This window comes from Phlebotomus argentipes, unplaced genomic scaffold, assembly GCF_947086385.1.
Source record: "Phlebotomus argentipes unplaced genomic scaffold, Phlebotomus argentipes genome assembly contig_32, whole genome shotgun sequence".
Classification (NCBI taxonomy): domain Eukaryota; kingdom Metazoa; phylum Arthropoda; class Insecta; order Diptera; family Psychodidae; genus Phlebotomus; species Phlebotomus argentipes.
In genome coordinates this window covers 139,168-193,333 of record NW_026776187.1, presented here as the reverse complement: position 1 = coordinate 193,333, position 54,166 = coordinate 139,168, and the positions used below count along the sequence as shown (strand labels likewise).

General features: G+C 44.4%; 11 protein-coding genes across 18 annotated transcripts; 5 read left to right on the top strand and 6 right to left on the bottom strand.

Annotated features, from left to right (window-relative positions):
- The first annotated feature begins 4,821 nt into the window (after positions 1-4,821).
- Positions 4,822-14,724, top strand: LOC132264083 (uncharacterized). Of its 5 annotated transcripts, none has more exons than XR_009468524.1 (8): positions 4,822-5,004; positions 11,858-11,981; positions 12,068-12,153; positions 12,251-12,346; positions 12,435-12,584; positions 12,693-12,849; positions 13,916-14,142; positions 14,608-14,724. XR_009468524.1 is itself a non-coding variant. In XM_059764148.1 (8 exons), the coding sequence occupies exons 1-8, from the start codon at positions 4,930-4,932 to the stop codon at positions 14,670-14,672; spliced, it is 816 nt and encodes a 271-aa protein (XP_059620131.1). In that variant the 5' UTR covers positions 4,822-4,929; the 3' UTR covers positions 14,673-14,704. The 5 variants fall into 5 exon arrangements, 4 of the variants coding, with proteins under 4 accessions (XP_059620131.1, XP_059620129.1, XP_059620132.1 ...); XM_059764148.1 differs by having other exon boundaries at positions 12,528-12,584; positions 13,916-14,071; positions 14,608-14,704; XM_059764146.1 differs by having other exon boundaries at positions 13,916-14,071; positions 14,608-14,704.
- An 801-nt stretch (positions 14,725-15,525) lies between these two features.
- On the bottom strand, positions 15,526-21,990 carry LOC132264081 (solute carrier family 53 member 1). Of its 2 annotated transcripts, XM_059764144.1 has the most exons (6): positions 21,848-21,990; positions 20,600-21,785; positions 20,351-20,545; positions 16,608-16,777; positions 16,343-16,543; positions 15,526-15,720 (listed from the first exon to the last, which is right to left on the bottom strand). In XM_059764144.1, exons 1-6 carry the CDS (start codon positions 21,914-21,916, stop codon positions 15,544-15,546), a joined length of 1,998 nt encoding a protein of 665 aa, XP_059620127.1. In that variant the 5' UTR covers positions 21,917-21,990; the 3' UTR covers positions 15,526-15,543. The 2 variants fall into 2 exon arrangements, with proteins under 2 accessions (XP_059620127.1, XP_059620126.1); XM_059764143.1 differs by having other exon boundaries at positions 20,351-21,785.
- Positions 18,832-20,258, bottom strand: LOC132264082 (cytoplasmic 60S subunit biogenesis factor ZNF622). Its single transcript, XM_059764145.1, has 3 exons — positions 20,004-20,258; positions 19,643-19,834; positions 18,832-19,575 (listed from the first exon to the last, which is right to left on the bottom strand). Exons 1-3 carry the CDS (start codon positions 20,160-20,162, stop codon positions 18,904-18,906), a joined length of 1,023 nt encoding a protein of 340 aa, XP_059620128.1. The 5' UTR covers positions 20,163-20,258; the 3' UTR covers positions 18,832-18,903.
- Positions 21,991-22,120: 130 nt separating the features above from the next.
- Positions 22,121-22,613, top strand: LOC132264074 (bladder cancer-associated protein). The gene is made up of 2 exons (XM_059764136.1): positions 22,121-22,176; positions 22,297-22,613. Exon 2 carries the CDS (start codon positions 22,367-22,369, stop codon positions 22,610-22,612), a length of 246 nt encoding a protein of 81 aa, XP_059620119.1. The 5' UTR covers positions 22,121-22,176; positions 22,297-22,366; the 3' UTR covers position 22,613.
- Positions 22,614-22,927: 314 nt separating this feature from the next.
- LOC132264070 (hippocampus abundant transcript 1 protein) lies at positions 22,928-32,212 on the bottom strand. 2 transcript variants are annotated; one of them, XM_059764132.1, is made up of 9 exons: positions 31,738-32,212; positions 26,593-26,688; positions 26,331-26,521; positions 24,473-24,806; positions 24,200-24,408; positions 24,051-24,137; positions 23,872-23,969; positions 23,468-23,770; positions 22,928-23,390 (listed from the first exon to the last, which is right to left on the bottom strand). In XM_059764132.1, exons 1-9 carry the CDS (start codon positions 31,816-31,818, stop codon positions 23,272-23,274), a joined length of 1,518 nt encoding a protein of 505 aa, XP_059620115.1. In that variant the 5' UTR covers positions 31,819-32,212; the 3' UTR covers positions 22,928-23,271. The 2 variants fall into 2 exon arrangements, with proteins under 2 accessions (XP_059620115.1, XP_059620116.1); XM_059764133.1 differs by lacking the exon at positions 31,738-32,212 and adding an exon at positions 26,757-26,803.
- On the top strand, positions 26,930-28,134 carry LOC132264071 (IQ and ubiquitin-like domain-containing protein). The gene has a single exon (XM_059764134.1). The coding sequence runs from the start codon at positions 27,095-27,097 to the stop codon at positions 27,800-27,802; it is 708 nt and encodes a 235-aa protein (XP_059620117.1). The 5' UTR covers positions 26,930-27,094; the 3' UTR covers positions 27,803-28,134.
- On the top strand, positions 30,434-31,716 carry LOC132264072 (IQ and ubiquitin-like domain-containing protein). The gene is made up of 2 exons (XM_059764135.1): positions 30,434-30,742; positions 31,467-31,716. The coding sequence occupies exons 1-2, from the start codon at positions 30,459-30,461 to the stop codon at positions 31,711-31,713; spliced, it is 531 nt and encodes a 176-aa protein (XP_059620118.1). The 5' UTR covers positions 30,434-30,458; the 3' UTR covers positions 31,714-31,716.
- A 233-nt stretch (positions 32,213-32,445) lies between the features above and the next one.
- Positions 32,446-34,820, top strand: LOC132264312 (transmembrane protein 120 homolog). The gene is made up of 7 exons (XM_059764449.1): positions 32,446-32,733; positions 32,811-32,929; positions 33,262-33,397; positions 33,457-33,814; positions 33,874-33,968; positions 34,037-34,318; positions 34,704-34,820. Exons 1-7 carry the CDS (start codon positions 32,677-32,679, stop codon positions 34,767-34,769), a joined length of 1,113 nt encoding a protein of 370 aa, XP_059620432.1. The 5' UTR covers positions 32,446-32,676; the 3' UTR covers positions 34,770-34,820.
- Positions 34,821-35,304: 484 nt separating this feature from the next.
- On the bottom strand, positions 35,305-44,965 carry LOC132264305 (inverted formin-2). 2 transcript variants are annotated; one of them, XM_059764440.1, is made up of 8 exons: positions 44,738-44,965; positions 39,746-39,959; positions 38,376-39,679; positions 37,966-38,316; positions 37,523-37,902; positions 36,907-37,458; positions 36,709-36,849; positions 35,305-36,650 (listed from the first exon to the last, which is right to left on the bottom strand). In XM_059764440.1, exons 2-8 carry the CDS (start codon positions 39,944-39,946, stop codon positions 35,314-35,316), a joined length of 4,266 nt encoding a protein of 1,421 aa, XP_059620423.1. In that variant the 5' UTR covers positions 39,947-39,959; positions 44,738-44,965; the 3' UTR covers positions 35,305-35,313. The 2 variants fall into 2 exon arrangements, with proteins under 2 accessions (XP_059620423.1, XP_059620424.1); XM_059764441.1 differs by lacking the exon at positions 44,738-44,965 and adding an exon at positions 43,987-44,222.
- Positions 44,966-45,279: 314 nt separating this feature from the next.
- LOC132264202 (leucine-rich repeats and immunoglobulin-like domains protein 1) lies at positions 45,280-49,065 on the bottom strand. The gene is made up of 4 exons (XM_059764314.1): positions 48,895-49,065; positions 47,432-47,785; positions 46,090-46,434; positions 45,280-45,365 (listed from the first exon to the last, which is right to left on the bottom strand). The coding sequence occupies exons 1-4, from the start codon at positions 48,965-48,967 to the stop codon at positions 45,280-45,282; spliced, it is 858 nt and encodes a 285-aa protein (XP_059620297.1). The 5' UTR covers positions 48,968-49,065.
- A 971-nt stretch (positions 49,066-50,036) lies between these two features.
- LOC132264307 (protein tamozhennic) lies at positions 50,037-53,534 on the bottom strand. The gene is made up of 4 exons (XM_059764442.1): positions 53,325-53,534; positions 52,844-53,228; positions 52,511-52,778; positions 50,037-52,111 (listed from the first exon to the last, which is right to left on the bottom strand). Exons 2-4 carry the CDS (start codon positions 53,165-53,167, stop codon positions 50,742-50,744), a joined length of 1,962 nt encoding a protein of 653 aa, XP_059620425.1. The 5' UTR covers positions 53,168-53,228; positions 53,325-53,534; the 3' UTR covers positions 50,037-50,741.
- Between the last annotated feature and the right edge of the window lie 632 nt (positions 53,535-54,166).

Genomic DNA, 54,166 nt, shown 5'->3' with positions numbered 1-54,166 from the left:
TATCTCAACAGGTGTGGGCAAAGCGCTCTTCAGTGCCCTTCAGAAGGGGTTCTCAATTGAATTTTAACTTGGAAAATGGCTCATTTCAAGGCGAGAGTGTGAAGTCGTTGTCCTATAAGAAGGTTGTACATAAAGTTAATGTGTGCATGATTTATCCCGTTCAGTTTTTAAGGCAAATTAAAACGGTGTATTTTGACTAGACACAAGAGTGTAAAAGATCTCATGCAGTAAATCTGATCAGGAGAACTCAAGTGTTAGCTTAGGACATTTCTAAAATGCCTTATTATGCGTCATTGACGTCAATCCTTAAGAAAGGCATTTGTCAACAAAGCCAAATTAGGTCACAAGCATCGAAAAATGTTCACCTCTTCAAGATGAACTCTAATGCACATATTTTGTTAGATAGAGTGCATTTGGTGTCGCTTAACCTCGCATCATTTTTCCACTTCACCCCAATGAATTCCATGACACAAATTCAGTGTGTGTGTGGAAGAACAAGATCAAATTGTAACTTGTGGAAGGATGAAGCTGTACAAGTGGCTATTGTTGGGTTGAAATTGAAAGAGAAGGAGCGGAAAATTCCATCAAAATCCATTTTTCCATCAAACGCCAGCTGCTTCACGGTGGGGGGATGTTTTTGTTTCCCCCCAGCGTCACTTCTGCACCTTCTTTTTTGGGGTCACACCAAGAACCATGTAATTGAGTCGGTAATTGAAGAATTGGCGTCAAGCGAGAGGAACGAAATGGGTCACGTCCTGGAAATTATCAGCCAACGTGTCGTGTATTTACTCAGGAGACAATTTCACTGTTCGAAACCACCAGGAGGAGAGGGTTCGGGCGATGAAAGGTGAGGGATTTGGGCATCAGTGGGAGAGTTAATAATTTGCACAAAAAGGATGCAATAGCCAACATCTGCGCTGTGTTGGTGAGGGAATTTATTTGTCTGCAAAATGAACCCGTCGCCGTGCAGGAATTGAATGAAAATTCTGCATGAATAGTCGTAAAGTGTTGCAAGTTATGTGAGAGATCGTAAAATTCACAGCAAATATTGTCTTGGGTGGAAAAGGCATCTCGCAGACGGAAAATATTTACTCTCCTCCCGAGTTGTGATTACAATATAAGAAAAATATATATCCTGAAAAATGCTACAATGCACTCGATGCGACTGCTGGAAGGAATACCTCAAAGCGTAATTGAGAGCTTTCGCTTTCATGGCTTCATATGAGAAATAATTAATTTTCTCCTGGGAATTTTTGGCTCCTAAAATGTTTATGGTCTGTCCATTTTCACTGTGCGCGGGACACAATTTCTGCTATTGGGGGCGATTAAATTGCTTCTCTTCTTGGGACGACAAAAATGCTTGTGTGCAACAGATGATGGTTGGGTCGCACATTAATAACTCAAAGCGTTTTGTGTGCTGCAAGAAAAATGCCAGTGGATTCTTCTTAAGTAATTGTTTGCCATTCATCGGAGTGAAAGACTCTCTAATTCACCATAAATCTCTGGCGAGGGTGGTAACTTTTTTCATTAATCCATTTATCTATTTGCCTTCTTGGGGAGTTTCTTTCGCCACGGCTGCTCTTTGTCTCACTCATGCACCCATTATGAAGGCATGAAATCCATCTGAGCGCCAAGACAGAACTTGCAGTTAAATTTGATATATTAAGCAAAGGAGATATCTCTCTCGCACTGCGACAGATTTACAGCAGTTTTATTGAGCTATTGCTATCGACACATCATCCAAATTGCGCAATTTACGATATCCAAGCAAACTTGGGCTAATTTCACTCCCGCCCAGCTTTCACTTTCTCACGGCACTTTCCTTTGTCCCGCAACTTTGCGACTCCATTAATAATTCTTCCCAATCGTGCTCGAGAAAGCACTTAGCAAGGCGATATCCATCCTCGCATTTCCCTTCATTCTCATCATTTATTCCTGCTAAAATATCAACCCTTGTCTCTTCTTGCAAACTGTCTAATGAACAGACATTTCCACAGAACACTCACAAAATTCCCGTGCAATTTGCACTTCACAGTGCAACTCTGTGGCCCTCATTAGAGTCTCCAACTTTTCATAACGTCGCCACTTAAGCCACGATGTGGAAATAAAAATGCTGACTTTCTGCCACTTACAATAATAAAAATTAGTTGAGCAACTTTCGAGGATATCTTAATGAAGAATAAACACTGTGCTGAATATGCACTCGTTCCGCAATGAGGGACTCAAGAGGAAGTTTGCAGAGAAAGAGGCTGATTAGAGTCACTGGAGAAGATTCCACAATTGCAGTGCAGAGGAAAAGTTTGATTGTACGGGCTGAGCATTGAAAACATGAGTGAAAACGAGTGGTTTTCTTATAAATCACCATATAAAAATTCCTTTGGAAAATCTAATTCATTTCACCCTTTCCGAATGTCTGTGAAAAGAAACTCCAACAATTCACGCAATTTTGAGGCGCTGGAGTTGACGGTGTAAATAACAGGAAAACTTTAAGGATGTCCTGAAGACTTGCCCTCGTTTGGGCATGAAATGGTAAGAAATATCATCGGCAGCAAGACCGGCAGCATCATTAGAGTGAATGAGAATTGAATGCAATTTACACCTCGAGAGTTCTTCTTGCTCAGGCAAATGATTCCTTGCGGTGGAAGAAATTTTCATCTCGACGAGAGCACTTTTCCCAGCTCTCCGCACTCTTGTATGAATTCTTCATTGTACTCGAGTTGTTGGCACAAAATTCACACTTGCATGAGTTTTATTGTGTAGCTTCTCTTTCCCTCTTTCGGCTCTCAATATAGGAATAACTATTATAGCGTCTCTGGTGAAAGAACACTTTTTTTTCGTGGAAGAATGATAGAGTGCGGATCTCATTTGCATAGCCGCGCTTCTTGCTGGGATATGTAAATATTTTTACATGTGTGAATAGAGATTCTCTTTGTATTCCTTTGGATGAAAGTGTAAACAGTGCAATTAACATTTCATCTTAACCGCCATGAGGTCTTGAATTATCACATGATGATGGCATAAAAGGCGAAAAATACTCAATGGCAGAGAGCTTGCAAATCAGGGCTGAGTCTGCACGTTGGGATTATGCTTGCGTGAGATGGTGCAATATTGTGGGATTACATGGAGCTTTCAATTCACGCTCGGCGATTATGTTTCTGCTTCCCGAGAAGAACCCCTCGAGACTCCCACTTTCCCAGATGATTGTTACGCGCCTATGAATGCAGAATTGCATGTTTATTCGGGTGAAAATTCACCTCAGCCATGAAGAGCACTTTCAGCTCTCAAGCTCACCTCACTTAATGAGATTCAGCTTCGTACCTCCGATGAATAACTTACCAACCACGCTGCAAAATACACATGTTTACGGGCGTCACAAAGCCTGTCCTGCGAATTAAATTCCTGCCTCTTGTTTAGAAGACATCACGTGAAACACATCTCAAGCTAAGGAGATTCTTTTTGCAAGTCAATTAATAGAACAACAAGGACATTTTCCCATTCTAGGAATAATTTTTTTGCCCTAAATACAAGGTTGAAAGCAGAAATTGAGGCAGAAATGCTGAACAATATGCAAAACCCCTCAAGTGAAATATGAATTGATATTATTTTGAGAGACTGATATTATTGAATAGGAAAAGCAAAGTGTGTGGGACTTTCCTAGAATTCTGCCAAATATTCTAGCTCACATTCAAATTTGCTCAGGTTATATAGTAAACACTAGCAAGCTGAGTATTTACAAAAGAAATGAAAACTTTAAATGAAATCTAAACTCTGCATAATATATAATAATACATGTAATGCAAAAAGCTAATTAGAAACAGTATAATTCTATTTCTCAATGCCATGCTGAAGCACACAAAAACCTGTTAGATTTTCTTCTATTTGCTCCAATTGTGTACTTAAATCGGAGATGGTGAAATCAGATTTAAAAGATGTGCTGCAAAATTTATCGAACTGAAATGAAATTTCACATTCTTTGCAATCTCACAAGACTTGCGACAAGTGTTTTTGCTGTAAAACTATCCTTAAACAAGATTTTCTCTCCTACACTTCGTCATGCATAGCAGATTCCTGCCTGCAGCATCAGCAATAAAAGTATGAAAGATTCATTGAATTCTTGATTGTGCTCGTGAGATTCGCTCAGAATTTAAAATATGCTGCATCTATCACGAGTTGAAAATTAAAATGTCAGCAAATTGTATGCAAAATCATCCTTTTCTCCATAGTGTTCAATTGCGAAGGACGAGAAGAGCTTCCCAGCTCTTGTGAATTGTTGAGTCGTCCGAAGTTTTCGCGAGAAAGCGAGATGACTTTGGAAGAAATTTAACAATTTTATTGTCTCAGCCACGAGACTTTGTCGTACGTGGACAGAGTTCGCAAGAGCTCTTGAGGATGAGAACATCAGACAGTTAACTGATTTAGGGTGCATTCTTCCTTCGCTGATGGGTGGAATTTATTCAAAAAATCCACCCACGGCTGAGGAACAGTGCAAATGCTGCGCTGCTCGTCTGTCGGTTTTGATTTATGACCAAAATCGCATTTGGCGAAGCAATAATTCAATGGCGCAATATAATGAGTTGATGGACTTATTGGCGGTGTGTCTCTTTACTTGTCATTTGCATTCGAAGGAGCTTCAAAGAGAAGTTTCAGAATCAAAGAATTCTCTTCAGCGTCTTCAGTACATTCAAAGTTTGTGTTGTGGGGAAGGTTGTGTCGGAAAATTCGGAGGGAATCTGCGCAGTTCTCGCACTTCCATCCCCACCAAGTGCAAGATGTTCCGTGACTCCTCATGGTCTGTGGATGTTTTGCCACTGCCTCAGTTCCGTGATGCCGGTGAAACGTGCCAGACGAAAGTCACCAAGTGCGTGTCTCACGTGTGGCGGACGTGACGAGAGAATGTGAATAGCTCTGCATGGATTTTGATTGCACACGATGGCCATTCTTCACTCCTGCTGCCTCTGGAAGTCCGTGCGGAAGGGCAGCTACGCCAGTGTCATCTACACCCTGGTGAGCCTCTGTCTGTCCCCTTTGCGAATGATTCACAGCTCCGCCGCAATCCTCCGCCGGGTGTCCGTGCCGCCAACGTGCGACTCATCGCAATCCCTTTCGCGGCAAATAAACCAGCAATTGACCCGGATGAAATTAGCCACACCGCGAATTTCCCACATCATTTCACATTTCTGAATATGCATAAATCATGAGCCGTTCCGCGCCTCCTGCGATATACACGGCATTTCACAGAGTCAAGTGTCATTCGGAGGAGCGAATCAAAAATTCAATCAAATTTCAAGTATTTCTATGTGTACTTTTCATCATTTCTGACTATTTGTTTTGCTCTCGATTTGACGATGAGCAATGTGAGTATTTCGGGGAATTTTTCTTAACTGGTGACAGACTTTAGGAAGCCGGAAATTTTTCCCCATAAATGGAGATATATTTGCATAATTCGATGGGGTTCTTCTCATCTACACAAACACAGTCGGCAAGTGTTGTGGCATGGCTTTTGGCCAGCTCAATGACCAGAAGGAGGAAGCAATCGATATCAATTGTTAGGATTTCCATTCACAACACACTTTGAGCCACTTTGTATGTTTGCCCGGGAAATTTGATTGATTCACAGGCCAAATAAACACGACTGTAATTGAATGCAATTTCTTCCACTTTGCTGATTTTCCGCCTTTCCTTTGCCTTCCTGTTCCAATTCTTCACTTGCCCCGCCGACACACTGGGTCAGCTGCGACTCACGGACAAAATCGATAGCCACACACACTTTCCTACCACGGCCAGATGACTGGAAATAGTTTGATAGTTAGTCCATAAGTGATTTGCCAGGAAGCAATGAGTTCCTTGTTAAAAGCAAAGTTATGCAGACTTGAGGATATTTTATTGCCTTGCGGCGTGGATTTTATCACGTTGTCTTTCTCTCTCTCGTTGGTACCCCATGAATTATTTATCAAACTTACACAGAGTATATGGAATTTAGCTCTTCATTATAAATTTGATGGTATATTTCAAATTTGAATTTCATACTCTGCACCATTTTCTCGGCGACAGTCTCTCGTCTTCCCCTAATGAGATATTTTTCCGGGCTATTTTCCTCGTTTTCATCTTGTTATTGCGCTTTTCCTGGCAAATTTAGACTCACTTCCGCATTGAATTGAGGAAAACTCGGCTATGACGCAAGTTATTGATAAAAGCTCTGAACTTCACAGTCACTTTTGCCTCTTTGACACGAAATGATGCTGTGCTTTTGACAATCACGCATTTTGTGTTCGCACAACACCTGACGAATTCTCGTTTGAGTGACAAATTGCATTGTATATAAAATTCAATTATACAGGTTGATGAATTCGACAATGAAAGTTACACACAGAGAATTTCATCAATTTTTTAAAAAATATGAAATTTTTTGATGTAAGAAAACTTCTTTTAATTGTACTTTAATTATGTGAAAAGTTTGCAATATATTCTTGGCAAACTTCGTGAAATCAGTTTCACTATGTTTTCTCTGAGTGCAGAAGTCCTTGTTAATTTGGCCCAAAAATTAATTCATGGGGAAAATGTATGATGGGAAATTCCGCACTATAAAGTTTGAATGTCAATTTGACACCTGTTCAATCAGATGACTCAACATCGCATCACCAGACGCAGTTTGTGGTGCGGCATTTGATCCGGATTAATAGAATGTTCATGATTAATTGGGGCACGTTCAGGTGCTCTAGCTCGGAGGCACTTTGCTGATGCACTCTCTGCATTCAGAGTGCCTTCGTTAGTGCCATTAACACACCCTCGAGAATCCATCACTGTGACGTTCTCGCTGGCACTCGAGTTGTCGCCATGCTCAGAGATTGCCGTTCATCGAGGAATTTCTTCATTATCTACAAATCAACACTGAGAATTTCAACTCTGACTTCAAATGGGGATTCCTTGCATTTTCTGCGGTGAAGTGACAGAGTCAAAAACAAAAAGTGGGAGAGAAAAAAAGCCCTCGTGGGATGACAAGAGAGACACGACGGGAAAAAACGCATTTGCCTCATTGTTTGACATCAATCTCTTTCCCCCGTGGAGGCGCCAAAAACCACCCACGCCACCTCCCGCGGAGTTTTCGTGGAAAATTAAGAAAGTGTCATGGGTGGAAAAATCCAATTTTCACCAACACACCCTCTTCCGCCGCCGCGTCAAGCCCGAAAATGAGATGTTGAGTATGTCTAGTAATTTTGCTATTCTTGATTTGTGGCAATGACGAAGTAATTGCCGAGCTTCGTTTGGGAGTTTCCCTGGGAAATCACAGACGTATGTCGCCCGAAAAATATCCGACTGAGCCTTCAATCACCCCCACAAGAAATTGCCCAAGATGGGGAAGCTCTCAACTTGCCATCCACTTCAAGCTCATTTTCCGCCATGCCAAAGAGGCGGGCAATTGACAATTTATCAGACCGACATCGTTACGACTCTGTGATCATTTTCACGACCAAATTGCCAATTCAATCATTCACTGTGGGACTTTCTTCGACACTTCCCCAGAAATTTGCTGTGAGAGATGGAAAATTGATGGAAAAATATTATTTCAGCTCCGCATAGAGACGGAAAACTGGCTGACAATCCAAATGAATTGCTTCTCCAAATAGAATTTCGTGTACACATGGCAAAAACCATGAGAGAGAATGTGAAATTTGAATGCACATTTCTCATGGTCACTCCTTCGCAATGCCCCCGAAAAGCTCTGGTGATTCAATTAAGGCGAACACTTGAAATGCCTGTCGGACTAAATTTAATGCACTTCGTTAGAGAGTTATAGTGCTTTAAAGAGTGACTATTAGAACATGCCGCAAATTCTCAGCTCATGCGCTTAAATGAAAAGATGTGTTTTTGCTCAACAAACAATTTTCTTGGTCTCTCTTCTCGGGAAGAATGGAGAAGTGAAGATGCTGTGATGGTATCTCAAGATCGGAGCAAGGAAAATTACGAGAGATATCTAAGTTAATATAGATGGTGAACATCCTGTGAATGCCTTGGAAAATGTTAGACCTTTTTTTCCACGGAATCACATGGAAGTTCACCTTTTGTATCCGCTTTACCAACTCTTATCATAGGATTTTAATGAAGGAAGAACAAAAAGGGGAGAAGAATATTGATAAGAGCTCGCGACTTTGCCGTTTCCACCTTCTTAAGACACACTTCAAGTATCTTTATTGAAGATTCGGAGAGCTTTTGAAAATTTCGCCCACAAATTCTAATTGCCTTTATCATATGTTTCATCAATTCGCCATTAAAACGGAATCAATTTATGAGCTCTAATTAAATTCGCCAACGCCCAGTGCGATGCCTCGTGATGCTGCCGAAAGCCACTTAATCCCCTTGCCGATGGGCTTCTATGGACAGTTCATCGGCGTTGAGGGTCTGCTTAAAATTCCTGGAAAATCTCAGAGTCTCACCTTTTTGTGCTGCGAAGCTGAGAAGGTGTGTTTCAATTTGCCAACTATTTGGAATTCTGCCAGTCAGGCGAGTAGTCATGAGAGAGAAACCCGAGGGATTCTTTTGCCCCCCGAAAGAAATTGATGTGAAATAATGCATGAGAAATCCAAAGCACAGAGAGATGGGAATTTTTTAATAATTCCTATATCATATTTTGTTGTTCAATATTTGCCCAGTGAGAGCTTTTAGAGAGGCAGCTTTACCGAAAGTGGTTGTGGAAATATTTGATGATGGAAAAGCCAGAATGTCTCTCCTTTTTCCGCCTCCTTATTCGCCATTCTTTCAACTTTTGTGTCCGGGGCGGATTGTGTGCCGCTCCTCTTTTGGGCCGCAGCAAGAAGCGAAGCAGGAAGAGTCAGGAAGGATGTGCTTAGAAATTCTTCTAAACATATTGTTAAACTTCCCCATAGATGAAATTTATGATGTTCAAGCTGAATGGGAAACACAATAACTGGAATCGTATAAATTCAGTCATTTTGCCAAGGGAACTTTTCGTGATGAAAAGCTCCTCGAGAGAGAGAGAGATCCCATAAATTTGATAGTCTTATCCGCAATACATACGCAAATATCTCTGCGACAAGAACACGGAGATGCAGATTTGATGGTAATCAGTCATATTGGTGACAAAATTCTTTAAAAAGCATCCGCACAGCCAGAAAGCACACCGCAGACGCTCAGAGGATTTCCATTTCGATGGAGATAAGGATGATAAAATGAAATTTTTATCACATTTGACAGGAAGCTATTCATTTTTTCAACTCCCTTTTTTTCTTATGTCTGTCTGGGGAGAAATCTCGCTCCGGAGAGAATTAATGACTCCCGCAAAGGCAATCCAATATTGTGTGCTTTTATGCTCCACTCGCTTCTTTACCACACTTTTATGTGACAGTTTTTGCACTCGCAATCGCAAGACGAAGTGAGATTGAGCGGGCGTGCTGGCAAATCCACGATATAAGCCTAAATTATTGGGGATTCCATCCCTTTTAATTACCAGGACACAGGAAAACGAGGCTGCGAACGAAATTCTGTGCCTTCAGATACTGAGCGCAGAATATGCAGATTAAATGATTAATCTGCACGGGAGTTATGTTGCTCTCGTTATTAATATCCCAACTTTTATTTGCGTCCCGCGTGCTGAAAATAAATTACTCTCCATCGCTGGATGTTGATAAATTCGCACGTGAATCACTTGAGAGTTTCTAAGGCTGCGCCTTAATGGACTTTAGAAATATTTACCAGAGAGACAATTGTAATGGAAAAATATCCTGCTGGGTTTTTTTGACGCAAAATGCACGGAAAAATATTTGCCAAGATGTGTTTTCCGTTTCCTGTGGATGATTGAGACATTTTTCTGTATGTTTTCATTAATCGCACATTTATCGCAGCATTGATCAAACTTCTCTGCGGTGAAGTGCTTCTGTCTTTGCCGCCCCTCACGAGGGGGAGGATGTAATTTTACGACGCAGAAAATTGCTTTCTTTCCTCTATGTCTATTTCCACCACCATGACCTCTGGCATTGCGCCGAAGAGTGTCACTGGAGTCAATTGCCTCATTTCTCCACTTCACGGCTTCACCAGCTTCCGTGGATGGATAAATTATTCACAAGATGATTAACTATTGAGATAGTTTGTCAAATGAATTGTTTATTCGATGGCTGTTTCTCAAGTTCAATGTCTTTGCGGGGTGGATGGAGAGCATATAGGTTTATGCTCTGCCTCGTCAAGGCACTTCATTCGCTTTCAGGCGGAATAGCGAGATATGGATAACGGACTGTAAGATGAAAAGTTGAACTTCACGAGGAATTCACTTAAAGTGGGATGAACAAGTTACTCGAGGAGCTCTCTTGCAGAATTTCTCAATTGCTCCCAAGTGGAAAAGAGAAACGGGGAGAATTTGGGTATTTCAGGGGTAAAAAAAATGATGAATAAAAGTTCTTCAAACTATTACACTTAATGAATTTTGACCCTTCTTTGATCCACAATCTCTCAAATATTCATTTAATTCCCCCCACACAATAAATTGTTAATGTCGATTCTCACAAAAACTTCTCTTCGTAAGAGTGTGGAAATTAGATGGGAAGGAAGTGAAGGAAATCCCGCATTAAATTATAATAATCCAAAATTGTATTTCGGAGGATTATGCAGAGGAAAACTCTGGCGTTGTGTGTCTGTTTTCCAGCGATTTTCCAGCTCTCGGACAGCACCAAAAGCGTCCTTACTTAGCATTCATCCTTTTTGCTCGATTTCGGTTGGCTTGTGTCCGTGAAAACGGACGAAATTGAATGAGTTGAATGCCAATTGCGATGTGTCACCCTCGAGGTGACTCCCTCGTTAAAAATTCACCCCAAAACCCCCACAAAACGCCATCGCGAAGAGCATCCGAAATGACAAAACGCCTCAAGCGATCCGTTGCTCAGGTGAAAGTCTCAGGACATGAATAAGTAATTGAAATTAGGACAATATTCACAATAATTCACCCACAACCGCAGGCATGATCCTTTTCCCGGGAAGCATTGAAAAACCACATCAGAGGCTTCGCAAGCTCTCGAGAGCTTTTCCTAAATATGTATAATTTCATTCCAAGCATAAGTTTCAAAATAGAACATAAAGACAGCTTCTGAAGCGTTAAAGTATAATCATTAAAACTCCACCCACTAGCATTTCTTGCCTATAAATAAGCCTTAAACTGAAATTCCTGCAAATGATAAAAGAACGTCACCAAATATAGTTTGATAACTTATGGAAAGTTAAAGCGAATGACGAGACGTTTATTAATAGTTATTTGACAAGAAAGTTGTGTTCCTTTGAGTATTCCACATTCAAAACTTTCATATATTGTCAGATAATACAATTACTAAGCAATAAATTTGCATACTCTAATTTAAAATGCGTTATAACGTCTCTCTGTTATTTTCCCATAAACTTCTCTCATCGTTAATCACGACAAACAATTCCGCTGAAGAAAGCGAAAAAGTATCTCATCAAATTCTTGTAAATCTCCTAATACCCTAATTGAACTTTAGCTAAGGGGGATTGTTTGGTAAATTCATCTGGCTGCGTAATAGCCCGAAGGCGCCCCAATGAGAGCAGTGTGTAATAGATAAATCCACAAAGTTCACTTCCCGCCACCCTCAAATCAGCCCCTAAACGGCGCTAGATAATGCAAATTATCCGTCTATAATTGATTAATTCTTGTGGGAAGTTGTGAAGTCATTAGTCAGCACACAAGAAGGCCAACTTTCTACGACTCCCTGATTAATTACCCATGTCTTGGGCGCTCTGCAGGGGCGGAGGTGGATTGGGTAATCTGCTGGTGATTTTGCAAGACATGATGAATCACTGCAAAATTCTTGACACACACACAAAACTCCGTGTTTACTTGCAGATCTACTTCTCTGCGTCATGCATCACTATTTCCATCTTTCTCCACGACGAGCGTCGCTACTTGGCCGGCGAAGTGGAGAAACCAAGCGGGAAGAGCATCCTCGAGAAGGAGGAGATTTCCCCGAGTAAGAAGATATTGGGAGCTTTCGGTGTATTTGTGTTGGACTTCTTAAATTCTAATTCTACGCATCGTGTCACGCATTTCTTTCAGCGACTGTGATATTTAATATTCTGCTGCTGATCTGTGCATCTTGTGGCGTTATATCCTCCATTCTTGTTATTGTTGGCCTTAGAACGGTTAGTTTTTTCTCATATCCTCTCCCTTTCATCGCCTCTTTACCATCACAACACGCAATCCTCATATCTTAATCCCTTTCTCCGCACACTCTTGCAGAACCAGAGAGAACTCCTCCTGCCATGGATCTTCGTAATGATAGCGGACATTCTCGTGGAATGCACCCATTTCGTCTACTTAATAGTCCTGGAGACGGTAAGGTTATGGCTTTCCATTTCATCCGCACGCTAATTAATCATGTTCATTCCTTTTCCCTGCTGCCCGGACGAATTGTGGAGAATAGCTCAATTTCGAGCCACTAACAGCCACATTATTCACTCTAGATTTCTTCATAATGTGTCTCAATGTTTATTGCTTGCTCTGCGTTATTTCGCAGTATCAGGAATTTAAGGAGGGTCGCGGAATTGCTGAAACACCAAAGAATGTCTATGGCGTGAGTTTTTCTCGTCTTTTTCTCCGTCTTCTCGTCTGGGTGTGATTTTCCCCAGAAGAAAGTGCTCATTCCCTTCCAACTCTCTCTTTTTCTCTCTTTTTTTTCAAGCCATACCAGAATGTGCGATATATCCCACCAACGCCATCGAGCACATGTCCAAACAGCCAACGACCAAATAACCATCGACAACTCACGAGTCCGACGGTCTGTCCACACACGAATTGCACGATTATCCCGGAAGAGACGCAACTCAATGGATCTCTTGGTTTGTATTTGATTCCACACGAGAAAGCGGAGAGACTTAACGTGTGGTGTAGCTTTTCCCCACCACGACTTTCACTTTTCCCCGAGAGCACGAAGTGCCACAGCAAGGGGCGAAAAGAGACACGCTGCAGAGATGGAAAAGCCATTGATGGCGATATGGCACAGAACAATGAGGAAATCATACGAAAGAGATCATCGCATAATCGTCAGATTATCCGATAAGACACTCATAACAATATTGGCCCCAACACATAACACGCTCACACCGGATTTCATGACATATATGTTGGAAAATAAACGCTCTGACCGCGGAAAAGCCTCCCTCGTGATACTGAAAATCGGCTTCATTCACGCTCTACTTATCAGAAATGAAATTGATGAATTCTCCTCGTTGGTCATGCAAATTTATAGTCTATTAGAGAAGTCACCGCAGCGTGAGAGCCGAAGAGGCTCGACAGAGAGCTGTGTGACAAAGAGATTTTGAGCAAGATTCGCGAGTTTAAATCAAGTATTTTCACACTTAATGCAAGGCGCAGAAAATACTTTTCACGACGGCCTCTTCGACTCTCAAGTCGAGAAGTGACAAAGCGAGTGAAAAATAGCGCAATGAAAAAGCCATTTTAACCCCTTTTTTGGTGATTTATGCCGATACAACATAATCATGAATTATTTATCCAGGATCGGCTCTTTTTCACGCATTCAGTGAAACAGAGCAAATAAATATTTCACCGTGATAAACTCAATATAATGCGCATATCCTGGATCAAATGTAGCTGAATGAAATGCATCAAATTGTATTTTATTACATTGAGATAAGTAATATCGCATGTAATTTCATTTCCGAAAAACTCAGAGCACGTGAAAAATTGCCCTCTTCTCTGCCAGTGTTGTTTTTCCACCCTTGATGTGGCGAAAATACGTAGTTCTCCTCTTGTTTTTTAGTTGGAAATTCTATATATCCACCAAACATGTGTCTTTCCCATCGTACAGTGTGTAGTGCCGAGAGTAGCGCAAAAAAAAATATGATGAAAATAGCCTCCACCTCACGCATCCCTCCCTTAATTTAGGTGTAATTCACATATCCTCCCCATTTCATCAAAGAACCAAAAAACAGTCGAAGCGACACGTTCAGTTTCCCGACGATGCGAAATGCTGTTCCGAATCATCAGCATTGAGTGACGCAAATGGAAATGGTCACACACTCGTGATAGACACTCTGCCAGGTGACACATTCTAACTGCAAAGAATTCGCAATCGAGGGGCAATCATCGAGGGATGCCGCATCCTCTGACACGTGAGGTTTTTGCTTACATCGCATCTTTCAGGCTGCGCTTCATTGCGAAACACTGAGCTTCATTCTGACATCAGAGAGAGAGCGAGAACGAGTTTATATCAAAACTTGGATTTAGTCACAAATTTGCTCAGACTATATTTGTTTTTTTTTCATTGAGATTTTGGTGTCAGAATTGAGTTTAGTTATCTTGTTCTCTTATTTCATTGCAAATAAATCACTGGGATTGAGACGCATAGCTGCAATGATTGCCCCTTCGACATTGTAATTTTCCTAATTTTCTGCACACTTGCTTTTGCTCTTTTTTTCTTTGTCTTTTGTGCCCCACAGAAATTTTCCGTTGAATGCACCTTTTCTGTGTCTCTGTTATACTTTAGCATACATTCTAGCTGCGAAAATATTAATGTAATTGCTGAAAGTGCAGCTCAAGTTTTCTCATTCACATCGTGTGCATATCTTCATTTGCAGAATTCAGTGAAGACATTCTCACATGGCAGGAGAATCAGCCTGAGCAGCAGTACGAGAATTACTGAAGAATTTACAACTTGTTTCATTTTAGGGAAAAAAAAAGAAAGACATTGTGCGAATTTTGGCGTGCTAGTAGGCAAAAGAAAGCGTTCAAGTGATGAGTTGAATGCGGACTTTTCTTTTGATAAATTGAATCGTCCTTTAGACAGGGACGAGACGACTTTTATTATACCAAAGTGACACAGGCATAAAAAGTAAAAGTTACATATTTGGTCAGGGCATTACAGCCGCATATTATACTTTTGCTAAAGGTTTCACAATCAAAAAAAATTCATCTTATAGTGATCATTACAACATTCAATATGGACGACAGAAGTCATGCTAATTAATATATTTAGGAGATGATTGAACGAGCTTAGGAGAAAATGATGACAACTTTCCATTAGCGAATGTATTCTTCAAGAGGAACAATTTCAATTAAAAATGGAATTAAAGTGTCATATTTAAGTAAACTTATTCGGTGTGAAGGAATTACACAATTAACACATCTCTTTCCCAAAAAAAAAAGAAATTCTTTGGTGACCATTTCATTAATATTATTGTACTGACAAGAGAACGAGTTACAGTTTAAGCATGTTTAAGAGGTAATTTGTATCATTGTAGAGTAAATAAAAATTCACGATAAATTAAATACAGCACTTGCGCTCCTTCTTTCTCCACCCTTTTGATTTTCGCCCACCCACAGAAAATATATAATACTTATGGTTCACTCTTGAATAAATAGAGAAATTCCCGTCTCTGTGAACAACCCAACAAACACAAAAAAAGGGGATGGAAGTATGATTGAAATTCCATTGACTAGACATCCACGAGATATTTTCATGTCAGAGAGAGCAGTGCTTATGGATTGAGATTGTCGAGCATGAAGGAGCTCGCCTACAGTTCCAAATCGTCAATTGAATCCGCCTCAATGAGCAAACGAGCTTCGTGTCTCTTCTTACCGCCATTGCCTTTCTTGCCGCGCCTGTTGACAACGCCGTCCTCCTCGTCCATCATCCTCAAAATCGTCGTCTGGTCGGAACAGTCCAGCGGTGCCACTGAGATATCCCTGACCTGGCCGAGAGAGAGAAGAATCACCAATAATTGTCACGTTTCGCCTTTTCACGCTCCACACATTTCTGCTTTTTTTTATTCCCGCCGTCATTATGGCCTAATTTTATGTTCATTGTTTGCTCAATAAACACGCCAAAGTGACGGTCCTTTTTGTCCTTTGGCGTGAGACGCGCGCAAAGAAACCGTGCGGCAAACAATGGAGCATAATTATTCCGGCGTGAAAGAAATTATGGCCATTTTTTAATGCATGCGCCTCAAATATTTTCCCGTCCACGCACATAAATTATCACTTTAACTCTGGGACTTAGACGCTGTCCAACATTGCAAAGTTTATCGCTTAATCATTCTCACGGCAATAGAATTGATGAAAGGTAGGAAAAAAAATGATGAATATGCATAAATATTGAAAAAAGTTACGGACGAAATTGAGATTCGTGTTAAAAAGAACATTTTCAAGATCATAAAAATATTGTAGAGTGAAATATTAAACGCCAATCGCGTCGAAAAGACAACAACATAGTAAAGAAGTGGTGGAAAGAGTGTGGAAAATCCCTCAATTTTCCCGCAGAGCTTAAAGCTCATCCCCAGGGATGATGGGGGAAAAAGGAACAGAGAGACTCACCGCTCGAAAGTTTCCACAGTTATTGAGGTGTTCATTCTCGAGACGAAAGAAATTCCAGACGAAGCGCCTGAAGACTTCGAGAGGACTTAGGATGGAAATCATGATTTCTCGCTCAATATATCCACCCTCAATGAGACTCATTGATAACGTCCAGCCGAAGCGCAGCACGAAATCCTCCAGCACGGCGAAGTAGTAGAACCACTGCAAGAGAGAAAGAGGCCACTCTTCAGAGGCCACGCAAATCTCACACCGTCCAATCTCTCACCGTTGACGAGTAAACGATTTCCTCCCGCAGAAACTTGTTGTCGCCGGCCTTCGCGTCGAAGAGTCCCCAATCCATTTTGATGTCCCAACCATAAGCGTAGCACGACGAGACGATCGACGCCACAATCCACAGATAAAACCACGGATTGTTGGTGGAGTCCGAGTAAGTGTCTGCACAAAAAAGGGAAATAATAATAATAATCTTTTCAATTTGCCCAATTTCCCATCTGCTTCCCGCGCCCCACAAAAAAGAGAGCACGAGGGCGAAATACGCACAATATATATTGATTTTCCTACAGGAGAAATTCCGGGAAAAGGAAATTTCATCTCCGTGAAGCATGCAAATAACGCACATTTGCATCTACAGATTCTGTTCGCCGGAAAAGTCCTTCATGCGGATTTTCAGCTGTAATATTTGCAATGCCACACTGAATGATCCGCACCTCAATAAAATTTATTGGATTGCAACCATTTCAACTGGGTTATTTTAATTGAAAAGTCAGTGGATAAATATTTGTACACATTTTTATGATCTTTGCGCAGATACTAAATAAAGTTTTCTGTAGGGAAAAGCAGGGCATTTGCAAAGAGTCCGTTTTACGGGGTAATTTTTGAGGGGAAGAGCTTATGAAAAAAATAGATGAATATCTAGAAGAAAAATCTGCATGTCCCGCGAGACTGTATCAAGTTATTTATCTTTTCCATTAAAAATTTCGCTAAAAATTCCCCTAAATGAAAATATAATTAAAATGCAGCGACCCTCAATAAATCAGGCAGTCCGCATTGTTTGTCCAGAATAAATTCCTGCTGTCCGCACAAGAGCAAGCGAATAGTGAAGATTTTTCACGGTCTTCTGATGCTGAAGAGCTGATGAATATGTTGTGTGCACGGGTTCATTGTTTGCGACCATATAATATTGCAAAATAATCTCTTGTGTGTGGTAAACAAATGTGAGATAGAAGCAGAAAATCATTTCCTCCCACGCGTCCACGTCAGCCTGGCGCATCTTCCAGGAAGAGTAATAAACTCTCTTGACGGACGCGCACTTGAAATGCGATAAGGACGAAATGGGGTGCAAGGAAGCTATGCGGATGTGAGTGACAAGTTTTGCACAAGATCGCTTGATGAAACTTTTTTTTACGACATTGTCGAACAACATCTTTTCCCATAGAGAATAACACACATGAAAGAACCTCAGCTTTTGTGTGGCTTTTAATCGTTGCGTCAGAATCTCTTGAAAGTGTCATGAAACTACTTTATTAACCATCTTTTGCAGCAGTCATAAAAGTGAAGATTCACTTAAAAAAAAACAACCCCGAAAAGTCAAGAAGTCTCATGAGATTTTCATTAAACACTTGGAAAAATGCCTTTTCTCTCCCTTTCTCTCGCTTTCTAAACATCTTTACAAATAGCAGTGAAATTATGCCATTAAACTTAAAATCCTGAACATTTTGCACCGCGTCGTGGTGTGAGAGAAAATGTGAAAATCATCTCTTCTCTCGCAATTAAGCTGATTATCAAAAGCACAGCGATGGAAATTATAAATTACTCCCTAAATGACTTTATCCACTTTGCAACCTGAAGCAATTTTCAAGTGGCAAAACTATAAACTCTCTCACCCTTTCCTTTGTCTGGGGGTGAAATTGCGAAAACCACACCAGTGAAATTGTATGCATCGGAATGCAAGATTGCGACTCCACAATTAATTTTCACCCACACGAAACAGATTGAGTTAAATGTTGCAACTTTTGGTCAATTCCTCTGGCAAACGTACAATTTATTCTTCATGCTTTTGTCCATTTCGTCACACTTGAAAATCCCTGTGAAAATCTGTGTGTGTGAGAGGAGAAAACTTTCGTCCAGATGTGCGGTGAAAGTTGGGGAAATAAATGAGACAATCCGCAGAGGATTATAAACAGCTGAAGAGTTATTTTCACACTCACCAAATTCTTGTCACTCTCTTTTTCGCCTCTTTTTCGGGGCGGGCTTTTTCGCTCTTTCAACCACTGAAAAGCTACACATTTTAGTTGGCAAACTTATGCAATCAGCTTGTTAGTTATGCAACAGTTGTCGACAGAGGCCAAATTTCGCTCGCGCATCCTGATCAAATATTTATGTTCCATCTATTAATTAATTATTTTAATTAATTCAAGCTATTGAAGCTATTCAAAAGCTGGAAAACCCCATTGTTTACCGCATCATAATTGTAATTAAAACTAACTCAATGAGTTGGTAATATTGTTTATTGGGGGAAAAATCCATTGCAGGCCACATTTTCCAGATGATAAAGCGTCCCATTAGAAATTGACTTGCACTCGGAAGTGCTTCTGCAGATTATTGGCCTTTGTTCCCAGCTGCATGTACCATTTTGTGTACTGCCGATTCCACTTGGCCACATTGCGTCGCCCCTGAGCCTGGACAGGCGCCGCCAGCTTGCTGAGATACATCCTGGAGTGCCTCTTCTTCGGCACCAGCGCCAGAGCCAAAGAGTTGAAGCGCTGCTTGTAATATCGCGCCAGAGAACGATTGCCAATGACATTACCAGACGGCAGAACCAGCTGGAATTCATCGCCAGCGATTGGAGTCGCCTCAGGAGCCTCTCCTTCGGGATACGTCGAGCTGTAGTCATAGAACATCTCGTACTCCTCCACCACATCGCCGTCGAAGCGCATCATGCAGTGTCCTTTGTCTCGCATGTGCTTCTGCACGGCGTCCACAGACGCAAAGCCCGCCGCTGAGCACCACAGACAGAGGAAGTCCTTGTGCGCCTTCACGATCAGGTAGCCAATAAGTCCGCCAATGTCGCTACAAAACTCCACGTCCGGAATGAAGAAAGAGTGCACTTCAGCCATGTGTCTGATGTTGTGCGACAAGTTCTCGTGCATGAGAGAGCAGAAGACGCACATCGTCGAATCCACATCCTCCAGTTCATCCACATCGCTCAAATCGTCCCAATCATCGTCAATGTCCTGCGCAGGAGAAGGCAAATCATGAGGAATCACACACATTCTGATGGAAGTTTTGCATTTCACTCACGCTTTCAGGCTTCACAGCGCCTTCGACGGGTTTCTTCACAATCACCGGTTCGTGATCGTCCTCAGACTCTGACACGTTCCTGATGTGTTTATTAGACAGCACGTGATTCTCATAGGCAATCTTGGAGGCGAACTTCTTCTTGCACGCCGTGCAATAGAGCACATCTCGGGTTTTCTGGGAGTTTTCAGCTTCCTGCAATACAATTGCACAGTTTCACATTAACATATAATAGGTTTCCTCAGCACATGTTCCCCCACCTCCAGAAACACCCATAAATAACAAAACCCACGCACATCAATATTCCCAGACAACAATATCTTGTAAAATGCAATTTAAGGAATCGATATAAACTGCAAATTACCTGGATTTTCTTCGTGAAAGCCTGGAATTCTTTGTTGCTGAGCGGAGGCATGTCCGCAAGTTTTCTCTTCATATTCAGGTGATGCCAGTCTGTTCGGCAATGCGCCAGGTGCTGTTCCTGAGGCACCTTCACCAGACACCACTTACACATCACAGACATATTGGAAAAGTGATTTTCCACGCGAAAATTGAGAAAATTGTGAAATTCACTGCTTCACCAAAGAAAAAATCTACTGTCAAAGCACTTTGCCAAAAATCCGCTAGATGGCCATGCGTACGTTTCCCACGCAAGATTTTCAAAAAATTATCAGAAAATGATCAAATATACGAAAAATCTCTTAAACTCACTCGTTGTGGCAAATGTGAGCGATGAGAAGATGATGACGAAGAATGAAGCGGCGTATTTCGAGGCGTTGACGAGGTGTGGGAAGGCTTCGCGGGTGTTTTTGTAGCGTCGACAGCACTGAGCGAAGCGGAACCAACTGGGCAGCATTGCGACCAGAGGACGAATTACGTAGAATTCCTCCACGCAGGAGTTCACATCTGACAGCAAAGATAGCTTAGAATCAGGAGGATGATCATATGATGAAATCTTACCGGTGGCTTTGGACCAATCGGTGTTTCTGGAGTAGAAACAGAAGAAGTACTGCAAATCCAGGAAGGCAGGGATGATGCTGGTCAACTGATCGGCCAGCCAGAAGTCTGAGAAGGTCACGTAGCAAAAGGGCGCCACGAGGATTCTGCCCAGGACGCGAACTGTCCAAAATCTGGCCTCGTGGCGAAACGTTCTCGTGGGATTCAGGAGGAACAGCGCCATCAGGGAGTAGAGAATCACGGGATGAGCGTACGCAGGCACTCCCAGATCGCCGCTGTAGAGAAATGCCAGCACGCTCAGGGTCCAGATGACGCCAAAAATAGCCGCCAGCTCCATGATGTGCTGCTCTGAGAGGTGATTTCGTGGGTCAAGCTCGAAGATCAGCACGTGATTCACGCCAGAAGAGCGCCAGCCGTATACATTGATGCCCCAGAGGAAGAGGAACTCCACGATGAGAAAGGGGCCACGGTAGAGGCGCACGGCGGCGCGCCAGTTGTCTTCCGGGGCGTGGAAGAGCGCGCAAATGGCCACAGTGAAGAGCAGGACGAGGAAGGCGCCCGAAAAGAGGCCCACCTTGAAGGTGATCCATGGACTCTGCGCCTCGCCGAGCGGAGGCACTCGGAGGCGCTTCATGGCTCGCTGGCGGTCACCCTTCTCGATTTCCTGCGTCACGACAGTCTCAGTCTCGTGGATGAGCCGGTCGATGTCCTTGTTCGTGTGGAAGTGGGCGGTTTCCACATGCTCCCGTCGCCACTTGGCGCCAATGTCCACGCTCAGCAGCTTGTCGTGCTTCTTGAGGATCTTCCTGAAGCCAGTGAAGTTGAGATTCTGGTAGTTTTGCAGCAGAATCAAGCTGAGATAGAATTCACTGAAGGCCAGCTTCAGCTCCTGAATCTTCCTGGCGGGCACACTCTTGTTCCTCAGCAGATACTTTGAGTGCAGAGACCTCTTCTTGCTGGGCATGTCCACCTCCTGCGCCTCCGTGAGCTCCGAACGCAAGCTGCTGTACTTCCTGGTCGCTTCGGCCAGTTTCTCTGAGTAGAACGTGTTGATCTTGGTCAGTTCCTTGTCACAGTAGTGGAAGAACTGCTCGTCGAACTTCGTGAAGTAGCGCGTGAGGACGTCGGGATCCACAAGCTCAGCTGAGGGGCTCTGCTCCACGGCCTCATAAAGCATGGTTTTCATCTCCTGGAAGACAAACAATAAGATCAGACGCATATTCAGCAGATAATACGTATTTTGCACCTCACCTCGTAGTTTATGTACTGCTTTCGCCACTCAGGCGTTATGTGGGCGGACAAGTGCTCAGCGAATTTCATCTTGAAGCAGAGAAATCGCCAATTTGCACCCTCGCGAGAAGAGAACACTTCTGCAATGAAAACAAAACACAAAACAGCTGATCTGCATGTGATGCCAAATTAGCGCTAGATGGCGCGCCTCGCAGAGAGCTTTAAATTTTAAATACCGATTTTGGGATATATTCCCAGTAAATTACACTCGATAGTCCAATTTCTGAGCGTTCACGATAAGCTAGCATTCCAATAAAGTGTAGAATATTATGTTCAGCGTTTATTATTTGGTGGGTACAGAATTATCTTCTTGAGAAACCCCTCGAACTAGTCCACTTTCCGCACACATGGTGGCGCCACAGTTTGACATCTGTGGATTTTTTTTATTGTTTTCTCACCGTGCAAAACAGTGATGAAAGAGTGCAAAAATCCAGTGTAGAACCGTGAAGAGACCATCCAGACCCACTCACCCGCGCCACAATGTACTGTCTGCAGTGTCTGCTGCCCGTGCTACTCATCCCGCGGCCCGCGAACGCCGCGTTCTCGCACACGCACTTCCTCTTCGTGCTGCTCTACCTGGTGAACTTCTTCCTGGAGCGCAAGCCCTGCACGATCTGCAGCGTGATCTTCCTCACGGCGGTCTTTCTGCTGTGCTACAGCGGCATCGGGAACTGCTTCCTCTGGCCCAGCAATTGCGACGCCGCCCAAATGTGCGACAACGGATAGAGCCATCGAACGATCGCGCGCGCCCTTATCAGCTGGCTGGTTTTTTTTTGTTTATATGTAGAGAAAGTCTGGTTTAATATTTATATGTAAATTGCTCTTAAATTAATCACTTTGGCGTGCTGTAATCGCCTGTAATACTGTTGCGAGTGCATATTTCCTGCACTTTTGTCGCCACTTTACTTGCCGAATTGTGCTGGACGTGCTCTTGACAGGTTTCCCGGGATTTTTCGTCGTCCTGCGGAGAAGAAATGGCGCGAAAGCAAAAGTGAGCGGAGAGATAAATTAAAAATAAATGTATTTCAAGACTAGCATGAATCTTTTTTCTCAAAACTTCATATATATATATATCATACATATACATATCTCTCATCTGCAATGCAATCTATAGATCATTTTTGTTAATTCTCACTTTTCAAAATCCTATCATTTTTTTTTTTGGGAGGTTAATGCTTTTCTTCTTCTCTCATCTCTGCAACACCAACTTTTCCAAACTCCATCCGGAATTCTCAATCACAATTATGGAAAAAATCTCTCTCTCCTCATTTGCCGTCACGTTTTTTTTCAAATAAAGTGTGGCTGAGCTTTTAGTGTACAATTGATGCTTTTGGCCGTATGGATGGACAGAAGAGCGCAAAAGTGTTTCACATCATCTCAAGAGCCTACAGCTGAGCCGAGTCCTGATGCAGCGATGAAAGCGGCGTGAGCAGTGGTCCAGCTGCGGCAGAAGTCACCTTCCGGCCACCCTTCTCCGTCTCCGACTGAATGTCCAGCGAGACGCCTGGCAAATATAAACAAAATGCCGCATTAAAACCTCCCTTTTTCATATTTCACCATGCATAAATCATCCACACTGACCTGAAACACGACGAATCACCCTCTCGGTGGGCCCCTCGGGAATGTAGGACGCCACCAGGATCGCCACGATGACCATGAGGGCGCCAAAGACAAAGGGCGGCCCCGGCACCAGCTGACTCATGAATTCCCCACTGCGGATCGTCTCGTTCCTTATCAATTTCGTATCTACACTATGACTACTGTTTATTGTGTTGTGCTCATCGTTCAAGTCCACGTGGAAAAGGTAGAAAATCACACCGAACATCGCCGGTCCGAGACCATTGCACAAGCCACGCATTCCAGTCACCATCCCCTGAACGACTCCTGGCAAGAAGGGGGAGAAAAAGGTTGGAAAGCATTAGCAAACTCTCTTCTCCACTCAAAGGACAATCATGGGTGTCAAGCATCGAACTTTGAAATCTAACCTTGTCTGTGTGGTGTGGACAGAATGGAGACAGACGCACTTATTGCTGGATAAGTAATTGAACCCAGAGACGCTAGAATTCCCGCAGCCCACATCATCCTGAAATGCGAAGAAAATCACAGTAAATACACACTTTCTTATCACACACTTGTTGTTTGCACAGCATCTAATCCATCTCACCATGTTTGACTCCCAAATCCGTACCAGAGAAGTTGCATCATCTCAAATAGCAGCCCTATTATTATTGTACGTTTCGCACCAAGAACCCTGGAAGTCGTCAAGAAAATCAAAAAACTGACTCTCTCAAACACACACACAGCGCGACTCACCTCATTAAGACTCCTAAAACTAATTGCGCCAGAATACTCAAGGTTCCAACAACGGCAATAAAAACAGAAACTTCAATAGAACTGAAGCCCATTTTCAACTTCAAATACACAAAGATGCAGGAATATTGGCCAGCCTCGGGCAAGTACGACAGAAGCACTGTGACACACTGCATCAGAATCGTCTGATCCATGCCAACCTTGCGCAGCGCCTGCAACAGCAATCATCACCCAGTCAATCCCAGACAAAGGAAGAAAGGACAGAAAGACACTCACGGCAAAGGGGTCCGCCTGTTCCCAGCTGATCGGCGCACCCCAGGAGCTCGGCCGCACCTTCTCTGGCAAGCTCTCCGGCACGGCCACGAGGATGAAGAAGACATCGAGGATGGCAATGGCGGTCGCCAGGGCCACAATCACCGTGTCATTGTGCTTCGTGATGAGATACGCACCCAGAGCGGGCGAAATCACGAGACTGGCGGCAAATGTGGCCGACACGAGTCCGTAGGCCCGCGAACGGTTCTCCACTGTTGTCACGTCGGCCACATAGGCGAACACAACGGAGAAGGTCACGGCGAAGACGCCACTGATTGAGATCATAGCAAAGAACCACCTGCAAAGGGAGGAAGAGTGTTCAATATGGATAAATCATATGTATTGTTCTGTCGCATTTCAGGCTCCAGAATTTCAAGTATTTTGGACAATCTGATAAGAAAATAGCATTCTGAGAGACTACGAAATTATCCAATTAACACTGGGAAGGTTTATTTTACAGATAAAAAAAACGCACGCATTGGTTTCCTGACCATTTAACAGTTTTTTTTTCACGCCAAAATAATTTGACGAGTGTTTTTCGCGACTTGAAACATTTCAAACAGTTTCCTGGGAACGTCGAGAACATTTTTCAGGTCGTGGAAACTAAACTAAACAGAACACGAAGGAATTTACTGAAAATCGCACATTCGGAAAGCCGTATTTTAACATAATTTTCATGTTTAGCAAGTTGCATTTTCGCTGTAAAATTTACTTTTCCTCTACTTTGGCTCAAATTCTTTTGTATAGTCTTAAATGGCATTCATTCAGCTAAATTGTGTCTCATAAAGTCATGAATTTCGCTTTTGATATTTTTGTTCAAATTAATTTTTTTTTTAGTGATGCACTTAATGCCAATTAAAACTAATTCAATTGTCCGCGCAATCTCAAAGCTATAATATGTTCACAATGAAGCACAAGATTCAGAAATGTGGTGGTAAAAAAGACTTTTCGCGTGTTAAGAATATCAGAGAGAAAAATTTATAGCAAATTTTCCAAATAATCCAGACAGAATATTTGCATTCTATGAAGCCTTTTCCAATGCACATGTCAGTATTGTGATCAATTCACAACTCAAAGATCAAAATTTGTAGTTAGCAAATAAAATTGATCTGCTTCTGTGAAAATCCAGACATTCCTTTCAAAAATAGCTCCACCTGCTAAACATATGCAAACGGCAAACCCTACAGAGAGCGGATTTGTGACTAAGAATAGCCCCTCTGCCATTCTGTTGCCGTATGACATCACACTGCGACAATAAATTGTCCACGGCAATTGTGGCCGATATTATCACACAAGCTCGTGGTCTCGCGAGCAAATGTGTTACTCTCCAGAGAGTGGCTTCGCAAATGTCTTTTCTCCTCTGCCACAGAACATGCATGACTATGTGGCAAAATCAGAGTAAAATTTGCATGACACCAAACAAGTAATTATCTCGTAAGAAGCAATTAAGGCGTCTCGTATGGAATTAAGTAATTAGAACAAATAATGCAAACATTCTGGGTCAATTTTCTGGTCATGTCCAATTGAATTTTTTAACCACGAACGACATTGACGTTGTTGTTTGAAAGTCTCGAAAGTGAAGAAAAATGGAAAATTCGTCATAGTTTTTTTTTTCTTTTGGGTGGGGAAAAAGAATCAATGGTTTATCGTCGTCTCATTGGAAAGTCATGACGGTGAGAAGGTGAAAACATGACTGACAATAACACTGGTGCAAGTGACTTTTTGACGGTGAAATTATATACATTTCCTATTCAATTCTCTCACGCAATGATTCAATAAGATATTATGAGGGCAAAGAGACTCATATTAATTAATTAATTACCAGGTATTGATGGTCATGAGTGGAATTGGAGCGCATGTGAAGAACACTGTGATCAGCAGGAAGAACTTCCTGCCCCACACATCGGAGAGCGCCCCAATCAGTGGCGCACTGAGAAATGACAAAATCCCCTTGATTCCCATCACCAGGCCATTCATCAGGAATGTGTGATCTGGGAAGGTTTGATTGAGAACCTGCGGAGAGAGAGACACGGCGAAACAGCGATGAAGAGTGCCATTAAACGCACAACAGGCAATGTTCTTACCGCAATAACGGGCATCGTGAGCAAGCCCCAGGCGAAGAACTCCAAAAATATCACCACAAGTGCATGATAGACGCTCGGATCGCCAATTCCGGAACTCTGCAATGACACACAAAATATGCAATACAGTTTTATCAAATTTTTTATAACGAAAGAATCTTGTATACAATTTGCCTGAACGTTAAACACTTCATTTCTTTCAAGTTCAACAGCGACAACTGAGACTCAAGAGAAGTTCGATGGTGTTCTCAAGTGTGGATTTTCTTTTAGGCAAGCGAGAAAGGGAAAATAAAACACACACCACAAAATTCCCCGTTAAGGGTTGAGGTGGAAAAACAGCCGTTGCTATGATATCGATTACAACAATTAAATCAATATAAACACTCACAGAACTCAGAGTTCAGCGGAGAAAGAAGGAAAGGAAAAAAAAGCCCTCTAGCATCATCAGTGACAGCCAATTTAGAGACCCACCCAGAGTGTTTTTTCAGGTCACTGCAGCTGCAGAATGTCCACAACATCGGACACATCCACTGAGACATCAACCACAAGCTCCAGCAGCAGCGAATCCCACACCACTGACGCCCAGGAGGACGTCCATGAGGAGGCAGCCGAAGGACGTGCCTCCAGTCTCACATATCGCGATGTCACAGTGAAATTTCAGATAAGTGAAAGTCAAATTGTCGCACATGTCTATGACATACGCATTACAATTGCCGAAGTGAAGTGTGACATGGGCAGCAAGTTCCACATTCCCCCCAATTGTCTCACAATCCGACAGCGCGGCGCTCCCATAGACGACACCGACACGCTTCAGCATCTCACTCGCAACGACTTTGGCATCATTGAGGTGCACCTGCACCTCACCGATGCCGCACGCGAGGCGAAGATGCTCCTGGATCTCGGCACTTACTACAGCCACTTCACGCTGCCGGAAATAATCACCGTTCACATCGTCAATGAGGATCCTCAGGAGGGCGAAGCAAGAGTGCGTGAAGTCCTCGTGGAGATTGAGAATAGATCAATTGTCAAGCCCTTCCTCGGTGGCTTCCGAAATTCAAAGACAGGCCTTGAATTTCATCATGCTTTCTCCCAAACTGGACCGCCAAGCGACAGCATTCGATATGACGGCAGGACAACAAGAGAGACACAAACTATCATTCAGAAATCCTGCTCACATGTAAATATATTCAGTCAAATTACGACTGTCGTATGAGTTTCCCACAGACTATTGCAAGACAGTCCAAGCATGTCACACGACAAAAACCCAAACAATTCACAAGTGTCCAAACTCTAATAGAATACACTTCTCTTCTAGCTTTCATGTTAAATTATTTGATAATAATGTGATATTAAACAAACAGCGCATAGGATAATTCCAATGATTCACGAAGGACTGTCCATAATTTGTAACTGTATTGTGGCTACTGCGGAATTTTCTCAGAAGAAACATAATTTTCGTCCAGACTTCTCATTAATTCACTGCATTGGAAACGGCACGCGATATCGATCGACACTTTGAGAGATTCGTCTGTATTTTATTTCATTTGTCCGATTCGTCCTCCAAGAACAGTTCAATGTCTTCAAGATAAATATTTTCCATGGACAAATGATGGATTGTCTTATGGTTTGGGTCAAAAAAAAATTTCAACAACCATTTAGATATAGACATTTTTATCTATTTCAAAAAGAAATATCATTAACTAAAAGATAAATAATTTTAGAAGTTATAATCTCTCAATATATAGGGCTTAATTGCCACGGTTGTTTTTATAAAAAGCAAACAAGCTATTTCCGTTTCACTAATTTTCGTGGAAATACCAGATGACATTAAAGTTTCATATAAACAGAATGTCGTGATAATATCAAGACATTGCTTTTCCTATTAAAAGCCTTACAGAAATATTATTAAATTCCATGCTAATGACTTGATATAAATGTTTTCTTTGAACTCCTATCGAAATACACAACAAGGACACAAATCAAGAGCGCGGAAGTCAATGCTGCAGTCAGTATTTCCTCTCCCAATCGGACAGAATCCTCAGATCACGCCGATACGTGTCCTCAGACGAGATGATAAACCATCTTGAGCGTGTTCGCAAGGCGAAAATCATCCAGAAGAACTTTCGACTCTACTTGTGGCGCAAGAGAGTTCGCGAAGCGGCTCAAGAGTGGCGAAATCTTGTGACAGAACAAAAAAGGCGTGAATCGCAAATCGAGGAGATTTATGAGAATCGCTTCAAGAAGGAATATTTGGGCAGAACTTGTCCACGCTCAAGAGAGGACTTTGAGCTGCTCTACGCTCAGGTTGAGAAGTGGAAAATTGATGAAGTTCAGCGAATTAATGAATCATGCAGCGGTGCCACGAGAATTGCCGAATTAAATGCTCTGCTGGACAAGGAGATTCAACTCCTGAACGGCATTGAGTATCAGAAGGGACTCGTGCGGAAGGATCTGAAAGAGGAGCGCATTCAGCGACTGCTCGCAAATCTCGGTCGCCCAACAAAGTGGGTCGGCTACAGAAGTGAGTGAATATTGAACGAAACATGTTGCACATGTTCCAAGCATAAAGAATTCATGGGCACGCAGCTCAGCGTTTGTGTATTTTTCATCAACACCATTAATTCTCAATTGAATTCCTCCCCAAGCTGTGTGGATACCACACATTATAAACAGGCAAATTAGACGGTGTTTCAACTCTCATGGCATTACACAGGCAAATGGTAAAAATGGTCGGAGAGAAAAACTCTGTGTTCTGCTGCAAATTTAATTACCAATCTCCAAAGCCAGTAAATTTATTCACTTTCTACAGTTGTGGATTCTCAAAGAGAAGCAGATATGTATATATTTTAGAAGACACCAAAATGGTCATGTTAGGAAAAAAAGAACCGGTTAAGTTACTCCTCAACTAATCCGATGCTTCTTGCGAAAGAGAATTTGATTAGAGTCTCTCTTGGCGTCTCGTGTGTGCCTTTTCCACGCACCATGAGAATTTATTAGCACAAATACACCCAATCATGAGAATTATAAGTGAATTTTAATCGTTGAAAACAAGAGTTTGTGCAGCATTTACGGAATAATATTTCAATTTATCCCATTTAATGAGCATCTTTTTACGCTGTTATCACACTATGAAATTGCAAATTGAAGGAAAAATTACCACGTAATTTTAATTAAAAGTGTTAATTGAAAAAAAACTGAGCAGATTCTAGGAATTTACACTTCTTTCCATTTTCTTCTAAGCACCAAAAAATAGTGACTTAAAAAAGTCTTAAAAAGATTTAAAAAAGTTCATTAAATTTAACATCAGTCATTATGAATGTTAGTCATTGATGTGGTTGAGAAATCGCATGAAAGCACAACGAAAATCGTGCATTTAAAAGAGTTTTTCCAGTATAAATTCAATGTCTTATTGTTGTTGCAGATCAAATAGTTGAAATGGACACAATTCGATCGCAGCGAACGCGCTTTCTCACGTACTTTTACGACCGAATGCGTGAGAATCTTGGCAAAAGGGAGCGTCTGCAGCTCATTCAAGAGATCACCGAACTCCTGCAAATGAGCGACTTCACCGGCAAGAGTATCGAACTGGAGGAACTTTTGCATCGCGAAAAGCGCCTCTGGGACTGCAATTATCACCCCAAAGATCTCGAGAGTCTCCACCAACGCCAACAGACGCTCTTCCTCGACATCATCTTCGATGTTGGCAAATCGAGGCCCAAAGGTGAGCTCAATATATATTTGCCTTTCAATTGTCAGTTGAAAAAAGGCACGATATTCAGCCATGATCCACTAAATTCAATATTCTCCATGTTTGTCTCGCTCTGCGTGTGTGTCACCCTCGCCTGGGCTGAGCAGCTGATGACACAAGAATGTGTATCAAGTGTAAAAACGTGCGTCCATTGGCGGATTTCACACTGCACACTCGTCAGAAAGTCGTGGCAATTTGTCAGACGTGTAGCAATTTGAAACTTTCCGCTATTGATAAATCCATCTACAAGGCCATCCTCAGGTCCATCCGCCGAGATGAGCGCCAGCGCGGAGCGCTCGCCTCGTACGCCTTCATCATCCAGGAGGACGATGTGCGCTTCCTGGTGGAGAACATCTGGCACGGACACTCCGTCCTCAGCCAGAACGACAACCGAATGGAGCTGAGGTGAGAAAAAAGTGCCCCACAAACACGCCCCAGCGCTTTGTGTGCGCCTCTGCCCCACTGAACAGCCGGAAGTACAGCCAATTTACAACCGGACAGGTGTCCTCCACTCATGCCAGACCCCTCTGATGCTTTTTGCTGGCCATTCACCCATCCACAAAAAGACCTAACGACCCTAGCGTGTGCTCTAGAAAGACCTTCCGCCGAATGCACACAAACTATGAGAAAATCACATGAAGAACATCACACAAAACAAGCTCTTTGAGACAACGCGACTTAAACCGGATTTTTTGAGGAAGCAATCACACAGCTAAAGGTCTCTCACTCGCTGCCCAAACATTCCAAGCCCCGTGATTTGAGATTCAAAGGCGCGCCTCGCGATACACTTTATCACATGAGTCTGAGTGTCTTTGATGGGATTTAATTCACGAGAATTGACTCAATTCATCAAAATTCCACTTTTCACTACTTGTTAGACACTTTGAAAATTACTTAAACCTCCTCGTTAACCCATTATCATTCGTTTGCATAACAATGACGCTGAAAAAGTCTAGAGAGTGACAAGGGAAAAAGCTCATCAAACTGAAGATATTCATCGCAATTGCCCAGAAGCCTTATCTCTGACACAGTGAAACACCTGGCCACGAGTTTCCCCAGCTCTCACGCGCTTTTCCAGCGCGGACAGCCGCTCAGTGGGGCCTTGGCACGAATCTTGTCTCTTTTCCAGGCTGCCCAGGTGGAAAGTGACCGACGACTGGGCGCCATGGAACTGCATTTGCCTCACGGAGGCCGAGGCGAGGGCGCACGTGGTGGTGGAGCACCTGCACCGCGTGTATGAGAGGAACTTCCTGCAGGACGTGCAGGGGAAGAACGCCCTGGGCATGACGGCCTTCCGGAAGCTCAAGGAGGTGGACTTTGACTTCGTGGAGTCCGGAGAGTGGTGGAGCGTGGGCATGGATGGCAAAACAGTGTAGGGAGGGGATGAAATAGACACTCACCGTGATGACACCGTCTTTTATTGTCTTCCTGTTGCGGATCACCATTCCGAGGGGCTTCCTGATTCCCGTCCTCGTGGGCATTTTCACACACTGGCGCTGCACCGTTGATTTATCCGCGGAAACACCTCACTGCTGGCATTTTCCACTGTTTCCAACGTCTATACACTCATCCGGCAGCACGTTTAATGCGATAATCACAATTTTTCCCAGTCGCAATGTCGTCAGAGGTTGCCTTTTGTTCACACACGAACGCCACTGGGACACTGCTTTGGCGGCTGAGAGAATGCGTGGAGCCGATGTCTCCACAGGTGAACGGCGACGCGAGGTGTCGTATGGTGGTAAAAACAACTCAAAATACGCGGAGGAGAGTCGTGAGAGTGGAAATTAAATAAAAATCATCTCGCAGAGTCAAATTTTTTCACACACGGCGTCTGTCAAGATGACGCGATCGATTGTGAGCGCCAACTGACGGAATTTTCGTGCAAGAGCATTTCCCGGCTGACTGTCTCCTGAATTGCTCTGCATCGCGCGATAATTTCGATACATTTACTGATGTTGGCCTGCGGATAAATCAAGGAATGAGAAATTCGAGGCATTCAAGAGATAATTGATTTTCGGAGAATCACATTGGTAAAAGAACCGGCCTTGATTTCGTGATTTTCATAACACTCTCTGCACAGTATCACTAACGCAAGGACCAACGCGTGGGACTAAAGTGTGGGCTCACTCAGCCGGGTTGTCGTGGTGCTGGACGAACAGCGTGACATTTGCAGAGGAGGAAAAAATCCCATTTTTCGCTGTTTTTATCAGGAATTGCACATGGTGGAGTGATTGAGTGTGAGTGGCGACAAGTGGGGCGACGATCAGTGCATTTAGACTCGCCATATGAACATTCCAGTGAGTGAAAAGCCAAGAAAGCGAGTCGCGTGAAAGTTCAAAATGGACAGCATACGCAAGGAATTGGACGAACTGGCGGCGGAATACAAGGAATTGGAGGTGAAAATGCCCAGAAATATCCTCCTGATGCACATGCAGATTAACTCACGCATGTCCGCGTTTGCTTTGCCTTGCAGACCGTCAACCAGAACTACCTGGAGCTGCTGGAGGGACTGGGAAGTATGCAGGAGAAATGCAAGAAGGACATCAAACACCAGCGATACCGGATGAATCAGATCAACCTGAACCTCAAGAAGTGAGTGTGCAACCTTTGAAGCAGCTACTTTATCAGAAAAACCCCCATAAAATTGATTAATGAGAAAAGCACGCGTAAATTGCACGATAAAACTTGTTCACGTAACTTCTCCGCGGGGCGTGTCATCCGGCACTGCAATGTACATCTCTGTCCGGACGACAGGGATTGAGACAATGACGAGAATCTCAAGAGGAAGAGATTCTTGAGGTTGCTTGGGTGGTAAACGGGGGTTTTGCAGAGGATTTCAGAGTGTTTTCTGGTGTATTTGCCAAGTCATGCTATATTTTTGCCCTTGAATAACCTTTTTGTAACCTTTTCCTTCGCCTTTTCAGGCTCACAAAGCAAGAAACACTTTCCCAGGAGTTCCAGGAGGAGTTTGGGGAGATCGAGAAGGGGATTATGAAGCGGAAAGCTCAATTGCATGAAATCGAACAGACTCTGCCGAAGGAAAATGGACTGTATTTGAAGGTGAGTGAGAAGGATCTTCTCTCAAACGTGCTCCTAATCTTTCCTTTTGCTGTCTCCAGATCATCCTGGGCAATGTGAATGTGTCAATTCTCAATAGAAACGACAAGGTGCGATATAAGGACGATTATGAGAAGTTCAAGCTGATTCTCAATGTGATCGGACTCGCCATGGCGCTTCTCAATCTCGTGGTGAACTACAGAGCGCTGGAGTTGGCGTTTATGTTCCTGCTGGTGTGGTATTACTGCACGCTGACCATTCGGGAGTCCATCCTGAAGGTGAATGGCTCGCGAATCAAGGGATGGTGGCGAGCGCATCACTTCATCTCGACTGTTTCCGCCGGCGTTCTTCTCGTGTGGCCTCAAGGAGAGCCTTGGCAGCTATTCCGCAGTCAATTCATGTACTTCAACGCCTACATAAGTAAGTATTTGGGAATTCGAGGAAAAAAACAGTGACTAATTGCTTCTTTCTGGTTCCAGGTATGGTTCAATACTTACAGTTTCGGTATCAAAAAGGAGTTCTGTATCGTCTCAAAGCCCTCGGCGAAAGGCACAACATGGACATTACAATTGAGGTGGATTTTTTCTTGCAATCAAATCTTTTTCAGCGCTCTAACAATGAATTTCCGTTTCTCTATTGCAGGGTTTCCACACGTGGATGTGGAAGGGAATCGGATTCCTCCTGCCATTCCTCTTCATCGGCTATGTTTTCCAAGCCTACAACGCTTGGGTGCTGTACAAGCTCTCTCACCATCCTGACGCCACATGGCAGGTGCCGATGATGAGTTTCCTCTTCTTGATCCTCTTTGTCGGCAACACCACGACCACAATGCTCGTGGTGCCGCAGAAGATGAGGGAGCGCGCCAAGGAGCGATACAGGCTCAAGAGCTTATCCTGGGCACTGAAGATTAGAGATCAAATCAAGGTGAGTCGTCTTGGTCATTAATTCAGACGTGCTTTCCCCGGAAGATCGCTCAAGAGACGATTGACTGATTTTTGTACAATATCACGCGACTCGTGAAAGAGTGTGAGAGTTTTGAAAGATATTTGAGCACTTTGGAAGGAAAAGTGTCAACTTTCCTGGACTGTTAAGAGCTTATTCTGTCAACAAACTGTTTCCCACAAATGTTTCATTGAAAACTTACCTTCTCTCACGCTTATTTCACGAGTATTTAATGGATGGCGCGAGAGCTTATGTTACAATAATGCTCAGTGGTTATTTCAATGAATTTTGTGGTCTATAAATACCACTGAATTATACACACAAAAAAAAAGCCGCTTCTCATCTCTCTTCCGACGTCTTTCCGCAGGGCGACAAGAGGAAGGCGTCAGAGAAGTCGTCGCCGGTGAATTCCAGTGGGAAGAAGAGTGATTAGGCTACGTAGTAAAAAAAAGTTTTGAATTTTGGGGCCAGGGCATCGAGGGAAGATCCAGACGGAGAGAGAGAATTGGTGGTAAATAATCTTTATCTTTTTTTCCTGTTTTGTTTGTATTTGAGATGGAAAAAGGAGATATAAAAAAAATCATAGAGAATACATACTTTGCAAAAAGTACAAATATCAGGAATGTAAAAAAACACACACACGAATTAATATAATTAATTTAAAGAGAGAGAGGGAGGTTCCTTCGGGGGTGTTTTAGGCACAGAGAGAGTTTGAGTTAGATGTTTTGGATTAGGCTGTGAGTGTTGAGTATATCGTGAGATGTTAGCGTTTTGAGGGCACTATTCGCTGTATTAGATTTGAGTTAGTGGCTTTTTCTCTTCATTAATGTTATCAATCGATGCTTGATTTATTGTGCACTTTGTTAGGGTTTTTCTTCCTTGTTCCTTCCTTGCTTTTCCTACACGCTCTCTCGCTGCGCAGTCTCAAGAATTGTCTAACTAATCGTCTCTCGTCTTGGGATTCTCGAAGGTTGTTGTCACTTCCTCAGGCGGCTCCTGAGCAGGGCGCTCTGGCCGCCGGACGGCGGCGCCTGGGTCTGGGCTTTGGTGGTGGAGGCCGCAGTGGGTCTCATGAAGTTGTTCCGGCGACTGGCCACGCTCGCGGCATTTGGTAACTTTGCTGCGGACAGGGAGCGGAATGTGGTGCCGTTGGCGAGATTGTCCGCCGAGGGGGAGGTTTTTGGGTAGCCGGACGATTGTGGCTTCATGCGCAGGGATGTGCTGCCGATGCTGGAGTTGCTGGAGCTGCTGCGACTGGCCGGGACGCGACTGGAGCTGCTGGACAGTCGCAGGGAGGCGGTTTGGAAGGGTTTCTTCTCTTGCAGCGGCGCTGGGGTGAATCGCGATGGCGGCGGCTTGGCCGGGAGTCTCTTCACCGTGCTGGTGGACACTCCACTGTTCAGGGAGGAGCGCGACGACCTCAGGCTGCCTCGTGAGCCGCTCCTCTCCACGTTCCTGCTCGACAGACTGGTAACTGATGACTTTGAGTCGTTCTTGCGAAGGGAATTCCTTCTGTACAGCGGCTTAGCGGCCGGGATTGTGGGCGCCGAGGGACTGTTTCGCATGGAGTAGGTTCGTTTTGGCATTAGATCACTGATTCTCTTAGGCGCTTCCACGCTCTCGCCACCCATTGCACTCGATTTCTCCCGCACATTCACCTGAGGATCTGTGTTCTCGTTCCCTGAGCTCGTCTCCTTGCCCTGCGACAGTGTGTCCGACACCAGGCTCTGAGACTCCTCAAATCCCTCATCGTTGAACTCACAATTTGCCGTCTTCGTGGCATTTCTCACGCCCTCGCCCGCTTTCTCGCCGATCTGGAAGCGCCGTGGATTCTTCAAGCCCGCATCTGGATCGTCGAGACTCTTGAGGCGTTCCTGCCAGCGCTTCAGGCGCGCCTCCTTGTCCTCCTGTGCGAACTGTTTCTTCTCCAGCGCCACTGGCTTTGACGATTCCACGAAGATCTGTGTTTTTGGGGCTTCTTCAGGCGCTTGGCCCTCTTCAGCATTGCTTCCTATGTTGAAATTGGATCTCTTGAAGCGCCTGGTCTTCCTGGCAGATGAGAATCTATCGAACTGTCCGGTGCCCAAGAATTCTGTATCGTTGAAGTTGTCTCCGGTGCCAAGAAGACTCTTTCTGGGCGTTGGCGGAGTCTCTCTATTGTCCGCATCGATGTCGTCCTTCTTCCGGAGATCCTGCGATAAGATCGAGGATGACTGGATGCCAGGACTTCGTTGGCCAAGGGTAGATATCAGGGACTTCCGAGGAGAGTTGTCGGGACTCGTGATTCTGAGTTCTCGTGGTTTTGGTTGAGATTCTGCAAGACAAGGCGGTAAATATTTGCAGGGAAGAAGAGACGTTGAACAACTTCTTACCTTGGATGGCCTCAATCGTGCCCACCACGTCGGTGAGTTCGATGGTATTTGAGGGTTTCCACTTCATGGGCGTCCTTCTCTGCGTCACTTCTGGCTGGGAAACCTTCTCCTCCGGCAGAGGATCAAGTTTTCGTTCGTTTTCTGCCAAAATCATGCTCATTAGAATGACTTTTTGCCATAAATGTTGAGACAACTCACCAGAATCCTCCTCATAAGACTTCCTCTGCGACAGACGTTTCTTCCTGCTGTCAGGATCGTTGTGCTGTAGCCACGTTTGGATCTTTTCGTGCCACTCCTTGGAAATTCTGGGCTTGACATCATCAGCAACAGCGTCCTTCTCGATTGTCGGAATCGGATGCGGCTGAAGAGGCGACGAGGGTGAATTGGCTCTTTCGCGGTCTGCTGTGAAGTCCACATGGAACAAGTCTGGACGCTTCTTGAAACCATTTTCTGCCCTCGCTCGTCTCGCCCACGAGCGATCCAGGCTTCCGTACGAAGTCTTTCGCTCGCGCGAAAAGTTGTCATGGCCAGAAGAGCGCAAGAAGTCCATCAAACTCTCATCTTCGTTAAGATTCCGACTCTTCCTGCGTCTCAATGTGCCCTCAGGCGACGGTCCGGGATCTTTTGGCGATGCCAGGTCGTTGTTGTTCGTGAATGAGCCGATTCTGCGCCGCTGAAGCGCTGGACTCCCTGTCAAGAGATTCGGATCGAGGATTTGACTGTCCAGTCCGAGAGACAAGTCTGGAGTCACTGGAAAGGGAGAATTACAACGTTAGAATATGTTCAAAGCTCAAGTATCGGCAGAAGATCGTACAATTTCTTCTCTTCATTGCCAACTGATCTTCGCGCTGCTTCCTTCGGAAGTTGGCTTGTTGCTCCTGGATTCGTCTTCTCTCGTTGTCGACGACGGCTAAGCGGAATTTCTCCCTGAAGTTCTGGAATATCTTAAAGCACTCCTCGAGTTTGAAGCTCTTCACTTCCTCAACGAAGAAATCCGCCAGCTTGATCCTCATCTTCTCCAGATCCAACATGTATCGCTCGAGGATGTGGACTTCGTGCTCTGACGTCTTGAGGAAGTCCACCATCTGCTTCTTGATGTCCTTGTCTGTGTTCGGAGCGTCGACGCTCTTCTTGATCTTCTCAATTCTCTGGCACAGAGTGTAGAGTTCGTTGTTCAGCTGTTCCACGCTTGTCCTGAAAACAACCAGCAAAAAAGTCTTCTTAGTTTCATTCTTCCAGCTGAAGAGGCGTTCCTACTTTGCAGCGTTTTCCAGCGTCGTGAGTTCCGAAGGGAAATCCAGGAGCTTCGGATTGCTCTTCTCAATCTGCAGTGTCATGTAGTGGATCAGATTCATTCCCGGCTTGTTCGCCCGGATGTCTGTCAGCTTCTGCAGCGAAGTCAGTTTGACGCCGGCTGCGTTTCCTGCATAACCACCGGAGTTCAGGAAGTTCCCCAGAACAAGGATCATGTAGAGGACTTCCTGGAGGGATTTGTTGGTCATAAGATCTTCTCCCGCATAGAGCATCGCTCTGATCGCGGGCTCCAAATATCCAACATTGGCTGCGAATTCCTCCTTCAGAAGCATGCATTCGATTCGCAGCTTGTAGCTGAAAAAGAGTGAATCAGTTAAACTTCTTTCCAACAACTTGAAAAGTCTTTAACTCACTTTGATAGATGAATGAGTTCCATGAGGAACTTCTCTGCATTGCCTAGGCGTGATTTATCCCCGTCGAAGGACTTCAGCATATCCAGTTCGTCCACTTCTGGCAGGATCTTCAGCAGTCCTCTGAGTCTCTCCGCTCCGACATCTTCATGTTCGCCATTTCTGATGAGATTGATGATGTTCTCGTTAGAACTGCGGAATTGCTTGAGGAAGATGTTGACATTCAGGCTCCTCTTGCCATCCAGCAGGCTAATCTCTGAGTTCTCCTTCTTCTTCCGCTCGAGAGTGTCTGTCTTGTCGCGCCCCAATTTGGGTGACGCTTGAGGATTTGGTGTGCTTTGCTGGCAGAAGAGGTCTTCAATCTCCTCGAAGTCCAGAGTCTTGCTCTGATCCTTCGTGCTGTGCGCCGATGCCAACGAGGACCAGATATTGTGACGTCCCAGGATCCTGTTCGAAGGGATCTTGTTCCAGTTGATGGTCTTCATCTTGCTGCGCGGAATCGGTGTCTCCTGCTGCGGCAGGAGCTGCTGTGGCTCTGCCGGAGGTTCTGGTGTCTTGGGCTGCGGCGCTTGAGCCGCCTGAACGGGGGCTTTGAGGGCGGCAGCCATGGGCGGCGGCGGAGGAGGGATTCCCATGGGCTTCAGCTCAGCCATGGCGGGCGGGGGCGGCGGTGGAGGCAGGGCTGCGGGCGGCGGAGGAGGCGGAGGCGAGGGCAGAGCTCCTGGCACGATAGATTGCTTCCGCGGAGCACCGATGTCCGTTCGACAGTGCGGACAGACGATCTTCTGCACGCTGGGCGCGCGAAGGAGTCTCACGGAGTCCTCGTGGTTCTCCAGCAGTGTCGCCCGGTGGACGAGAGTCTCTGCCGTGTCCCAGATCAGATCACTGACAGCTTCCTTGGGGTCGATGCGCAGCAAGTGCTGCAGAATCGAGAGGAAGGGAATTCCCTGCGGTGTGTCAGAGACCTGGCGCAGGATGGCATAGAAGACATCCAGATGGGAGTTGAGATTAATCCCATCCGGATCTTGGAGGTTCTGCGCCTCGTCACTCTCGCGCTGCTCGTCAAAGACATCCAGCTGGACTTTGATGTCGGGCAGATTCTTCGCCAGTGGCCTGAGATTGTTCAGCACTGAGAGGAGATTCAGCCCTATGAACTCATTTCGGACTTTGATGCGCCTCTGCAGAGTCGGAGCCGAGATGATGAGGCAGTTTATGAAGGCGAGCAGGGCCATCTGGTATTCAGCCAGAGAGGAACTCTCCAGCTCACGGACGATGATCTTGAAGCGGTAGCGCTCCTTCTTGAGATTCTGCAATAGATTTTTCTGGTTGACAAAAAGCTCTGGTGGATTTGGGGGAAAAACCCATTTGCTCACCGTGAAGTGCTCGAGCGTTTCCAGGGCACGGTTGTAGCCCTCAGTGCTGTACGCACAGAGAGCTGATAAGAGTTCGAAGACTTGCTTCTTCACGGTGACATTGTCCGTGTCCAAGGCGCTGCCCAGCTTCTGCACATAGTCCTTGTTGTCCACAATATAGTCGAGTCCCGTGCGAGGATCCATCGTGATCGTTGTTTTCATCTCCTAGGAATGCCTGAGAACAGAGTGATCTTCAGCATGAGATCCTGATCGATGTGAAAATGCAACGAGATTCTGTTGATTTTCATGTGAACTCAATTAGAAATTGAGAACATTAGAAATATTGATGATCTCATTCAGATTCGAACGTGTTCTTCTCGAACACTCAACCTACCAAGAGTGGCGAAAGTGATGCAATTAAGTTCTCTGCTTAAAAGTAAGTATCTCCAGTGACATCACGATTGATCAAGAGTCGAATAATTGTGGCAAATTTGGCTGTAAATTGTGTTTAAATGAAATTCTAAGTCTGTCTAAAAAAACACACGGAAATCTTATGCGTAAGAATTGTAAAACAGACTTTTTTTGGTGGTTTCTGAACATTCGAGAAGTGGAATAATTGACTGGAATCAGTGGAATAAATAAATATAATTCAAAAATTCGACCAAAACAAGCTGAAATTGTGTTGTTCTGCGCATTCTCGAGAACATCATGAAGAATTTGAGAGTGAAAGAAGAGTTTTCCGAGTGGCAATCAATTGCTGTGTGGCACGTGAAAAGTGTCAATATTAGTTTGCCTTCCAAAAGAGACAATGAACTTGCGAGATTATTTGATGTTCTGGCGAATTATGCAAATTCATACTCACAATTGAATTGTTGAATTATTTTAAATTAGTGGACTTTTCTTCGACACTCTGTTATGCTAATTGACCCTCGAGACAGTCCAAGCCCAGTGGCAGTTAATCCCCCAAAAATGCTCTCAGAGATTCTAGACAAAGAATGAGTCTCTCTTATATTGATTGAGTCACGATTGAGATGTCGATTGGAAAACGGTTTTCGGAGAATCGTGGATGGGCGCTCAAGTGAGGGCTTCTTCTGCCGTGTGAAAAAGTTCGGTCATGAAGGATTTGGAGAGACCTTTACGCGGCTCCGCCAGAGAGATTAATTTTCACAAGTGCGCTGCTGCCGATCGTCCGAGAGTGCGAGTGAGAGAAAAAGGCAAAATTTAATCATAATTGGAACTGAGAGACTTAACATAAACCGTGAAAGCATTACCAATTTGGGTAATGTGAGGTCAACCGGCAGCTTTTTAAATTGCAAACAACTTGAAACGTTTGTCGCGCGATATTGAAAAATTTAATTATTTTATATTGTGGCCACAAGAGAGAAGCTATTCGGTGTCAATTTCGAGAGAGTCACACACAATCATTGATTTCGGCGGCCACAAAAACTCTACTACACGGGTTTTTACTGCTTTACGGCCGAAAGAGCGCCAGAACCATCAAACGATTATCTGAGGACGTACAATTTGTCTTCTTTTTTTTGTTATCTTATCGCTCGCTTCTCAATAGGCGAATTGGATTGTATATAGAAGAAAAACAACCTGCAAAGGTCTATAAAGCACTATTTCGCCTCTATTTACCCTCAATCCCCGAAATTAAGATGGGAACAATATTTGGCTAAGCTCTTAATCAGCTCCTTATCGTGTTTTTCCATTAACGCGCGCGCGTTCGTCATGCAAATTTGAGGAAAAACGGCATCGCAAGAGCAGAAATTGGAATATGAAAAAAGCCTTGAAAAATCCACGATTATGCCACATTTTCAGTGTCAAACACTTTTCAACAGTGCAAGAAAATGATGTGACATTGTGCTTTTTGCCTCTGTTTGGATCGAAAAGAGAGAAAAAGCACTCGATCGTTCTCAACAATGCGCGCCTTCTCGTCCTCAATTTTCATGTCAGTTGATTTATCTTCACTTTGAGTCACTAAAACATCGCACTTATCGTGCTCGCCTCGATGGATGGTTGGGTGGGAAAAATTTCCACGCGAGGAAAGGTTTTGTGCGGTTCACACCCATGAAAATTGGATCATTATTCATGCTAATTGTTCTAATTGGTCGCTAAGAGCCCGTGAAATGATTGCGGAAAGAAAATATGATGAGATTTGCTCGATCTCTTAACTTAAGAGTGCGATAAGATGAAATTAATATTCAAGAAGTTATCAACAAATGTAACTCAAAATGTAATCCATGCCAAACAAAGCCAGAAGAATGCCATCAATGGCAGACATGGAAAAAAAGAAAGCAATATTTTTCTCGATCGCTATCTTAATTTTGTAGAACATGAAAGTGTCCAAAGTGAAATAACTTGTCTCTCTGTCGAGAAAAATGAGAGAGTGGGTGGATCGCGACTAGAATTTACAGCTCATTTGTTTAGAGATCAAACAGTTTAATAAAGTATTTTATAATCTACTCGAGATGATCACGGCCAAAGCCAAAAACCGCACGAGATTGCACTCAAAAATCACCTCTTCTGGTTTGTTTACCCGAAACTCAATTGAGCGCAAGTGGCAAAAAGCTCAAGATCGCTTTTTTTGCCTGATGCCCGCATGCAAATTTCCCACCCACACGATCATTCTTGCGAATTTTGTGGCTCTTCTCTTTTGTGGTTTTGTCACCTGAAATGCTCTCAGGTAGACGCGCCAGGGAGGCAGAGAATCTCGTTGGCGCAAAGCTTTGTGCGCTTCGGTGAGTCGCGCGAATGTTTTTCTGCCTGAATAAATCACTAAAGACTTTAATGATCGAGGTGTGTGCGCCACCACATAAAGCAGGTGGAGTGAAATTATCGGATCCATTCACCTTGGAGTGTTCTGGATACCTGACATCCCATCTCGCGTCAGATTCAAAATCTCTGGATCATCTGCAGCCCCGGCGAGAGTCAATCAATATGTTTGCCAAGAGTGTCCAGAGATTTTTCATCGCGCATTTCATGGCGTTTAATTTCAATGCGCTGCTCCAAGTTCTCTCCATCGCGCGCATATTTTGTAATCGACGACGACAAGGTCACATTATTTACTCACTTCGAAAATTGTGTGTCTTTTGAGAGAGCACTTTTGTTGCCTGTGCCGAGATGCCTGTGTATAGATTATTAATGTAGAGAAGCAGTGGCGCAAATTACGGACACATGCAGCCACTAAACTGCCATTTATGCTGCCAATTTGACCAACGATTTGGTCACTTTATTATTATCATTTGCTAATTTGCAGAGAAGTTATAAAAGAGAACATATTCTGGTTGAGAAACAGAACTCATCTTTCGTGTGTCATCAAGATATTTGCAGTGGTCTTCTCAAAAGACACCCAGCGATCGTTAAGACAACAGTGATCTTGTGATTATGGTCAAAATTTGCCTAAAGTAAGTATTAAAGGAATTTCATGGAACAGTTTCGTGTTGATTCATGAGCTGATTGAGGAAAAGGAAAATAGAAGGGAATCAAATGAAAACCCTTGAAACAACAATTGTTGCTATATTTACAGTTTTATGTGAGTATTTTACTAATGTATCCGTAATAATTGACGCGCGTTTCTTCAAGAAAAGACTTGATGACGATTTTTCATAGCCTCGCACTCTCTCGCTCGCACGCAAATCCGGCCACGATCGCCGTGCCCAGATGTTTGTTTGATCGTGAGTTTTCACATGAAACTGGACACATTTTTCATCTCTGGCCACGCCGTGTGCAAGAGATCAGTGGAAATTTGTGACTCGGTCATGCACCAAATGCACACGATCGCGCCAAGAAGCCAGAATTTCGGTTTGCCATCGTCGCATTGCCATTGATTGATTTTCCGCTTCGAGGATCATCGGCACACAGCCTCCGAAGAGGTCCATTTGATGGTGTCTTCAAGTTGGGCGTCTCTCACGCCAGAACTCTGATGGTCTCTGGCTACGATTTCGGTTGCGCGCATGGCGTCGGAAAGGAGGAATGGAGAAGAGAAGCGGAGAAGCATTTAAATGGTGTTAAGTAAGTTTGAAAAATATATTGTGTGATTTTTTCTCCTCTACCAAATCTCAACTAAAGTGGCCGCGCGAGGGAACTTGCGAGGGAGAGTCAATTTCCGCTTCTGCGATCATTTTGACAATGGATGCGCGCACAGTTAGGAAGAAGCATTGTCTGATTGAATTAATTGAATACCAATGGCGTGTGTGTGTGGACAAAAAAAGAGAAACACCCGCAGGAAGTCACATAGAGATAAAACTGTATTTTCTTACCACGTCCGAACACTTGAAGATCACCCAAAAATCCACTGTCTCGCTGGCCAAATTGCTAATTTATGTGAAAAAGGCGCCAATGATGATCGAAAAAGTGAGAAAAAGCCTGTGGATGTCTCTTCCATGATCACTTGTGTGATCATGTGGGTGGAATTTTGTGACGATCTTGGGTGAATTTTTCGAGGGTCTCGCGCTCTCACTGGAGTCAACAAAATTCCTCAAGGCTTCGCAACCACACTTTTGACAATATCTTCGCGAATAGGAGATGGGAGAAAAAAACCGCGATCTCGGGGTTCTTTTGGCAGAAGAAGAAATTCTCAGGAATTATATCATCGGCGCACCAATCATGATCGGCCGAAGAGCCGAGAAACGCGGGGAGAGAGACAGAGAGGAGATCAGAAAATAGAGGAATGACAAAAACACACACTGGAAATACCAGATTTGTGGACAATATCCATAATTTTGTCCATTGAGCGATCTCGCGACTCGATCGTGTCTTTTTGTTAGGTGATCTTTTGGGCGCGCTCGCGAAATAGCCTCGTAATCCACTGTGTAATCCCCAAAATGATTGAAAACTCGCGAGATTTTTGCCGTTCAGGTGCGATCTTGCGATCATCACTGATCATCCCACTGACGAATTTCACTTTCAGCCTCTCAGGCAATTCGTAAGTGGGGCCAAAATGTGCAGTCACAAGAAATTACATCACACACTCTATGCCAAAGTGTGGCGTTCTGGGCAAGACACACTCACAGCATTAGGATTTTTTCCGTCCGCGCGACTCCGCTCATCTGTGTGGCTCTTGGAGGGAAATTACGTCAATTTGGGGCTACGGATGGCTGGCAACATTCTCCACATTGTGGTCCAAACTGCAGCTGAGAAATTCCACACACGCACACTCACTCACTGCTGCGGGAAGTCTGGGGATAATCACTTTCACGCCAATCTCACCCACAATCCACTCGCGATCGAGGCTCCAAGTCAACTGAATCGGTTGAGAAATCCCTCTGACCGTTTCTCGGGCCCGCCAGTGTCGACTCCGCGAGGTGGGAGAGAGGCGCGCGAGGCCTGGAAAAACTCCATTCACAGCCCACATCTCTTGTGAGCCAACGTCTCACTCGCGCCCATTTGTCCATCGCGCAAGAGAATTAACTTTAACATTTGCCTGCCTTTTTTTTCGCCTCGAGTGTCTCTCGCGCGAAACTCGCCTCGCCAGCCCATGCACGACCATTGTGAATCACCGCCGACCCGCGAATCCCCAGAGATGAGCCACACACGCTTAGGGAAGAGTCTCTTTAATTTCTCACACTGTACAGGAGTAGGGCGAGCGGCAGGAGGGCCGCCGCTCTGCTGGCGCTGGCGGAAGATGTCAGGAGTCCGGCTGCAAAGAGAGGCGCTGGCATTAGTCACTGCTCGCATCTGGCCGAGAGCGCGCTCAAGAAGTGGCTCAAAATTGGTATAATGGACTCGTGAGTGCACTGCGAGGAAACTCCAGCCAGCAATTTGGCGGTTTCCGATTTCTCTGCATTCACAGTGCTTGCAAGAGTTTTAGGATCATTGCATCGCGAGTTCTTGGGTGTAATTTCAGTATGATTACAAGAAAAAAACTACTTCGTGCGTTTGAATTTATGCAATTCTCCAAATTAATTTCGACTTGACTCCACAATTCTGCCCAGCACTGTTGGCATTTGGCATCCAATCTTCTCGAATTTCTCTCAGTGCAGTCTTAAAAGAAATATTTTCTCATAATATTTAGATTCTCTCTAATCGATACGGAGAGCCGTGTTATTAATTTCTCGGCATAAAAAGGCCTTAATTAGACAGCTCTTTCCAATAAACTTCCACATCGTGCGGTAGATTTATTTGTCCTGGGCGTGGTGGTAAAATTAATTTAGATCACTGATTACATATCACATCGATTAAGTTAATTGCTCAACAAATAATCAGCAATTTTGCGCTACTTTCCGATCAATGTGTGATCGCATTTTGAGCACTCTGAGCTGCAGAATCTACCTTTTGCGGCCTCTAGCAAAAGCAGAAGAGGCACTTGAGGAGTCGCCAGAAGGACTGTGGAGAGTGCGGAGTGGGATCGGGAGTGTCCGTACCTTTGCCTGCGTCGATGAGCAGCATCACGGTGTCCGTGCCGCTGCCCGGAATCGAGCACGAGTACGCGCCGTTGTCCTCCGTGTCGGACGCGATGAGCGTGAGTCTGCTCACGACCACGTGCGGCTTCCACTCTGTGTACACGCTCACGCCGCCGCGCGGGCTCTCGTGCTTCTCCACGGGCCGACCGTCCTTCAGCCACGTCACGCGGCCGCCCTCGGAGCCGTTCAGCCGGTGCACGGCGGAGCACTGGAAGGTCACCACGGAGCCCACTTTGACCACCTCCTCGCGCGGCCCCGCGATCTGCGTCGTGACGAAGGGCGTGTCCGCCATCGCCACCTCGGGCTCTGCAAAGGAGCGCGAAATCAGCGGGAAATTGACTTTTTCTCACCCTTCGCGCCACAGAGCAATAAAGCATTCGCTGTTCGCGCGCCTAAATAAATCCACCGCGATTAATTTACGCTGGTGAAAAGCGACGCTCCCAAAGCTGATTAATTAGCACCACGGACAGGTTTATTGGTAACATGGCAGAAGAATCTCGTAGCGCATTCTTCATGCGAAGATCACGGATTATTTCCGCTCATTAGAAAAAGCCCGTGGAGAATATTTATGCGGATCTCAATTGGGGGAAATTTCTGCCTGAAATAACATCGAAGTCGAGAGTGAGGCATTCATATTGAAATGATGGTTTTCTGCCAATTGAAATTGATGTATCAGTGATATTAATTGCAGAGGTTTCGAGTGATCGCAAGAATGCCAGTTTGGAACACGCAATTTGGGGAGGTTTTAGTATCTGGCAAAATTGCTTCCTCAACTTCTCAAAACAAACAATAATTTTGTGAAGATGCTAATTAAATATGCGGAGTTTTTATCGCTGTGGCGCGGTGGAAGATTCTTAGCAAAATAGGAAGGTTAAGAAGGGAATTTCACAGTTCTTTTGATCCCTCATTCCAATCATTCCCAAAGACTCTGTTCTATTTATAAAGTGAAGTTTATGAACAAGGCCAGGAATGGAAGCATTTGTTGAGTAGTTCATCACTTTCGGTCAGTGTTTATAAACTACGGGAGAGTAAATAAAGGAATTACCATTAAAATAAGTAGATTTGTTCTGAAAAACACTTGGAAAAACACTACTTTTCCAACTCTCCTCTTTGCTTCTCCCATAACTCTACTCACACTATCTTTGGGATTGGAAAAATCAAATGCTCAAGCACAAGAAGAACGCAAGAAAGCCATAGTTTTTGTGTGCTAAAAGACTATTTTAGTTATTTCAGTAACTTTTATCCATAAAACAGAATGAAAAAAAAACCAATTTGCAGTCGTTTTGTCGCATTTTCCACTCACCGGAACTCTCGATGACTTTCAGCTTCACGATGCTCTTCATCTTGGGCTCCGTGGACACTTGGCACTCGTACACGCCCTCGTCGCTTCGCTGCACGTTGCTGATCACGAGATTCCACACGTTCCTCGCCGGCGGCGGATCTTGGCGATCGATGCGCGGATTCGTGGTGAATTTGGTGTTGTTCATCAGCAGGATGCTGTAGTCCTTCATGCGCAGCCACGACACCGTCCTGTCGCCAGCATTGTGGATGATGCACGACAGTATCACAGTGTGACCCACGGCGGCCTCGACTTCGTGCGGAACCTCCCCAAACACCGGGCCCAGGCTCACGAGATTCGTCTCCTCGCTGAAGCGCACTGCAAGAGAGGCGCGCGCGCAAAAATGCCGAGGCGTTTTGTGTGAAATTATTATGTTTTCAATCGAGTTTCAAACAGGCGAAAAAGACGCGCGTGACTCACAACTGTCCCCAAAGAGTTCATGAATGAATTGGATGAAGAAAAAAAAACAACACACGAGCGAAATACTTGAGAAAAACCTCACATTTGCGTGTGTTTCATGTTCGATTTTCTTGAGTTTTGCTTGGCATCTTGTTATATTAGGAGGAAATTGCCTCGGCGATCGCATTTAATTACGCCAAGTCGGTGAATAGGTCGTAAAATGCCTCAAAAAGACATCTTCAATGGCAATTTCGCGTAAAATTGACCAGCTAGAAAGTTCCTCGATTTGTTCGGAATGTCGTAAAAGATTATTTAGGGAACAAATAACAAGTTGAATTTATGGAGTTTCCAGGACATTTTGCCAATTGCCAGAAAGATCACAATCTGGAGTGTAAAATGTAATTTTCTGCATCAGATTTTGGACATTTCTGGAAAGTCTCTACGCCACTGAGTAAATTTGACATCAAATCATATTTGGAGGAACCAGTTTTGGACAGAATTCTTAAAGCTGCCTCCACATTGGAAGTCAAAGAAACTATTTCTTTCTTCCCTAGAAAATGGCACTTTAATTAGCGAACTTCTCTGACCTTTTGCGCGAATTTCATTGATCTGCCCTTGAAGGACACTAAATTTATTGGTCCTTTTCTCTCTGTCCGTTGCTTCTCGTGCGTGGGCGTGCAAAAATGTTTGTAGGAAAAGAATGCTTTGAGAGAGCAGAAGACAAGGCCGCACAAATGTTATTTATGGCCATTCATCATCAAATTGCGTGGCGATTTTTAATTATCGCCCATTTTTGGGTTCGCATGACGCGTAATTTAAACGCACTTGATTGAGGCCAGTTGTGATCTATTTCGCGCACTTCCTGCAAATGAAGATGCTGAGGCATGGAAAAAAGTGTGTTTATGAGGACATTTCCGGATGATTTATTGGCACATTCGTCACATTTTATCACTTCTTCAGCCCATTCTCCGGCTCATTCGCACTTGTGACACACAATTTTGTTGCGCTCTTCGGCCGCAGCTCTTTACCTGATGCAGCTGTGACTATTTCCGTGGTTGAGTGCAAAAGCAGAAGCAGGACAACAGCGATTGTTTTCCTCATCTTCACGTGGGCTCTTCACGCGTTCGTCACACGGCAGTGAAGCAAGAACAGTTGGAAAGACTTTGAGACACTCTTTTTTCTCGTCACTGCACAGTTTTTCACATGATATTTTTGGGTGGAAAATGTCGTGCGTGTTTTTCCTTTTAGACAGCAAAATAAACCCACTTGAGATGGCGAAGGAGAAGAAAAAATCACTCCAATTCTCTGGCTTTCTGCTGAGGAAAAATCCCGTGAATTCGACCGGCCGTTCTTCACTGAGCAGAATTAGATATTCGACTGAAGTAGAAAATAGATTTCGCGCCTGTCCATACTTAAGTAATTGAGAATGTGTGAGGAATTTCCCGCCTTTTTCCACCTCACCACATACTATCCCATAACATGTGATTCCTCCGCGGATTGTTTATACAGTAGCATATCAACAACTTCTTCACAGATACACCAATTTTCACGGTATTTTACGACTTTTCACGCAATTCATTCTCCCTGGCTTCTTGTTAGTTTCCCAAACAGAGTCTCTCCTCCTCCTCCCCAATTTTCTCCCATTCCGCCCAAATGAGGCTCATTTGACCGACAAAGACATGCCTTTCCCATCAGGGAAACCTCACGGAATCTCGGGCCGGATTCGTCGCAACAGAGACAGAAATCTGTTAACTCTCCCTGTGAAAACTCTCCAAAGAAAAACACTTAAGTCTGCCTTTTAATTTATTATTATTATTATTATTTATTGTAAGTAAAATCGTGTAACAACTTTTTGTATAGTATACAATAGAAATTCTATCATGTTTTTTTTTCCATCCTTTTTCTCAATCATCTTAATCAACAAATTGTCAATAGTAAGAAGAATTAGCAAAGAGGGCGCCTAAATTACAAAGTTTCAACAATTTCCTTTTTATTATTTTCACTATTGCTCCATAATATCGACCAACGTCCTTTTGTCAGTCAATCTAACAGGGTTTCTTTGTCCTTTATGATAATTTTTTAGCTAGAGGGATTTTTTTCTTCTTCCTAAATTCCTGTTCAATTTCTTTTTCTTCTTGAAATGCAAAGAGAAGAGGTTTTTTTTTTGTCATCTTGTATTACGCCAAAGATAGTATAGTTTTTGTTTGTCACAAGTTTCCTTTTCTAACTATAGAATGATCATCAATTGAGAACGAGTTGAAACTTTTTGATCACTTTTCCAAGCTTTGAGGTTGGATTGATTTTTTCTTTCTTTCTTATTGTGGATTAGCTGGAAAATATAACCACAAATTGCAACTCATTTTCATTTTATACGATTGTAAATACTGTGTGTTTTCCTTTGTGTGTATGTTTTTCTTCCTTTTGTGTGATTTTCTCTCGTAGAATTTCATCATAGATAATATATTTTCATGTTAGCACATAACAGATTTGTGAAAATCTCTCCTTGTCAATTCTATAAAGTGAAAAATCTGCAGTTTTTTTTATATGGCAAAGTAAAGAAGAGTGAAAAAGATTCCCTTCAACAGGTCAGAGTAAAATAATATTTCAACAATTAAAATTCATTGCATTAGCCAGAATCTTCCGCTCAGCGGAAGTTCACCACAAATGGATTAGCTAAGAAAAATCTCTTCTGGAACCTAAGAATCATCGATGGAGCATCTCTAAAGCATTTTTTTACGATAGTTTCTATCTCACAAATTTCTTCACAGTCTCTCTCTAATCGCCAAGAATTTAGACATGCACATAATTAGACAAATAATAAGATGAACAGAAAAAAAACTCAATTTGAACTGACTTACAACAATTGTGCCTTCTTTCACACGCACGTCGGCGTCTTGTCCAGATTGAAGATGAAGTCTTTGCTCTTTGAGCACATCTCGCAAATCTTGCGACTCTCCGGATTCAGGTAAGTACAAAACCGGCAGCTCCACTCGCTCTGTGTCGCCTCCGCATGTCTCACCGTCTTCCGCTGCTGATCCTGAATCTGTCGGTTCTTCGTGTTCTCCTGCTGCATCTTCCGCCTCTCCAGCGACTCCACATTGTTGTTGTTCACCACCTTGTTGGTCGCCCTCTTCTGCGTGCTCTCCGTCTGGATGGCCTTCGTCACGGGCTCCATCTTCGTCACCTTCACCTTCTGCGCCACGGCCGGCACACTGGCCTGCCGCCGCTCCTCCTGCAGCGTGAGCGAGCCCAAGTCCAGGCCCTGCACCGTCAAGTCCCGCTCGCCCAGATCCTTGCTGTAGCCCTGCTTCTCCAGGTTCTGGAAAACATAGTCCCACGTCTCGAACGATCCCACGCCGTCGTGATTTTTGTGCCTCTCCGGATCGCTGCTGCTCATCTCCTCGGGCTCCACATTGTGCCGCGACGGCCTCACCGGCCGCACATTGTTCCTGGCATACAACTCACCCTCAGACGGCCGTGGCCGCACTTTCTGCGCCACCTTGACGCGCTGATAGTAGTCAGACAGCTCGCCGTTCGACATGCTAGTGGCATCGAAAGGCTGCTGCTGCTGCTGTTGCTGATAAGAGTCCCTGTAGTCGCCCAAATCAATTAAATTCTCACTCCTGTGCCCTGAGCCCTTGGGGCGCGCCTTCTCCCCGCAGAAATTGCATCCCTGATACTCCTGATAGCATCTGTGATCCTGCCCATAGCATCGCCCGTACGCGCTGCCGTTCATCGCCATTCCGTTCATGCCACCGTCGCACGGCTGGCTCAGGCCGGCCAGGGGAAATCCCCCGGGCAGCGGATACCGATTGCCCGCCGTGTTGTACGCACTGAAGGCGGCGCAGGTCGGAGGGAAGCCATCCACGCAGTCGTAATTGCCCACCGCGTCGTAATACCCTGGCGATCTGGCGTAGTCGTAGGCTTGCTGGTCCAGTGAGAAATGCCTGTGCTGCCGCATCTTCTCACTAGGATGATCCAGCGACTTGGAGTGCGGCATGTACACGCCCTGACCGGTCGGATAGGGGTAGTTGGGCACTGGGACCGGGTGCAGGGAGCACGGAGGTGGCGGAGGCGCGCAGTAACTGCTCACAGGCGGCGGCACGAGCTGATACTGCCTCGCTCCGCTGCACGAGTTGCAAGTGTTCGTCACGGGAACATTGTAGTAGTTCTCAGACTTCTCCTGGTGCGTCCTCTTCTCCTGCAGCGAATAGACCATCGAATTGATGACCTGTTCAGGTGTTCCTGCAGGGAAAACGGGGAAAATGTTATTATTGATTCTCCAAACAGTCTCTGGCAAGTGGCCAAGAAACTGTCTTGTTCAGTGACTCAAACTCAAAACACTTGTGTAACTACAAGGATTCAGGCGATATCATGACACAAACTCATGTTCTCCGCAATGATAAATTCCCAGCGGATAAATAAATAGTCAACTGGTTGAATTCTGCTCCGAAGTTTCAAGTCCTGCACTCTTGCATGGGATGCGCTGCTCGGCATCGATTTGAATCACTCGAATGCAATCAATCGAGTGGCTAAAAATAACCGATATACTTTTGATTCCGCCCACCCCTCGCGAATTATTCAACGAAAATCAATGCCCGCGCGAGCGTCTCGCGGCGCCCAAGGAGAGTCAGTGACACTTACCGGTGTGCATGCTCCGGAAGTTGTAGATGTCGATCCAGTTGCTGGACACCTGCATGGTCGTGAGTCCGGAGAAGATCTGCTTCAGGATCTGGCACTCCACGAACGCCGTGAGCGCGTCGCGCGACACATTCGTGACCTGATCGGGACAAATGGGGCCGTCCAGGACGAGTGTGCCGTTGGGCAGGATCTTGTAGCCCATGGCCTCGAAGATCTTCTCCGACTCCACGAGATTCGACTGGATCTCGTGGTGGTAGAAGCCCGAGTACATCTGAAATGGAGGCGAGCATTGTCAACACACTGATAATCGAGGCGATGATTCATGCGCTCGCCAACCTTGATGACACGGTACTCTTTTCGCCAGGGTTTTGTGAACAGATTGTTGGCGTACTGGCTGATGGACTCGAAGCCGATGGAGGCCTTGTAGGCCGAGGAGTCGTCCGCCTGCAGGATGGACTTCTGCAGCACGTACGCCGTGACGGGAAGCAGGAACTTGCGGGAGTGCGGCACGATGCAGAGGAAGTCCTTGAGGCACTCCTCCAGCTTGCGCCTCTCCTCGATCTTCTGCAGGCTCTCCTCCGTCTCCAGGTACGTCCAGTGCTGCTGCAGGATCTGCTGCCACAGCTCCGGAAGCAGGTTGCACGCCACCATCTCTGACATCTCTCGCACGCCTGTCACTCGCTACACCACCGGGAACGCCCTCGCCGCGGCAGATGCCGATCTAGAGGGTGAAGCAGGAGCAGAGGGAGTGCGTGAAAAAGTGGGTTCTTCCCCCAAAATCTATAAATAAGAAGGCCTCCTTTCTATAAAAAGACACCTTTCGGGATGGCCAAAGATGCTCGCTTTCTCGCCACTTGGCCGCGATGTTTCCACCAGCAACACCATCAACAGTGCTGGCCCACTGTCGCCCTCGGGATTGCCGCTGAAACCATGACGATGGGGGGTTTTATGGGGGTGAAATCACACAAAAATTAATACTTGCAAATTTCACGGAAAACAAATATTTTTCTCCAAATGTCAATGTCACCTGTCCAGAGGGCGCACGCAACAATCAAGGGGAGCGAATTGGATTCTCCTCAGCTGAGACACGCACCTGAATTTTGCGCGCCCAAAATTGTTCGCGGCGCCAAGTTTATGCAAAATTGCAAATATCTCACGATTCTCACCTTTTCTCCCGCTGAAATTCACTCATGGAGGGCATGAAGGAACTAAAGATCACGCAATAGTCGCCGAATGCATAATCTTGGTAATCAAAATCAACGAGGAAGCAGTGAAAAGCAAGTATTTACATAATTCTGCCCATTCTGCTTCACACCGACACGATTGAGTATTTCTCTGTGTGACTAACATTTGAGGAAAATGCCATGGAAAAACGCTCAAAATATCACCCACAATTAATCCAGTGAACACAATTAGTCATTCGTAAAATTCATTGTTTTTTTTTGCCTCAATCTCAAAATGTTATTCAAGCTGAAAAGTGTTTTCAAGCCCTTCTCAGAATCGTCTTAAGATCAGTGGATCGCCAGAGATATTGTCTTTTGAGTCTCGCGCCTCTGACGAGTGGTTCCTTTCATATGAAATTCGAAAGTGCATCCAAAACATGACTTCTTTGTTCAACTTTACGTGCCCAGTGGGAGTCTTTAGAGTGACAATTTCACG

Coding starts and splice junctions, on each gene's coding strand:
- LOC132264070 (XM_059764132.1), bottom strand. CDS start 31,818: ATGCCCACGAGGACGGGAATCAGGAAGCCCCTCGGAATGGTGATCCGC. Junction 24,138..24,199: donor GTTTTAGGAGTCTTAATGAG/GTGAGTCGCGCT, acceptor GACGACTTCCAG/GGTTCTTGGTGCGAAACGTA. Junction 23,391..23,467: donor GGTGATTCGTCGTGTTTCAG/GTCAGTGTGGAT, acceptor TATATTTGCCAG/GCGTCTCGCTGGACATTCAG.
- LOC132264305 (XM_059764440.1), bottom strand. CDS start 39,946: ATGAAAACAACGATCACGATGGATCCTCGCACGGGACTCGACTATATT. Junction 36,850..36,906: donor GTCTTATGAGGAGGATTCTG/GTGAGTTGTCTC, acceptor TGATTTTGGCAG/AAAACGAACGAAAACTTGAT. Junction 36,651..36,708: donor CACGATTGAGGCCATCCAAG/GTAAGAAGTTGT, acceptor CTTGTCTTGCAG/AATCTCAACCAAAACCACGA.
- LOC132264082 (XM_059764145.1), bottom strand. CDS start 20,162: ATGTCTGTGATGTGTAAGTGGTGTCTGGTGAAGGTGCCTCAGGAACAG. Junction 19,835..20,003: donor CTTTCACGAAGAAAATCCAG/GTAATTTGCAGT, acceptor ATTGTATTGCAG/GAAGCTGAAAACTCCCAGAA. Junction 19,576..19,642: donor GCGCTGTGAAGCCTGAAAGC/GTGAGTGAAATG, acceptor TCTCCTGCGCAG/GACATTGACGATGATTGGGA.
- LOC132264074 (XM_059764136.1), top strand. CDS start 22,367: ATGTACTGTCTGCAGTGTCTGCTGCCCGTGCTACTCATCCCGCGGCCC.
- LOC132264202 (XM_059764314.1), bottom strand. CDS start 48,967: ATGAGGAAAACAATCGCTGTTGTCCTGCTTCTGCTTTTGCACTCAACC. Junction 46,435..47,431: donor GAAAGTCATCGAGAGTTCCG/GTGAGTGGAAAA, acceptor GCTCCTTTGCAG/AGCCCGAGGTGGCGATGGCG. Junction 45,366..46,089: donor GCTCATCGACGCAGGCAAAG/GTACGGACACTC, acceptor CTCTCTTTGCAG/CCGGACTCCTGACATCTTCC.
- LOC132264083 (XM_059764146.1), top strand. CDS start 4,930: ATGGCCATTCTTCACTCCTGCTGCCTCTGGAAGTCCGTGCGGAAGGGC. Junction 11,982..12,067: donor GAAGGAGGAGATTTCCCCGA/GTAAGAAGATAT, acceptor CATTTCTTTCAG/CGACTGTGATATTTAATATT. Junction 12,850..13,915: donor GCAACTCAATGGATCTCTTG/GTTTGTATTTGA, acceptor CCCTTAATTTAG/GTGTAATTCACATATCCTCC.
- LOC132264307 (XM_059764442.1), bottom strand. CDS start 53,167: ATGTCAGAGATGGTGGCGTGCAACCTGCTTCCGGAGCTGTGGCAGCAG. Junction 52,779..52,843: donor AAGAGTACCGTGTCATCAAG/GTTGGCGAGCGC, acceptor CCTCCATTTCAG/ATGTACTCGGGCTTCTACCA. Junction 52,112..52,510: donor CTTCCGGAGCATGCACACCG/GTAAGTGTCACT, acceptor TTTTCCCTGCAG/GAACACCTGAACAGGTCATC.
- LOC132264312 (XM_059764449.1), top strand. CDS start 32,677: ATGGACAGCATACGCAAGGAATTGGACGAACTGGCGGCGGAATACAAG. Junction 32,734..32,810: donor CGGAATACAAGGAATTGGAG/GTGAAAATGCCC, acceptor TTTGCCTTGCAG/ACCGTCAACCAGAACTACCT. Junction 33,815..33,873: donor GTACTTCAACGCCTACATAA/GTAAGTATTTGG, acceptor TTCTGGTTCCAG/GTATGGTTCAATACTTACAG.
- LOC132264072 (XM_059764135.1), top strand. CDS start 30,459: ATGTGTATCAAGTGTAAAAACGTGCGTCCATTGGCGGATTTCACACTG. Junction 30,743..31,466: donor GACAACCGAATGGAGCTGAG/GTGAGAAAAAAG, acceptor TCTCTTTTCCAG/GCTGCCCAGGTGGAAAGTGA.
- LOC132264081 (XM_059764143.1), bottom strand. CDS start 21,916: ATGAAATTCGCTGAGCACTTGTCCGCCCACATAACGCCTGAGTGGCGA. Junction 16,778..20,350: donor GCTCACATTTGCCACAACGA/GTGAGTTTAAGA, acceptor TTTTTTGTGCAG/ACACTTACTCGGACTCCACC. Junction 16,544..16,607: donor AAATCGTTTACTCGTCAACG/GTGAGAGATTGG, acceptor TCTCTCTTGCAG/TGGTTCTACTACTTCGCCGT.
- LOC132264071 (XM_059764134.1), top strand. CDS start 27,095: ATGTCCACAACATCGGACACATCCACTGAGACATCAACCACAAGCTCC.